The sequence below is a fragment of the Neopelma chrysocephalum genome, unplaced genomic scaffold (genome assembly GCF_003984885.1).
Source record: "Neopelma chrysocephalum unplaced genomic scaffold, ASM398488v2 Primary Assembly neopelma1_75, whole genome shotgun sequence".
Classification (NCBI taxonomy): domain Eukaryota; kingdom Metazoa; phylum Chordata; class Aves; order Passeriformes; family Pipridae; genus Neopelma; species Neopelma chrysocephalum.
In genome coordinates, this window is record NW_020897736.1 from 14,615,852 (window position 1) to 14,683,885 (window position 68,034).

Genomic DNA, 68,034 nt, shown 5'->3' on the forward strand with positions numbered 1-68,034 from the left:
GGCACCTGCCTATTCCCTCTCTGCTGCCCCCAGTCCTTCCCAGACGTGTTTCCAGGCAGGAGCAGAACAAGGTGGAGAGGGCAGGGACCCAAAGCTGAGGTTGCCCAAGGCATCGCTCCCAGCAAAGCCTGCCCTGGCTGGGAGGAGGACTGGCCTGCACAGAGCCTGGGCAGGGACACTGCGTGGTTATGGAGTCCCCTGGCCAGCAACCTTTCCCAGCCCTCCTCGGGCACAGACACAGCCCCACGGGGACACACCTGAGCCACTTCTCCCCCTCTCCTGGCTGGTGGCACCACAGAGGGCTGGGAGCAGGCAGGGTGGGCACACTGTGCCATCATCCCTGGCTGAGCCCACCCAGGTGAGGGGATGAACCAGGTCCACACCAAAATGGCACAACGAGAAACCAAGGCTGTTTGAGGGCACAGCAGCAGCTTGGGGGCTTTTCTGTCTTTTAAATCTCATTTTGCTATTGAGGGAGCCAGGACTTCCTCAGCTGGATCCACGTTCACCAACTATAGCTCTAAAACCTCCAGCACAGCCCCTTCCCCACACTCTGCCTTCCTACAGGGAAGCATCCCCAAGCCCCCAGGGATCTGGGGTGGACCCCACCCTGCTCCCCAGTTCCACCACCCCAGGAAGGAGCTCGGCTCTCCCACCTCTGCCACCACATCAGCTCCCTCCTTCCTGGAAATGGCAGCTGAATCCAGCACCCAAAATCCAGGTGGAAAATGGGCCATGTCAGAGCACGGAGAGCAGCTGCCAGGAGAGGCCCAGACAGCCACGTGCCTGGCACAGCATCTCCTGCCCACGGAAAGGTTTGAGGCAGAGTCACAAGGCAAGCAGAGGAAGGAGAGGAATGTGGGCAGGTCGGGGCACCCAGAGCTTTCGGCAGCTCAACGCCCTCGGGAGCTGCTGCCCAGCTCCAGGTGCAGCCCAGAGCTCCTGGGAGCTGGAGTGAAACAGGGACGAGCTTCTACTTCCCCAAGGCTGCACAGAAGGAAAACATCTTGACTTGTCTGCTGGTCCAGCTCTGCCAGGATTCCCACCCGGGGAGGTCCCAGGAGCCAAGTGCCTCCCGGTGCTCCTGGAGCCTCCTCCCTTGGTGCGGCTGAGGGAGTGTGCACAGGTTTGTGTTTCCAGCTCCACTGCCTGACCCGATGCAGTAATGACATCCCTGTGCAGCCCTGGCAGAGGGAACCCTTTCCCAGATGACTGAGTCGCTCCTGAAAGGCTCTTTTAAAGAATAAACTAATGAGGCAGCAGCCTTTGCTGCTGCAGTGAGCAGCCCCTCGGTGCAAATTAAAGGTGACAGTGGCGTCTGAGCCAGAGCTGCTCCCCGGCCTCACCGCCCCGGCTGCTCCTCGAGCTCCTGCCAAGGGTGGGAGCTGTGTGGCTCCTGTGGGACTCCCACCCTCCACTCGCTCATGTTGCCAGTGGGGGCTGCCCGGCCAAGGGCTCCCAGACCCACTGAGCAGCTGGTGGGGCTCAAGGGTGATGTGAGGCCATGGGAATACCATGGAAATCAAAACCTAAAGGTGCCACCCAGCAGCAGCCGCTGGGTCCTTGAGGAGACACAGCTCCTGGCAGCCTCTCCCGGCCCAGAGCAGCTGCAAGAAGCTGATTTACTCCCAGAGAAGCCGATTACAGTTCCCTGACACCCAGGAAGGCCGCACAGGCAGCAGAGCCACGGCGGGGCCGGAGGCTTCAGAGCTGCGTTCGCTCCGGGGGCACTGGTGGGTCCTTCGGGAGATGGGCTGGGGGAGCACCCTCTGTGCTGCTCCTGCATCTCTGCCCCAGTCATCTCACTAATTCCAGGCACTAATTAACAGCAGTGAGTAGGCAAGACCTTGGCATAATCTCGGTGTGACATTAGAGCGTGGAAAGCCCAGAGCACCTGCACTGAAAAGCCTATTGCAGGTAACAGGGAGTCACATGGAGACCTAATGGGCTTTGGCTCCAGCCCCGCGGCGGGACCCATGAGCTCCTCATTCCCTGGAGTAAGCTCCTTATCTCTGCAGGGAGCTCCGGAACCCCTGGCAGCTCAGACAGCCCCGGCTCCTTCCCCTGCCCACGGCAGGGCCGAGCCCCCCGCTCTGGCACAGCCCCAGGACCACCGTGTGATGTGCCTGCTCCACCACAGCACAGAGCCCGGGAGGGCACGGGCTGCTCCCGGCACGTCCCAGAGCGCCACGGCACGGGCAGGACACGGCCCGAGGGGACAGCAGGGAAGGGTTTCTGGGGGAGAACTCACCTGCACGGATGCCATGGCCCAGCCTGGGCAGGGATCACTCCGCTGCCTCCCCTCCTCCCCCGTCCATCCCGGGACTGGAGCGGGGCCGAGGCAGCCGAGCTCACGGCGAGGGACCGGCCCCGGGGATGGAGGAGCGCTGGGATCTCCTCTGGCACAAACACTGCTGTGCCCGGCGGGCTCTGAATGGCAGCAGGAGAACAGGGTGAGGATGGACCCAGCCCTCCGCACCCCCCGGCACAGGAAATCGCCCTCAGATGGGAACAGAGGAAGGAAAAAGGCGACCCAGGGCGGGGGGCAGGAGGCACAGCCGGGCTGCTGACACTGCACAGCACCGCCCTGAAGACGGCACCATCCCGGGGGCACAGCCCGACCTCTGCCCAGCCACCACCTCCAGATAAAACTGTTTCCCACCTATAAATACACCTTCTGCAGGAAGAGCTTGGCCAGCCCAGGGCACCCACAGACCCCAGGTTCACCATCCACCTCTCCAGGGATACACGAACCAGACACACAGACACGGGCACAGCTCCAGGCACTCCATCCCACACCCAGCTCAGGAGACTTGGCTGAGGAGGGGGTGAGTCCCCACCATGATCCAGCCCTGGAGCTGTGAGGGACAGGCCATGCTCATCCCGCAGCACTGGGAGCAGAAGGAGCTTTCATGTGCTCGGGTACCAGGCAGGTGTTGTAGCCCCTCACCTTGCAGAGACACAGCCTGTCCTTCAGCAGGGCTTCACCTCCGAGCTTGGCACGGCACGATGATCGGAGAGGCCTTTTCCAAGCTAAAGGACTCTGTGAAATTGCTGCCTGGAAGCCAATGATTGATGCCTCAGGCCATCAGGGGACACTTCACCCTTCCCAGGAGCTGGAAGGAGCAGAGGCTTCCCAACTTGGAGAGGCAACACAGCACCAGGCACATCCTCTCCCTGGGGAGGTCGAGCACCGCAGGAGCAAAGCCCTCGGAATCTGCCACTCCTGCACCCAGAACACCCCTTGGCTGGGGAGGCAGGGACAGGACTGAGCCTCCCACTCCCTGCTCACCTCCCTTCCCTGCCTGTGGACAGCCTGGAAAACAGAGCAGGTGGTGCCTCCTGAGCTCAGCAGAGGAGCAGCAGAGCAGGGAAGGAGGCTCAGCAGGTCCCTCCATGTGAGGGGAATGTGGCTGTGACCCCACCAGGATACAGGCCTTGCCCGGGGGGCTGTGGGCTGGCACCACCTCCAGCTCCTGCTCCCACCCTCACTCTGGCTGGCCTGTTCTTGATTTTCCAGCAGGACACCAGGGAGCTTCCCACATAACAACAGGATCCCCAGAAGATCCATCCAGGTCTCGGTACAAACACCATTCTCTGAACACAAGCACTGACAGCAAAAGGTTGTTTTCCCTCTTGAGGCAGCTGGCAAAGGATAAATCCATTGTTCAGCCCAGGACACTGTCCTGGCTCTGGGTAACACCGTGATAAATAACGAGCAGTAGCTAATTAACCTAATGAATCTGTGAAAGAGCAGACTGACTGGAACACCCCCAGGAGCCAGAGGAGCACCCACCTTCCCAAGGGCTCCAGGGCCACAGCCCCTGTCCCTACTCTGCCCGCCCTGGGCAGGATTCCTGGCAGGAACCCACCACGGGAGCGCTGCGGCAGCTCCTAGCCCTGCCTCAGTTTCCATGGCAACTTCCCCTCACATCATTGCTCAATATTGTTCTTTTTCCATTCAACAGCAGATCCTGCTGCTCCTTTGAACAGCTCATTATCCTGCCGGACTATCCCTGTCCCGGCCCCGCCCTGCACAGCTCAGGACCCGCTGGGTGGGTCTCTGTGCTCTGGTACAGGAGGGCACAGGGGCAGGGTGGGACACGACCCTGCTGGATTCCTGTCCAGGGAATCTGCTCACACCTTCCCTCACCCCATCTTCGCACACAGGCAGCTCCTGGGAAGGTGCAGCCCATGTCTGGGGACATGTGGGTGCAGGACCCTCCTGTTTCTCAGTCCCCACAGGAAGGGCACGATCCCACCCCACCCACACCAGAACAGCCCTTGGATCCCCACATACTGTGATTTCCTGCAGTAACATCTGTGATTAAAACCTGGTGTTTTGTCTGGAAATAGCAGCTACTCAGGCCAGAGCCAAGTCCTGCAACACCATTAATACACGTCCCCAAACCCCTCATTCCCTTGGCTCATCCTGGCCAGGACACTCACGGGGCAGGGACTTGATACAAACACCAGAAACAACATCTGAAATTAAAAAAGTTTATTTGCAGCTCTGTAAAACAGCTCCATGAAAGACCAACATTTCCAAACACTACAAGATGAGAACACGTTTTCCTACCGTTAGAATATAAAAAAAAGTCACAGTCCTTCAACTACCCCAAGAGAAGCGAACATTTATGGACCAAACATGGAACTTGCACCACCACCAAGTCAATGGGTTGAGTCAGACAGTCAATAGCACCAGCACAGGTGACACAGCCCCAGGGGTCTGTCAGACTATGGAATAAAGCAGGTTAGTGAGGCCAGGCCTCGTTCAGAGCAGCCCTACGAGCACGGAGTTCAAACAGAGACACACCAAACACATCCCTTTACACCCCACCAGCACAAACAGTGAGCCAGGAACAGCACAGAGCTCCCTGGAGCTCCGGGCCTCTGTCTGGGACAGGAAATCTTCAGGACTTTACATGCCAGCTCCATTTCACACACACAACTTTGTTCACCTTATGGTTACAGGGCCTGTGCAAGAGCTGTGCAGTGGGGAGGTGAAGGACAGGATGCAGAAGTGGACAGTTGCAGGGATCCAAACTGGGATTACACCGCTTTCCGGTGGTACTCCGGAGGGGCCACTTCATAGTCACTGGCACTGAACAATGCAGAGGAATTCTTTGCTAAATACCTACAGAGGTAATAAACAGATTAAATTACCTTCCTGCCCAAATTCTCCACTGTTCAGAACCATGTGAGCCCTCAGGTGTTAGCCCAGAGCACACGATGGGATTTGAGCAGCACAAATCTCACACCAGCTGTGTCAGGTTAACTCCACATTTGACAGCTCAGGCCAAATCAATTAAAAACCAAAATCAATTCCAAGCAAGCTGTCAAACTGCTCTGGCTCCAGGTGAGGTCAAGATTAATAAGATGAAACAGCTGACATTTGAGGTTCAGACAGCTGCAGTACATCTACTACTGACCTACTCAAAGGGAGAGGCAACAGGACTCCAGGGAGTTCTGCCTGCACAAACAGGGAACCTCAGGGGCTGAATGAATGATGGCAAAACAAGGAATGGCCAAAGATAAACGTTATGTGCCCCTGGCTCTCATCAAATGGATTCAGGGATTTTTGGTCATTGTCTTCACATTTCTGCCCTTACAGCCAAAGCTCTTCAGACCTGCATTCACCTCAGACTGACCCAAAAGACCAGGATCTACTCAAGGCTCTCGGCCTATTCCAAGGCAGCTTTTCCCAGGCTTTCAGGCTGATCCATTCCAAGCCCTGCTGCAGAGACATCCTGGATTTACTGAAGGTTTTCTTTCAACTTCCAATTGCTCATCCAATCACATAATCCTGGAATGGTTTGGGTTGGAAGGGACCTTAAAGCTCATCTCATTTCACATTAAAGCCTTTTATTATCATTCAGGATGGTGTTTTCCTCCCAGATATCCCACAGCCACAGGGCTGCAGCACAAGCACACTAAAGCTCCAGTGACTGTCTGTCCCAGAAAAAACATCCATAAAGTTCATCAGTTTTTAAATATTTGCTCAACTGCTGTTGAGTAACTGTTGTGTAATTCAACAGCTTGCTGGAATTATCATCATCTGCTTTTTATAGCAACTAGAAATAAAAGTTGAAGCATTTATTTTGAAACAAGTAGCAGATTTGGGCAGTTTAGAAGTGCAGATTAACAGAATCCAGGAATGGTTTGTGTTGGAAGGGACCTTAAAGCTCACGCCATCCCACTCCCTGCCATGGGCAGGGACACTTTCCACTAGCCCAGGTGGCTCCAAGCCCCGTCCAGCCTGGCCTTGGACACTTCCAGGGATCCAGGAGCAGCCACAGCTTCTCTGGGCAACCTGTGCCAGGGCCTCCCCACCCTCCCAGCCAGGAATTCCTTCCCAATATCCCATCTAACCCTACCCTCTGGCAGTGGGAAGCCATTCCCCCTTGTGCTGGCACTAGCAACAATCTCAGTGTAACAGGAGAGAATTAAAACCAGTCTTACTGTGCTCCTGTACAGCAGCCAGAGCTTCACTGGGATCCAACACTTCACTGTGAAGATCCCACACACAGGCCCCAAATCACACAACAATTCACTGAAAACGGGCAGCAACACAACAGCCTGTGCTTCCCGAACTTTGCCTTTCTTGCTGCAAGACCTTCCCAGTACTTACTTTAAGAAGTCATGCAAATAGTTTAACAGCAAAGCCAGACTCTTCTCGTCCAGGGGCGTGTAGGCGAGCATGGCTCCGATCCGCACTGCTCCAAAGGAAGGGGCACTGGTTACTCACAGAACAGCTTCACAGGGACTGCAGCACAGCCCAGAACTCCACAGTAGCACAGAAAAGCAGCCCAGCAACCTCCTCCAATATGCACAAGCTCAATGTGACTGTTAAAAGCCCATTTCCGCTCCAAAGCCCCCAGTGGCTCTGAGCATTTTGGACAGGTGGAGTGAGGAAAGAGTGAACCCACGATCCAGAGCTGCCTGTCACGGACTCAAGAGGGGAAAAGAAGTATTTGAATCCTTCCAACTGCTCTTCCTCACCCTCCCGAGGTGGTACTCACCAAACAGCCTCAGGAGGTGTGGGGCACCATAGACCTGAGACATGGGAGCGTCCGGGTGATCTGCCAGGATTTCGGCGTATTGGGGCCTCTCGAACTTGTAGAGCAGCTGAGTTCCCAGCATGACGTTGAAATACTCCTTAATTCCAGCCACCACCTCGTTGACAGCATATTCCCTGGGGACAGAGCACACTGCCAGCCTTGCTCCAAGGATGGGATGGGCACAGGGGGAGCCCTGGCTTGGTGAGACCAGCAAAATCCTGAGGATCTTGGACAGGCCTTCAGATCTTCCAAGGAAATTTGTCTGGAGACCTTACAATGTACAGCCACGGGGAGTGGTGCATTTCCAGACCTCCCTTGAAAATGGGCTGTTCTGAACTCAGGATTCAGGCAAACCAAGAGCAGCCTTGTTTTTAGTCACCCACTCAGAGAAATGAACTCTTGGAGCAGCCCTTCCAAAGGAACAGGCAGAATTTTAGGGACACTCACCAGCTCTTCTCTTTTCACCAAAGTTCATCCCAACTCACAACACTTTAAAAGTACAATATTGAAGTAACTGGACTGAACTCCTGCTTAAAGAGAGGGACAGCCCCCCATATTTCAGGCACCTGATCCCTTCTTCCCAGACCTCTCCTGCCATATTCCTGCAGGCCTCCAAGTTCACCCTGCCTGGACAGGAATTAGTGACACTGAGCAGCCCAGCCCTCACTCCACCCTGCCAACACATTCAGAACAGACATCAGGACAATTACAAAGGAGGTTAAAACACCCTGACAAGTCAACAATCTGCCTCCTCCTGAATGGCAGAAAATAACTTCCCCTTTCTGTTCTCTCTCCCTTTCAAACAGGAAAGCTTCCTTCAGAATAAACACACCTTGTTTTGGTCAGGGCTGACTGCTGGGGTAATTACAAATGAGTAATTAGCTCTGCTCATCTGAATGTTTTACCAGTCCTCATGCACCTCCCTGTCCCTGTGCCTGGGAGGGAGCCCAGCAGCTCTGAGCTCACCTACCAGGCAGCTCTTCTGGGCTGTTTGTATCATCTTCCCTCAAGAGAAGGCTTGGGAAAAGGGGGACAAGCAGAAATAATACCCAGAAAGCAGAACTGCAGTCTGGAATTACCCCCTCAAGATTTCTAAACTCCTCCATCACCTTGGTCTTGGAACAGGATGCTGGACACTGGGCTGAGCCTTGGTTCACAAGTTTACTTGATTTTTTCAAGTCCAACAACAACAGCAAAAGAAGTGTTTAAGGCTGGAAATGGCCACAACTCACTTGTTATCAGTATTTCCTCGGGATTTTTTGTAGTTTGCATAATCCTCTAAAATGGAGTCAACATTCTTCTTGGCAGGAAGGTAGAAGAGCTGCAAAGAAGTAAAACAGAACAAATACAAGTTGCCTGATTTTTGCAGATATTTATACCTGGAAGCTGAATTGAAACCAATGCACACAAGGGCATTTTCTAGACTGAAAACAGCAGGTTAAGGTGTTATGTGTTATTAAAGGAACACCCCCAACTGTTTTAATGGACATACAAAACTCCAACCAACTTGAGCACCCTGGGCTATGGAAAGTGTCCCTGCCCATGGCAGGGAGTGGGATGGGATTGGCTTTCATGTCCCTTCCCACCCAAACCATCCCAGGATTCCAGGACTATATCCATGTTTCCATTTAACTCTTGTGCTGCTCAACAGCAACCTGATGATGAACTCCTGAATTAGAGTTAAATAAAGTCATGCCAAGAGTCACAGGTACACAACAAGGCACACACGTGCCCCCCCCAGACTGGACCATGATTTTTACACATCTGGGATGGCCCAAACTGTTCTCCTGCCCAGTCACCTGCTTCTGCCTGGTGATCAAGTCCCAGTCATCTACCAGCCATGGCTTCAGCTCTTCTGGGATCTTCACCTTTACTTCAACTCTGTTCATAAATGTTTCTTCCTGAGAAAAGCAAAGCCATGCTCATCACTCCCAGGTGATACTGGTGAGCACAGCCCCCTTCCTGTTTTCCACCCAGATTCCTGGGAGGGGATGGCAACACTCACACTCTCCACCGTGGGATCTACTCGAGCCCTTTTCTTCCTTGGGGGCTGGGGAGTCTCACTGGTGCTGCTCCCCTCTCCAATGCCTGGAGCTGTGCAGAACACAGACTTTATCAGTGAGAAACACCAGGGAAGATTTACCAGAAGGATTTAAGACTCAGATTTCTCTCAGATCACCTTTCTGTTTGGTTGGTTTCTGTGTGACATATCACTTGTGTGCTGGCAGTCCCACGTTTGGGACAGTTTAAACTGCACCAACACAGACCTGGAGGTGGAGTTTCTGCACTAAAACCAAACCAATGTGTCACTGTCTGTAATATTCTCTAGCACAATTTTTGGGCCCAGCAGCTCAGCTTTGCAGCTGTGTCCCACCTCCCGTTCAGCAAGAAAACATAAGCCTGACTTAGGAAGTTATTTCCACAGATCCATGGAGATCTCACTTGGCTTTTAATCTGCAAGAGGTCAAAATCCTGACAGACTGAAACAAGTGGATTTTGTGCAAAGCAGAAGAGTGTGCACCCCTCCTGGGCAGGGAGGGACCAAGGAGTGCAGAAGGGACAGCACAAAGGAACAGTAATTACAGATTTAAGGTCTTTCCAGCTAAGAATCTTTCACTAAGGGGATCCACTTATATACAAAATACATACTTACTTTTCTGCTTGTTCTTTTTTGTTTTCCTGCAAAAAGAACACAAATTATTGCAAATGTGAAGAGAGTGGTACTTCAGGAAGCCAAACCAGAAAGCCAGAACAATTGTCCACTAAGTTCAGCACAAAGAGCAGATACTCAGGGGCCTGGGGAGTGTTTAGATAAAAACGCATGAAAGAAATATCAGCTATGACTTCACAGTTATAATACTACAAGATTTTTCATGTAACAGGTTAGAATTCACCTTTTCTTTGGATGTTCTGTCCTTCCCAAGTGCTCCTGGAGAACTACACTAGATTTGTAGGTGTTTTAATTCTGTATTTCAAACAGAATATGGGACAAGGAAACAGAAGTGCTGGGAATTACCAGAGAAATCTCAGTCAACTGAATCGATTTCCAGTAAAATATTGAAACCCCCCCCAGTTTTACCACTACAGCAGCAGAGGGAAGTTTCAGTAGCACTTTGTCTGTTTGCTACCCATTTTCATAAAGTTTTAACTAGAGTACTACTGGTCACGTCTCAGTTTTCTCCCTGCTAACAGCAGCCAGTTCAACTGCTCAAAAAGCAGTTTGTGTGGACAGAACTCATTACCAGTAAGAGATTATTTCCTTGCAAATTCACCACTACCTCAAGTGACTTGTTTTCAGGCTCTGAGCTGGGTTTATCTGGGCCAGGAAAAAGGCAGAGTCCCCAGGAAGGGCTGAAGATAGGGAGAGTAAGGGTTGTTCGTTTTTTTTTTTTTTTTTTTTTTAAACTTCAAGTCAAACAAGCATTAGGCTGAAACTGGGGGCAGAATAAAGCTCATCTCTCCAGAAAGAAGGAGCAATGGCCAAGTGAAGTCACTGATAGTGGACTGGTGTATTCAAGAGAAAGGCTTTTCTTCCAAACCTAAAGTAAACAGGGAGGAACAGGGAGTTCTTCCCAGAATTAAAATCACAAGATAAAAGTTATGTTAAGCATTAGAACAGAAGCAGAGTTTTAACCACTGGAACAGAGGGGCAATATAATATAAATAATGTAAAGTCCTTATCAAATATAAAGCTGAACAGCACCATGCAGGTGCCTCATGCTGCAGATAATCCTTTCCTGCAAGGACAAGTGGAATGCAAGTCCTGAAGGGACACAAGAGATTGAACCTACCTAGGATGGGTTAAACACATCCTTTTGTGCCACTTCACAACCACATGGGAACAGAAGCCCCAAACTTGCACTGCCTTCTCTCTCCACAGCCCAGCTGTGCAGTCCCCTCTTTCTCCCTTCACTGCCACTTTTCAATGAACTGGACAACAAAACTGAAAAGCACCAGGGAAGCCTCAAAGAAGCTTTTGTGGAAAGAATTTTAATTAAAAGCCTGAACAGAGGTGGGAGGTGCTGAAGATCTCAGTTCAAACTTAGAGGGGGAATGTGGTGGAGGGAGTCACAACAATAAAAGGTGAAGCCTGAAGAACTGAGCAATCTTTCCCCAAGACAGATGAGAAACACCAAAAAGCCCCAAAGCAGCAGACATTAAAATGACAGGAGTCATCCTCCTCCTTCCTCACCTCTTCAAAAAGAGAACAGGCTGCCACAAGATGATGGGGAGGCCAGAAGTCCAAAGGGTTCAGAAGTTATTGGATAAATATAAGACAGTCCCACACAGGGACATTAAACCATCACATGGACACAGCCTCCAGCTCTGAGGTCCCTCAATCACAGAGGGCTGGAAGCACAGAGGTGTTTGGGGAGAGCATCTCTGGCCCTGACTCACTGGTTCCCTCTGGGCACACATTACTGGTGGCCAGAGAGGAGGAGGAGGGGAAGGAACCTCCAGCCTGAGCCGGTCCCAGAGCTGCCCCAGCCCTGCACAACTGGCAGGGTTTGGATGGTGTTTGGCATTTGGAGGGCCTGGAGTGCCTGGGAGAGCCACCAGCTGTGCCCAAGGGAGCAGGGGATGCCCCGAGCCAGGCAGACAACACACTTTGGCACGTTCAGGTCAACAACAAGACTTGTATTAGCAGAAAAAACAGCTAATGCTGGTTTTAAATAAACCCACCACCAAATCAATCCACTGCTGCCAAACCTACATGACCCAGCTGAGGACTCTGAGAGTCTCTAAAAGAAGTGTAGGGAAGCAAAGAGGTTTGGATTGCAGGGCACAACTCACCGTGTGGAGATGGCAGGGGTCTCCAGACAGCAAACAGTGTGGGCTCCATCCCGTCGGAAAAACCTGTGGGTAAGGACACAATGTCAGACCTTGTGTTCAGCCTTCAGCTGGGTCTAAGCATTTCCTCTCCCTCAGCCTCCAAGAAGGGGAGAAAAAGAGGGAGACTTTGTTGGAAGCAGCACAGAGGGAAGCACTGGATGTGGTTTTGGTCAGAGATGAGCAGCAAGCTCAGTGCAGCAACATGGGACCTGTTCTGACCCACCTCCCCCAGGCCAGGCTGCTGCTCCAACAACAGCTTCCCTCTCCCCCTTCACAACTCAAAATCCAGCACCAAAGAATTAGTTTTTCCAATCAATGAAACAGAAGTTTCAGAGAACTACCTTATGTCTCCCTTGCTGTGCTGGAGACAGCCATAAGAGCTTAGGAGAGTGGTGGCAGCAGAAAGCCAAGCCAGGCCCTTTCCAAAACTTGCTTCAACCAGGAATGAAGTCAGACCTGGTAATGTCTGTAAAGCTTTACAGTTTCACAGGGGCTTAAACCAAAGTCACTTTTGCCGTTGGGTCTCCTTTGGATACAACATCAGGTGTGAGTGAGAGGATTAGCCCATGTCTGACTTTAAGCCCAGGTTAACATTTAGTGTTAACTCACCCAGAGGATTAGCCCACCTCTGACTTTAAGCCCAGGTTAACACTTAGTGTTTACTCAGGCAGAAACAACCCACCCCTGCTCTCAGCCTGAGCTGCCTGGGTGACTCAAGCTGGAACCCACTCTTGCCATGCTCTCTGCTTGCAGTTACTCTTGCCATGCTCTCTGTAGTGCAAACTACACACTCACAACTGAGGCATCCCTGCCTCTGCCAAACTTACACCTGGGATTAACCCTCCTCCCACTGACTCACATGTGACAGCCCCTTAAGCAGCCAAATTAGTAATGGTCATAATTTAGACCTGGTTTAATTAGACTTTAATGACAATCATTATCAACTATCTACACAGAGAGGTGGGGTGGTTTGTCACCCCCAGAAGAAGACAAGCAGTGCCTGGTCCCTGTCAGAGGTTGGTGCTGAGCTCACAGAGCACAACCTGAGCTGGTGTTGGAGCCCCTGGGAGCCCCCAGCAGAGCACAGGGGATCACCCCCAGCACTGGGGATCAGCCAGATCCACTGGCTCCCCATCCCAGAGACCAGGAGCCAATTACAGCCTGGGCTGGGCTTTGACTAATCCCAAAGTGAAACTGCTTCAGGATGCAGAGCAAACACCAACTAACTGACCCCAGTACTGCTGCCTTCTCAAACCAGTGATTCACGGTTCATAACAAAGCTGCCCGCAGATGACACATGAAATCTCAGGCTGCTGCCAAATCCACTTCTGAAGAACTGATGCCACTTCAGCAGCTTCCTCATGAGCACCAGAATCATAAAGGGAGTCAGGAATTCAAAACATCCCATTAGCAATGACCATCTTCATAATTAAGTGAAACACTGCCCCAAACAGAGGAGTTTGGTGACAAATGAGCAAAGCAGCAGAGCTGCACTGACTGTGTGAGGATCTGCCACACCACCTCTTCTGAAAACCAAAAGGATGGAGTGAAAAATCTGACAGTTACAGCCTCAAATTAATTTTTTCCAGTAAACGCCTGAGCTTGCTTCTGGTCTCTTAAGACGCAAACCCATTTTTAATAGAGGATGGGTTTAGTTTTGTCAAAACCAGCCCAACAGACTCTTATAATGCAGTTTTGATAATCCTGCAGTGAGAAGGCATTGTAAGGATTTTATTCCCAAGTGCTTGCAGAGCCTGGAAGAAGTGGGAAATTCTATATGAAAACTGATCTCACTGAGATACACGAGACTTATGAGGAATCACCACTCTTTGAGTGTCAGGTCACCAACTCAAGAGGAACAGAGTGCAAAAAATGTAGGATGTGTTTACTCAGTACCCCCATTCAGTCCTGAACTCTTCACCATCTACAGGCAGTTTAATAAAATACTTTAACAAAGGCCTTTTTGACATCATGTAACACAGCTTTTGCATGGGCTGTGTCACAGGAAATGGAGTTTAACCTGCAGGCCCATTCTAAAAAAAATCCTACAGATCAAGAGTAAAACAGACAAGCAAAGGTTTAAGAGCTGTTGGGGGGGGGGGGGGGGGTTGTTTTGTGTGTTTTTTTAAATAAAAACCTTCTTACACTTCAACATTCTTCTGCTGCAGACCAGAAGTTTTCTTGCCTGGAGCAGCTCCTCTCATCTTCCCCTCTGCATATTGTTCCCTTTAAAAAGAGGAAATTAATAAATGAGACTTTAATGGAAAAGAAGCTTGCTTTGTTTTTTTTAAAACTCATTAACTTCCCTTGATATGTAGTTGTTGGATTGGAGCTCTTAAAAATATTTACTGAGAAGGATTTTCTACCAAGATTACTCACTGATTGGCCTTTTGAAGTTCTTTTTGTTTCTGCAGGTTGGTGTCCACGTATTTGAGCACTCTGCTTTCTGGAACCCATTCATCCCAGCTGCAAAAAAGCCAAAATACCAGATGATCACTCAAAAACTTCAAGAACAATTGCATTCTACACACAACAGTCAATTCAAAACTTCACAGAATTTGGGACTAAACTACTTTTGTGTCAAGTCATGGACTGGCACAACTCAAGGTGTAAGTTACCAAACACATTCCCCACTGACTGAAGCTGGAATGGTTTTCCTAGGGAAGTGCAACCCTCAGGCATTTCCAAAGAATTTCCCAAACTTGAAGACGGGCAATTCTGGAGGGAGAGGACTAACTTTAACTCAAAAAAAGCATCACAGGAAAAAAAAAATAATATTCCATGCTTACTAAATTACGGGACACCTGCAGCCATAATATATTAAGAAGCAAGTTTCCTTTATCTATTCCAACATTTTATAGGTTAACAAATTCAGCAATAAGATCTTACTGTAAGGAGAAGAGCTCTGATTTCTGTCTGTGAAGGAAACCAAGATGGAATGAATATTTGAAGAATCTGAACGATTTAAGAGAAGAGGTGTTGGGGAAATTGCCATTACGAGCAGCAATTCCACTCTGACAAAGAGTGGATCATCTGAGCAATCAGTTTATTTCAAATAAAACACATTAAAAGTGGCCAAGATATTCTAAAGTTAAAGCTCCTTCTATGAAGTTCTGTGTCATTTTCCAACAGCTGCCAGTGCTGGAGCATGGAGTGGCCAAACCAACATTGCTACAGGAATACCAGGGCTTCAGAGTGGGAAGACAAGGCAAGCTCAGCATCCAAAAATTACAGAAAAACCACTCCAGCTGTACCCAAAGCTTATGTTTTTAGGCAGTGCTTTGGTAGCTATTTAATTCCCTCCCTTCTGCCTGTTCAGCTGCAGGAGATGTTCCCGAGGAGCTGTGTGACCAGGGGACACATTACACTGCATGGGCAAGAAACCTCTTTATGTCCTGACTGTTGACATTGGCAAAAAGCTTAGGAAGTCAAGCAATTAGCAAAGGCCCACAGCCAGAGAAGCCCAAGTGAAGGGGTCACAGTGCCCCAGCTCCCTGGCTCTTGCAGCAACGCCACTTTTAATGCTGTTAATTGGAAGCTTGAAGGCAAAGAAACTCAGCACAAGCAAGAAAAGCGGGATCGGGACACCAGTGCTGGCCCCTCCCTCAGGATAAACCAGGGGAGGAAGGACCAAATGTTTGCTGCCTCATTAACAGGCATCACTGGAGCTGATTCTGCTCCTGGAGCTGTGCACACTGAGCCAGCCCTGTCCTCTGGCAGGAGGGTGAGCAGCTGCAATTAAAAGTTACACAGAAAACACGAAGTTCTGCTTTGAGTCACATCAGTGAGATCAGGAGAGCTGTGACTGAGAGTCTTCAGCACTGAGATGAAACAAAACCAAAGCAAACAGGAAACTGCTCCCTGAGATTTCCAAGGCTGAGGAGCTGAAGCTTTTAATCACTAAGGAAAAACTTCACTTTTCCTGAGTTCGAACTGAGTGGCAGAACATAATTGAAAAACAGGGGGAAAAAGTGCATCAAAACAACAGTGTCCTGGAATTTTCCACCTTTAATGGCCTCATCATTTATTTCACAGAGTCACCTTTCATTTTCAGCAACCCTTCAGCCAGAATCCTGTTATTTCTGCAGGAGGGAAAAGGATGTCCAAGTTTGCTTTATCAAGGGACGCTGGAACTGAAGCACCTGCCCCGTGAAGGGCTAACCCAGCCAGCCCTCCCCTGCTGAACACAGCCCTCAGCAGGCTGTGCTGCCCCAAAATTTGCTGCCAAACGTGGTATAAAAGTCAAGCACAGGGTATTTGAGTGCAGTTTTGCTCCACCTCAGTAGGAGCTGCCTCTTCTACCAACATACAACAAGGAAGTTTTCACAACAGACATTTCTGCCAGGGAGGAATTACAGTAAGTGTTTGCCACCCTGAACAAACAGAATGCTACAGAGCATTCCCATCACTCTCCTGACACCCCAGGCTCTGCAGAAGATGGTTAGTTTGGCAATGTTTTCTTTGTGTTACTATAAATCATCAGCTCAGGTATAAAATCATTTAGGTTGGTCCCAGAGAACTTCCCCACACCAGGGACATTGGCAGTGCTGGTCCACCCAGCTCACACTCAAACAAAGCATTCTCCTCTAAAGGATAAAGGAATTGTGCTTTCATTTTGTGCAATACTTACTTTTTATTCCAACCACTGTAATGGATAAAGTATTTCACTTGCTTGTCCTTTATGGCAACCTTTACACACTGGAAGAGAGAGGAAAGGTCAGTCAGCCCCAAAGAGAACAAGGAGACTGGAATGAGTTTTGCTTTTTTAGCTTTCAGTTTAAACAAAGAGATTTCCATGCAAGCACCTGGAACCCTGGCAGCTATTCCACAGCAGACACTGCCCTCTAACCCACTTTACTGCCTAGTGAGGGACTGGGAAGGGCAAAGCAAAGCTCTCCAGAGGGATTCCTTCCTTCAGGAGCAGGACCAGAACCCCTGAGGATGCCCCAGGAGTAGCCAAGCAGCTGCTTTCCTGCTCCAGGTGAGGCCAAGCCATTCCCTGGAGCTCTTTCCCATCCAGCCTCCCCTCACAGACAGGTCAGCTGCTGGAACACAGGAACATCCCAAAGTATAATAAATAACAGGGATGTCCCCAGCCACAGAGAGAGCCCTGTGTTCAGAGAGAGCTGCAGTCAGGGCTTTTTCTGGGTTAAGAATGTAAACAGGAGGTAAATAAACACAGTTCTTTCCATCAGAAGACTGTTCTAGGGATACAGCTCAAGCAACCACAGCCACATTAAAAACCCAGCCAGGGACAGGCCTCTTCCTGAAAAAACAGCCCAGAACACAAAGTACATAAGTCAGTTATGTACTAGGTCAGTTTTGTGCCCACCACAGGTCCCTGAACTTCTTGGCTATACAAATTAAATCCCCCAACTTCAGCACTTCACCCCCAGAGTCACAGTGGTGTTCTGGAGATGCTGAGACACAGGTGCCCCTCGACAGTGACAGAACAAGGGTGCTGTGAGACAGGAACAATGACCCTCTGTAGCTCCAGCTTTTAGTTGCTTTTTAAGGATTTTTTTTCCCCATTGAAGTAAGAACTACTCACAGAAGTTATAACTGCTATTTTATTGCCATGCTGAATCACCCCTAAGTGTTATATAGAGTTCTGCTATACAACTCAAGAACACAGTGTGATGTACCCTTTTTAATTAAAAAAATCTGCCAACAGAGAGGAACATCTTGTTCCAGTAACCATCTCCAAAATGCCACATATGGAACCTAGGCTCACTAGACTTGCACCCAGGAGTAAGGTTATGCTGCTCCTGCTGGAGCCAGTCCTGCACCAGTGGCTCATTTTGACAGCCTGAAGTTAAACCCAGCCTAACACAGACTGTGCCTGTCTCTACTTGTCTTGAAGAACAAAAGGGCTGAGCACAAAGCAAAAGATGACTCAAGTATATTTCTGTACCAAAATATTTTCTTTGCTGGAGGTTAGAAGTGTTTTAAGTGACTCTCATTTAACTCTGCATTGTAGAGATGTACAAACAGTTCCCCTTTGCCACAGCTCCTCACACTCCTCTAAAACACACACAAGTGCTTCCCTGACCATCCTGCTGTGGGAAACCCCAGATGCGGTCAGGAACAAAACAACCCATGAACTGAGAGTCACTGAAGAAAAACAGATCAAAGGAACAGGAAGAAAGCAAAGGTTATTGTTAATTACTACTTACAAAGCACCTTTTAATATTAGATGCTTGTAAGTAAATAAAGAAAACATTTTACAATTAAAATTCAAGTTTATTCTGCCAGGACAGGAGCTCAGAAGGATCCACTCTTATACAAACAGCCAGCCAAAAGCTTCTTGCCCACTGGGAAATCCCTTCCAGCACCAGGCTGGCAGAGCCAGACCCTGCTTAAATCCCACTCTGGATAAAGAAGAGGGACACAGCATGGAGACGACCAAGTGCTTCCCTGCCACCACAGTTAACGTTCACTGACACTAAATCCTAATGGATTTAAATCCCTGTTTGAGGTGCCCCAGGAATTTCTGCAAGTCCTCTAACCCAGAGAACTACAGCAGCCCTTTTTTTCCATTTCAGCAGGCAAATCCAGAGCTGCACCTCCAGCAAACCTGAGGCAGCAAGGTTACCCTCCAAATCACAGATCTGCAATGCAGGTTCATGTGGTTAAAAAGCCAGAACTGTGAACCAGAACTGGGAATGCCACTTCCTTTATGACTGTAACCCAGCAGCTCCAAGTCCTGCAGGTGCAAATGCTTCCCAGTGTTCCGGGAACACGGCTCTATCGGATATTCCAATGTGTGAAGCCACCCAGCCTTTGGGAGTTTACCAGAATAACTGCAGCACCACTGGGTTTCCTGATTTTTTTTCAATATTATAAAGCTGCAGGATTTGAAATTTCATACATCATCAGGTTTTCATTAATTTTCATTTCATCCCTTGATCCCACCTAGTGAGGCACAGCAGGGAAATAAACCAATTCCTCATTTTCCTGGGGGGCAGTGAGAACCACCTGCAGCAATAAGCTGCCACACTTACCTTTGCTTCATAAAGGAGAGGTCCATGGAAACAAAGCACTCGCTCACCTGGAAGAAAGGTCCAGAAAAACATCTTAGAACACCCCAGTGCCACTTCCATACCACGTGTTACCCAGGCCAGCTGCACACAAACCATGGCCAGGCCTGCCCAGAGTGGGGCAGAACAGCTGGGGACTTTGGCAGGGAACTGCCACCAAAACTCACATTCCTGCCCCTACATCAGGCACTCCCACACCCCACTGCAAGGCTGGCACACACAACTCCCTCAAAGCCTCCAGTTCTGGCTGCAGGTCCCAAAAACACACTGGCTTCATACAGCACACTCCAGTCCAAGTGCTCACACAGCAAACAGGGAAAACTGCCTGGCTCTGAGGGATCCTTTAGTCCTGTGACACCACACTTTGGTCCCCAGCAGGACATTAACTCTCCTGAGAGATCCCACCTCTGCACCTCAAGCTTCTGACACACGAAAGCCACTGTCACCTGTGCACCTTTCCCTGCAGGAAGAACAGCACCTGGTATTCCCAGGGCAGTGCAGTCAGGAAGAGACAAACCCCCACACTTCCCCACTGATGTGTGGGATGGAACAGTGCTGGGTCTGTGGAACACCAACAAAAACTGTTCACTTTGAGGGTTTTACGTAGGATGAGACTGTTCTTCACCCTGTGTTTTTTCTCCTCAGTGGCAAGGCCTTACTGTGTGGTTACACTGTGGGAATTTCAATGTACTTCACAGGATACCTGAGCCCAGATGTTTCCTTCTGGAAGCTGCAGTGCCTCACATTTTTTTGGGGAGATGAGCTGCAGAACTATAAAATGCTTCTGTGTATCAAGAAAGCAAAAGATTTAGAAAGGTTCTCACAGAAGTGCCCATTTTGATACATGACACAGTCAGTACTTTTATTTAAAGAAAGCAAATGTCAGTATAATGAAGGCTGACAATCAGAGGTGACATTATTCCCCTCCTGTGTCACAGTGCTTACAAGTGCTGGTGGAAACACCTCTCTATTTCAATTGTTGCTCAATGTTTTCTAGGTGAGATGTCGCCAGCGAAATACTTATTTTTAAAAAATCACACAGATGTTTGGCGTTCTTTGTTTCCGTGATAACCTGGCAGGCTCTCGCTCCCTCCCTGCAGCCTCTCCTGTGAATCCACACACTGCAGTGACACAGCCACGCCTGTTCCCGATGCCAAAGGCCACCCCATCCCATCGCACCCCTGCCCTGGGCAGGGACACCTCCCACCGTCCCAGGCTGCTCCAAGCCCTGTCCAGCCTGGCCCTGGACACTTCCAGGGATGGGGCAGCCACCTTCCTATATTACTATTTTTATTTCTCTTATTTATATCACTACCAACCGCAATCGTAAGCTAAAAATCGAAATATATGCAGAAGAAGCCTCGCAAGGAGCCCGATTCACCCTCGTTCCCCTCAAACCCCGGTGCTTTGTGGCGAACATGGATTCCAGCACAGCTGCCTCCATGGATCCCCTGAGCTCCCTCTTAGGGAAAAATAAACCTTTCACGCCAAGGAAATGACCCCCTGACAGCCCCGGGGGGTTTCAACAGTTTTAACGCCCATGAAGGTCCAGGCCCTTCACCGGCACTGGAACCGAAGGGCCCTCAGAATATAGGGGGGTGGGAAGGGCCCGCGCGTCACTGGGAGGAAAGAGCAGGCACAGGAAGAGACAAAGACTACGGGAATTCGGCTTTCCCACGAATTCCCACATCCTCAGGGCTGAGCAGCGAGGGATTAGAGCGAGATCGCCCTCAGAGCACGAGCACCGGCTGCAAATCGCCGCAGCGGGCACCGACCGGCGGCCGCCGCCCCCCCCGGGCCCATCGCAGGGCCCCCCACCCGCTCCCCGTCGCACTCACCCTCCTGGAATTTGGGCTTGGGATCCTGCTTGGGCGCCATTTATAAGGGCCGGTCCCTGCTCCGCCCGCTCCCCGCGGGGCCTCAGCGCCCGCGCCGCATCCCGGCCCGGCCCCGCCGCGCAGCCGCGCCCCGGGCATGGCGGGACATGGAGTCCGGGCCATCCCCGCCCCCCGGCGCACGCCGTGTGGGGGCACAGCGCAGCGCCGGGTGCGCAGTGGAGGCCGCCGGGGCCGCGAGAGCAGCGAGAAAGGGGGAAAAACAACGAAAAAAAGAAGGAAGGGAGAGGAAAATTTAATGCGCCCAACGTGGGGCTCGAACCCACGACCCTGGGATTAAGAGTCCCATGCTCTACCGACTGAGCTAGCCGGGCGCTGTGTAAGGCTTGCGCCGCCCTCGCAACTCGGCACAGCGCCGCGCGCCTGGCGCCGCGGCCGCCAGGGGGCGCGCGCGGCCCCCACTCGTTTGCATATTACGTCATCGATTAATTAAATATACATCTCCCTCTCGAGGCCGGCAGGGGCGGAGCAGAGGGAGACGCGGCCCTCCCGGGAAAGCTGCGGGGCGCGGGGGCCAGGAGCGGCACCCGGAGGGGTATTTAATGGCGCCAAGTTACCGCAGGTTTGCGCTCCCTGTTCGTTTTAAGCTGAGAGGAAATAAAGAGAGGCAGCATCGGCTGGGGGGGGGGGGGACACGGCGGCGTCAGCCAAGCACTCTTTCCCATTTTTCAACGAAAATTCGCCGCAATGTTTCCTTTTCCACCGCAATCCCCGCGGCGGAGCACGGAGCGCAACCGGGAGCGCCGCCAGGGGGCGCCCTCGCGCCGCGCCGAGCGCCGGCAGAGCGCGCGGCCCGCCCGGAGCCCGGAGCCACGCCCCCGATGCGCGTAGCCCCGCCTGCGATGCGCATAGCCCCGCCCCTGTGCTCATAGCCCCGCCCCTGTGCTCATAGCCCCGCCCCGATGCTCATAGCCCCGCCCCCCGCCGCCCCTGCCGGCGGGAGCCCCCAGCGCCGCAGCCATGGCGGCTCCGGCCGGGCTCTTGCCCCTCCTGCCCCTGCTGCCCCTCCTGCCCCTCCTGCCCGGCCTGGCGCTGGCCGCGGGCACGGCCGCAGGGACCGCGGGGACAGGTCCGCGCGGGGACCGCGGGAGGGGCGCGCGGGGTGCCCGCGGGGATGCGCGCGGGGATGGATGCGGGATGTCCGCGGGACGTGGGGATGTCCGCGCGGATCCCCGCAGGATGTCCGTGCGCCGTGGGGATGTCCGCGGGGATGCGCGGGGCGCTCCGAGGGGCCGTAACCCGGCACCCCGGTGTCCCCCGGCGCTGCAGCCCTTCCCCGGCGGGCTGGGCAGGGTCGGACCCGATGCCCCCCGGCACTCCCCGGTGCCCCCCCGGCTCCTCCCGGTTCTCCGGCACTGCGCCCCGGCCGGGGAGGCTCCGGGGCGCTCAGTGCCCGGGGGTTGCTTTGCCCCCGGAGACGGCGTGCGAACACCGTTTCCAAGCTGGGATTTGATTTTCTGCGGGTTTTTTCGTTGTTTGGTTGGTGGGTTTTTTTACTGGCAGCTGGAGTTTAGCAGCGGGAGCGTGTGCATGGAAACCGGGACCAGCCCCGGCTGAGCGGAGCTCCGGAGCTGCCCGATCCCCCCGTCCCTCCCCACCCGATCCCTGACCCTGACCTTAACCCTGTCCCACGGCAAACCCCAGCCCTGACCCTCCGAGGGCATGAGGGGCAGGTGGGGTCCCTGCTCTTCGCTGCTCCGTGCCGTCCCAGTGGACACCAGTGACCTGATCCAACTGGTGTTTGGGTCTCTGCCGCGGGAGTTCACCCAGCGGAAGGAAGGGGTGGGAGAGGACAGGTGAGGAGCCCTGCAGGTAACCCCTGCACCCCCTCTCCCCAGAGCCGCCCCCGCCGCCCCCTGGCAGCGACATCGTTCATCCCATCAAGGTTGACGAGAGCGGATCCTTCTTGTCCTACGACCTGACCCACCGAGCCCTTCACCGGAGGTCTCCTGCCTCCAGGAGCAAGTTCCCTGCCTTCTACGAGCTGCATTACAAAGGACAACCCCTGAAATTCAACCTGAGCCTCAACAGGAACCTCCTGGCCCCGGGCTTTGTCAGCGAGAGGCGGTTCGGGGGCATCGCCGGCGCCAAGATCCAGCCGCACACCTCCAATCCCTGCCACATGATCGGGGAGGTTCGGAGCCGGGCGGAGGGAGGGCTGGCTGCCCTCAGCACCTGCGATGGCCTGGTAAGTACACCCCTGATCCATAACGATCCTTAATCCACAAGGAAATAGGAGGAGCTAAGTCCCCCTTTCTGCTGAAAGCGACGGCAAAACTCCCGGCGGCAGCAGGATCAGGATCCCAGCACGTAGGTCTGATGTGGCCGTGGATGAGCTGACTGTAAATTTCCCATGGATTCCAGTGGTTTGGGAACTCTCCGGGGCTGTGTTTCCTTGTTTGTGTCCAAATTCCCAAAGACAGCAATTCCCTGCCTTCTAGTACATAAATATGTGGTTGTGAGGAGCACAGTGAGGGGCTCGGAGCTGGAGGTGTTAATGACAACACAGCTCGTGGGTACTGAAGCTACTCCCTGTTTCCTGAACTCTCCCCTGCCTTGTTCCACTGTAGATATTTCCAAAGGTGATAGTGTGGAAGAGTAGCAGTTTTGGGGGAAGGGCGTAAAACCTCCCGTGGGTTCACAGAAGTGGTACCATGTAACTGGGGATGTGCAGATCCCCGTTCCCGAGGGAGCTATGGGATGACAGGGGCGTTGGGGTTGGGAACCCCCCTGTGTCCCCCATATGGACACGGGACAGAGGGAAGGATCACCAGCAGTGCCCGTGCTGGTGTCTCCCAGTTTGGAGGGATGACAAATCCATGGGATCCCTGGTCTGCTGCTGCTCTCAGGTGGGGGCTGTGTTTGCTTTTTGAGCTTTCTGTGTTTGAATAAAAGGCTTCCCACTGCCAGAGGGCAGAGTTAGATGGGAGACTGGGAAGGAATCCTTCCCTGTGAGGGTGGGGAGGCCCTGGCACAGGTTGCCCAGAGAAGCTGTGGCTGCTCCTGGATCCCTGCAAGTGTCCAAGGCCAGGTTGGACGGGGCTTAGAGCAACCTGGGCTGGTGGAAGGTGTCCCTGCCCATGGCAGGGGGTGGGATGGGGCGAGCTTTGGGGTCCGTTCCATCCCAAGCCATTCCAGGATTCTGTGATTCTAATGGTCACTCCCACTCCCTTCAGTGTAACCCTGTGCTCGATGCAGGTGCCTTCACAGTGCCCCCTTGTCTCTCCTGCCAGAAAGGCGTGTTCCGGCTCCTCAACGAGGACTATTTCATCGAGCCCGTGGCCAGCAGCCCCCGGGAGGATGGGGCAGCTCAACCCCACAGGATATACAAGCGCCAGGCCCCCAAGGACGGGGCAGAGTGGGGCAGGAGCCCCCCAGCCCCCCGGGAAACCTGCGGCGTGCCAGGTACTGCCCCTTCCTCTGGCGATGTTGGTGCCACCAGTGACTCAGTGTGTGCTGAACCCCAACGTGTGCCTCTCGCTCTCCTCTCCTCCCAGCCCTGCTGCAAGCAGGGAGATGATGGGGAGGCCGAGCCTTTGCTTTCATTCCCTTGAAAACTTCAGTTTAGACCTGCTGGGGCGTTGGACTTCGGGAGTGAAACCTGGTCACTGCCCAGGGAGTTCCTGCTGCAGGCAGAGTGTGTGTGGTTCCTTCTCTGTCCGGAGCACATGGGTTGGATAAACTCCTAAACACAGGATTTCAAGGACTGAGGCTCAGTCCATCCCCAGCAGCTCAAGGGCACTGTACTCCTCGGTGAAGCTGCACCTTGGTTTGCTATTTCCTGGAGCTCTGGGGGTTTTTTGCTATGATCAGGTTATTTTCAGGCATTTTTCTGATAATCTAAATTAATTATTTAATCTGTGGTAATAATCTTAACGGCTTCTTCAAGTCTTTGAAGTCTTTTCTTGACTCAAGTCTATTCTTGACTTGGAAGTGTATTCTTGAAAATTCATTTCTTGGGCTGTACTATGGCCCGTGTGTAACTCGTGTGGATCTCCCTTGCAGTCAGGCCCAGCAGGGTGGACGTGCTGGGCATGCCCTGGAAAGGAATCCCAAAGTCTGTAGGATTTTAGTGACTGCCACCCTTCCATCCTGCCCTGATGTATTGCTGGTTTGCTTTGCAAAACACCACAACAGCCCGATGGTGCTGGGCTGCTGGGTGGTGTTCAGCTTCTGTCAATACGTGGTGCAGCCTGTGTGTACAGCTGGGCGAGTGTTTGAGAGGGATCATCCCAAAGGAAAATGCCCCGTGAGCCCCCGGGGACCCCTGGGCACCCTCTACTCTGCAGTACCCTCACGTCCTGGCTGGAAGCTCAGCAGCCAAGGACACAATGGAAACAGGCTCCAAGGAAGCCACTGCGATTAAACTGTCACAGTGGTATTAGCAATTCATCAAATTATCCAGATAGTTGGGATTTTTCAGGCTGGGGGATCAAACGCCCTTTCACAGCTAACGTACAGTATAGTCCATAAAATGTAAAAGTCCATTGTTAGGGAAGAGAGGCTGAGCCTCCCAAACTGGTCGTGAAAGCGATTCCCACTGTGTGGGATGAGGTTTGTAAAGCCTTCACCCAGCTTGGGGCTGACCCTGACCTTGATCTTGGAGCAGCGTCACAGGGAAAGTCTCCGCTGGAGAATTCCCAGTTGCTGGTGTGCGTGAGGAGCTCTCCTCCGCCTCTGGCCCCTGCTCAGCCCACTGAACATTCCCCTTGTTTCTCCTTGGGAAGGAGCAGAGTTCAGTCTCCATGTGCCTGAGGAAATCTCTGTGCTGTCCTGCAAGGTCTCGGCTCGCCCAGGACACGGATGGCTGTGGGATTTGGCTCAAGACTTCAGTCCAGCTTTGTGGGCACAGAACTTATCCTGTTGGGAACTCTGCCTCCCTGAAAAATATAGATCTGGGATGATAATCCAAAATGTTGAGCCACCAGGGTTGTTTCTCAGGTTGTTTCTCAAGCATCTCTGCAGGGTTCCCTCTAAATTCCCGTGTCAGTACAAACCCTAAAACTCTGCTCTGGGAGGCTCCGTGTTCCTTGTGGAATATTGCAAGCCCTGTTCCAGTCAAAGAAATTACTTCAAATGCTTTGTTTGTTTGTTTTTCTATCATGCTCTTGTGCAGCAGACTGAGCTCAGAGTCTTTTGGAACACAGAGCACAGCAAAATGCACAGAAGTTATGGGTCTAAGTGTGGAGTCTTCTCCACACCAAAGGTTATTCCTTTGAATTAAAACAAAAAAAAAGATATTTTATCAAAGTTGCAGATGTTTCATCAAGAAAAAAAGACCTTTTTTTCCCCTCTAATCCCTCAGAATCTCAGGAAAGCCTGGAGCGGTCTGAGAGACGCAGGGAACGGTGGGAGCAGAAGCAGCACAGGAGGAGAAGAATCAGGCAGCGCTCCATCAGCAGGGAGAAGTGGGTGGAAACGCTGGTGGTGGCAGACACCAAGATGGTGGAGTTCCATGGCAGTGAGAACATCGAGAAGTACGTGCTGACCGTGATGAACATGGTGAGTCCTGGCCGGGCAGGGCAGAGCTGCTGTGTGACACATGGAATCAGGGAATCAGGGAATGGTTGGGCTTGGAAGGGACCTCAGAGCTCATCCAGTTCTACCCCCCTGTGGGCAGAGACACCTTCCACCAGACCAGGTTGCTCCAAGCCCCGTCCAACCTGGCCTTGGACATTTCCAGGGATGGGGCAGCCACAGCTTCTCTGGGTAGAAGACCCCAGGGCTTGCCAGGACTCATCCCTGGTGGGACCTCAGCAAAGCTCTCACCACTCAGGCTCTTCCCACCTCCTTTGGCTTTGCTGCCCTGCTCAGTGCTCCAACCCCACGGGAGGACGGGTGGGTGGCAGCAAACCTGAGGCCAAAACCTCTGTGCAGGCAGGAGCAGCTCAGCCAACACCATTTCACCTTCCTGTGGGGCTCGGGGGCTGCTCCCTTCTGCTTCCCTCCATGGGCTGGGTGAAGTGGCCTCCCAGGGAGGTCCTCCAAAGGGAGACATGCTCCAGGGAAGGGAGGTGGTTGATGCCAGAGCTGGCACCGTCTGGGTTAGCAGGAGAGATGGGAACAGCTTTTCTGGGAAGGAGCACCAGATTGTGGTGGGAATGTGGGGGAGTCTGCTGGTGCCACAGAAGAAGCAGATAAGTCAGGGTGAGTTGGTTCAGTCTGTTCCCTCTTCTGCTGCTGGGGCAGCACCTCTTTGCATTCCAGAAGAGAGCTTTGGCTGATGCCAGGAAAGGGTGGGATTGGGCAGAGGACCTCAGGTAACATCCCTGGATTTCTGGGGGGTGGTGAAGGCACCCAGAGAGCACCGAATTCCTTTGAGGTGTTTAACACATCTCTTGGTGAGAGCAGAGGGGTTCCCCGGGCGTTTCGGGATGAGTTCCAGCGTCTACACAGATCATATCCAGTGCAAATGGAAATCATCGCAGGCCTCAGTCCAGGCCCGTGTCTGTTCTTGCCTTGATTTGGGGAATTCCCCGAGATGTCGTCAACAGCCTCCGGCAGCTTCCCCTGGAGCTGGTGTTCCTGCAGAGGGATGTGCCAGCAGCCGTGTCCCGGGGCTGGGCTCTGTCCTGAGCCCTGTTCCCTTGGCATTCCCATGTCACAGGTGGCGGGGCTGTTCCACCACGCCAGCATCGGGAACCCCATCAACATCGCCATAGTGCGGCTCATCCTGCTGGAGCACGAGGAGGTGAGAGCGGAATAGGGTGACTCACCCTGGCCTGGCAGCCAGGCTGGGATGCACTGGGAGCTGGCCTGGAAAGCCAGGCTGGGATGCACTGGGAGCTGGCCTGGAGGAGTTTGTGTAAGAGAAATCCAGCCTTTGCGCCCTCGTCTTGGCCGGTGGAATCAGGGACAGTGTGGCCAGAGAAGCTGCTGAGTCTGATTTTTAGGATGAGTTGTGATAACTCAGCATGGGTGTGGGAGCAGAGGGCTGTGGGTTGCTGGGTGGTCGTGTCCCAGCTGCAGTGGTGGCTCTGAGGCCACTCAGACGGGCTCCCAGCCGCGTCCTTTGCCCCCAGCCAGGACGGGATGTTTCCCTGCAGTGTTTCTTAACCCCCATTACTGGATGATTTCATGTTTTGGTTGAATCACAGATGAAAAGAAAGCAGGAAAAGGGCTTTCTTCCCACCCAGCCTACAACCTATAAACATGGAGCAATTCCATCTGGATGGCAGTCACTGCCGATTCCACTCCAATGTGTCTGAGATCAGACCTCACCCCTCCCCAAAACCCAAACAGCTCCAGCAGTGACATGACAGCAGGCCTCTTCTCTTTCAGGAGGACCTGAAGATCTCCCACCATGCAGACAACACCTTGAAAAGCTTTTGCAAGTGGCAGAAGAGCATCAATGTGAAAGGAGATTCCCATCCCCTGCACCACGACGTCGCCGTCCTGCTCACCAGGTATCGTGTCCTGATGTGCTGCTGTAGGTGCTGCTCTGTCAGGAAGAAACTGCCCTGGCTGCAGGTAGAGGGGCAGGGAGAGGAACATCCCGAGGGGAGCTGGTGAAACCTCACTCTGCATACCTGAGCCCTGCCTGGACACCTGCACCTAAGATATGGAACATGAAATCTGTAGATATCTGGGTCCTAACGGCTGGAACTGTGGTGGAAGGTGCCCCTGCCCATGGCAGGGGGCTGGAATGAGATGAGCTTTAAGGTGCCTTCCAACCCAAACCATTCCAGGACGCTGTGATTCTATGGACTGGTCTCAAATCTCAGGTTTCCAGTTGAAGTTTCCAAAGCAGGTTTTCCCCATGGCCCTCTTGCCAAGCCCCAGAGCAGCTGGATCCTGCCAGGAGTTGTACACAGGGATTAACTCTCCTCTTTTTCCTGGAGGCTGGGCTTGGCAGAGGAGCCTCTGGGAAGCCCCTGACCTCCCATGGAGCAAACAGGAATTCATGGCTCTGGCCAAGTTTATATACCTTACAGTCAAGCCCTGCTCTGAGGGTTTCAGGCTGCCGTGCCTTGGCTTTTGGCAGCGTTGTGGTGCTTTGGGTGATGATTCACAACCCACAACAGCTTTATCTTGTCTGGGAAGTTGCTTTGTAGCAGAAATGAGGCGCTTCAGGCCTTGTACTTAATGGAGTTGTTCCTCCTGGGTGGTTGGAGCTGCCCTGGATCACAGCACCCCTGGGCTGTGCTTCCCCATAGGAATTGCTTTATTATTTCAGCATCGGTTTTATTTATACAACGGAATAAACGTAGCCAGCAGTTCCCATTAATCAGGCTCAATAATGAGCTGGGGATACAGGGAGAGGAAAGGGGAAAGGAAAGGTCGTAAATGTTTCCATTGTGGAGGCCATTGGATGGCTCCATTCTCACTTCTGTTTGGCCGCTGTCCGTGCATCTGGGCCGTGTCCCACACTCTGTCCTGCCGCCTTCCAACGCCCTCTCTGCTCTGTGTCTGTCTGTCTGTCCCTGTCGCCCAAGGAAGGACATCTGTGCTGCCATGAACAGGCCCTGTGAGACGCTGGGGCTGTCCCACGTGGCGGGGATGTGCCAACCCCACCGGAGCTGCAACATCAACGAGGACACGGGGCTGCCCCTGGCCTTCACCGTGGCCCACGAGCTTGGACACAGGTACCACCAGCTTCCTCCTCTTCCTCTGCACTGCTCAGTCAGGGCTGGACAAGGCACGGGGGGAAGTTGGGAGAAGGTTCCCAGTGGTCCCTCACTGCTGCAACCTCTCCTTTCTCCCTTGGGGATTTCATTCCAGAGTTTAGTTTTTGGTTGCCCCATGTTTAATGAAAACCACATAATCCAAGGCAACCTGGACAAACTGTGTTTATGTATTACCCTGTGCTGGTTTGGGAAGGCTTTGGAGCAGCTTTAAAACAGGATCTGTCTGTAGAATCAGCAACAGATCTCAGTCAAATTTTGACAAGATCACTTGAACACCATAGTTCCCAATAGACATCTGTGTGTGGGCAAACACCCACCAGTAAGTTTAATTAAATGATCTTGTTCAATATTCCTGAGTATTCAGTGGGAGATAAAAGCACAGGACAAAGTTGGGGGCAGTGTCCTTGGTATCAGTAAAACATCCCCCAGGGCCAGGCCCCTGTCCCCGGGGCTGTGCCGGGGCCGTGTCCGGTGTGGCGGTGCCGGGAGGCGGCGGCTGCGCGGTTGTGCCAGTGTGTGGCTCATCTCCCCTCTGTGGGACTGTGCTCTTACACAGTTTTGGGATTCAGCATGATGGAAGCAGCAATGACTGTGAGCCAGTTGGGAAAAGACCTTTCATCATGTCTCCACAGCTCCTGTATGACACGTCCCCACTCACCTGGTCCCGCTGCAGCCGCGAGTACATCACACGGTTCCTCGAGTAAGTCCTTCCTCCTCTTCTTCCTCGCTGGGCGTGCTGGGGGAGCTCGGGGCCAGGGCACAGGGGGATGCTTTTACCTCTAAGGGCTTCTGTCTAAGAGCATCTGGGGGTCTTTTACCCAGAGAAGCTGTGGCTGCCCCATCCCTGGAAGTGCCCAAGGCCAAGTTGGATGGGGCTTGGAGCAACCTGGGATAGTGGGAGGTGTCCCTGCCCATGGCAGGGGGTGGGACTGGATGGGCTTTAAGGTCCCTTCCAACCCAAACCATTCCATGATCTCCCTGGGCTGCCTCCCCCGTGCTGTGAAGGGGGCTCAGGAGTGTTTGGGTGGTGGCACAGGGGCTGTGGTTGCACAAACAAAGCCAGAGTGGTTTCCTCGATGCTCTCGGCAGTCCCTGCGTGGGCTGGATGTTGTCACCCTGAGGAGGCATCACGTGGGGAAACGAGACCCAGCCAGATTCTTCCCTGGGTTTGTTTATTTTTAGCACCCAGGGCTGATTTTTCAGGCTGTTGTTATGAAGTTCCAAGGAACACAGCCCAGAGATTTACGTCTGTCAGCCAGTGACTTACACTGGAGGAACATTTTCCTTCCTTGCTACGGGAAGGTTTGAAAACAAGGAGGAGCAGCAGTGGGAGAACTGGGTGAGGGGCTGGTGTTCTGTGGTGGGGAGGCTGCCAGGGCTGAACTCCTGCTCCTAAACCCCAGCCTGGGACATGTGGGCTTGGCCCCGTGCAGGGGGAATTACTGTTGATTTATGGCTTTCAGAGGAACGGAGCCTTTCTGTATCTGGAGTGCTCTTGGCCCTCTGCTTTTAACCTTCACTTTTGCATTAAGAATTTCCTGCTTGTGATGACCTTGGGTTGCTGTGAGCTGGGATGGGGGAGAGACAGAGCAGCTGGGCTCTCCTCTGGTTGGGTTTTGGTCTCTTTACCCCCCAGAAGGGGCAGCTCTTCCTTCAGAAGGAAGCCAGCAGGCATCTGTCCCTGGCTGTGACATCCCTGAGGCCAGGGAGAGGCCAGGGGCCAGCACAGACATGAGTTGTTATGATGTGGTGTTGGCAGGAGGACAGGAAGGAGTGAGCCAGAAAATGGGACCCTGCTGACCTGGGGTTGCTGGCTGTGCTTGGAACAGGCCTCACGTTTGGAGAAAAGCCACTCTCAGATGATGATTATTATTCTTGTACAGAAGATTATTATTTTACAAGCACTGCTGAGTGTTTAAGCATCTCAGAGTGATTCCTGGCAGTGGCACAGCCCTGGCACTGCAGGGCAGCCAGGGCTGGAGACCCTCCTGGGTCAGGGTCTGCTCAGACACCCAGGGGCACTGGAAGAGGTCCCTTCCCTGCTGTGGCAGTGGTGTCCACAGGGAAGGACCATCCCTGGCTCAGGCTGATGTGGGATGCCAGCGCAGGCAGCAGTTCTGGGATTTTCCCCTCTCCTCACTGGAGGATGCTGTGAGGCTCTTTGTTCCCCCCCCTCACCATGGCACGAGCTCTTTCCCAGCCCAGCTGGTGGAACACCCTTGTCAAACAGGATCTGGTGTCTCGTGGTGCCCTGCCTGCACCCTGATCCTGGGATGGATGGAGCAGCCTCCCTTCATTTCTGCAGCTGCAGTCTGTCCTTTCTCCCTTCAGTCTTTGCTCTACATCAACCAACCAGTTTTTCAGCCTCTTTCGACAATGCTGGAGCTCTTCTTCCATCATCCTCCTCTTCCCAGGGCCTGGGGCTGGCTGCTCCTGCCAGCTCCACCAGCTCCTGGTTGTGCAGCTGATTCTGCCCAAGCTCCAATCGCTCCAATCCTTGCCTTTGTTTTTATTGAATTCTGTCCTGGCTCTTTCTAGACCCTTCCTCCAGTTCTCTCAGAGCTTTTGGAATTTTAATCCTGCTCTCAAATGTATCTGCAGATCCTCCCAGCCTGCTCACAGATGGGGATTTAATCATCCTTCCATCCACTCCATCATCCAGCTCGTTAGGGAAGGGCTGGAACAGGCAGAGGCAGCTCAGACCCCTGCGTGTTTCCCTGCGGAGTGGATTTACTGCAGATCCCTGCAAAGCCAGAGGGAAACTCAGGCCAACTTTTCCTGGCTTACAGATGTGTTTTGGCCAATTGAAGAGACCAGTAAAACGATCGTAAAGTATTTCATGAAGAAGTAGGTTGTGACCAGAGCACTGGAAAGCTGGTGCAGATCTCAGTCACCCCCGGGTTGGACAGGGAGCACAGGGAGTGCCCTGAGCAGCTCAGGGGGACAGGAGGGTTGGGGCAGTCTGGGGAGGACATGGGGCCCCGTGTGGGACCCAAACAGGCACAGCAGCACCAGTGTCACACGTGTGGCTCAACCAGGATGAAGTGCTTAAGCCTGGACCTCTCCCAGTACAGACACCATTCCTTCCATTTTTAAAGAAAATACTCCGAGTGTTTTCCACCAGCAGATAAAGAAAACAGGGCAAGGGAAAAGAAGACAGGACAAGAGGGAATGGCTTCCCAGTGCCAGAGGGCAGGGTTAGATGGGATATTGGGAAGGAATTCTTCCCTATGAGGGTGGGGAGGCCCTGGCACAGGTTGCCCAGAGAAGCTGTGGCTGTCCCTGGATCCCTGGAAGTGCCCAAGGCCAGGTTGGACAGGTCTTGGAGCAACCTGGGCTAGTGGAAGGTGTCCCTGCCCATGGCAGGGTGTGGCACTGGATGGGCTTTAAGGTCCCTTCCCACCCAGACCATTTTGGGATTCTGGTATTCAATGGAAATACTGTGGGGGTGCCATGCAGTGACCCCCTGTGTGCCTGGAACAGGCTGCACCCTGACACTGTGTCCAGCTGCCCAATCCATGCCCAATCCATCTGGGCTCAGTCCTGCATCACCCACAGCCATCCTTCCCTTCCCACTGGGCTGGGAGAGGCAGGATGCTCCTGCTGTTGGGAATCTGGAAATGAGGCTTTCAAGCCTCTGGGCTACTGAAATCAACCTGTTTCCTGAATTTTCCAATAGGGAAATACAAGTATTTTGCAGTAAGGATATACGTGGGATTTTAGGGGGCTGCCTCCAGCCGTGTGAGCTGTTTGCAGGTGTCCAGCGTGGAACTCACTGGGCGGGATGAGAAAGGGAGGAGGGGGTGTGCTGGTTCTGCCTGGCATCACCCCACGGCTCTGCCAGCACCCCGGAGCAGGAGCTCTCCCGTGCTTCCAGCCCTTGTTTCCGTGTTGCTGGTTTGGGTTAAAAAGGAATCTCGTTTCCAGTTAATTCAGAGCCGTTCCCAATCACAACAAACCCGAGTAATCTAATCTGCCCCGGCCTCGCCAGAGGCTTTGCCTTGCTGGAAACGGGTTTGTTTAAATCAACACTGGAGGCTGAACCGGTGACAATTCCGTGCATGTTTGGGAAGTATCGTAGCAAAAGCAGCAGGAGCGGAGGGAGGCACCAGCCCAGGGGCTGCAGGGAGAAGCTGCTGCCTTTGTCCCTTCGCCTTCCCACTGTCCTGCCAAACCCGGGGGACGCGGGGTGATCACTCTGGGGGGCTCCCACCCCCAAAATCATGTACCCACACGTGCCTGTCAGTGCTGGAGCGGCTCCAGGGGCTGGTTGCAGAGCAGGGGTCCTGTCAAGGAGAGTTGCTAATTGCTAATTGCTCCTCACCGCGGTGGGATGTTAATGAGCTGCGGGAGCCGTGCTCGGGTGCCCCGGTGACACTGCCGTGCCCTCTCTCTTTCAGCCGGGGCTGGGGGCTGTGCCTGGATGACCCCCCAGCCCGGGAGGTGCTGGACTTCCCCCTGGTGCCCCCGGGGGTCCTGTACGACGTGGGCCACCAGTGCCGGCTGCAGTACGGCCCCTACTCCACCTTCTGCGACGACATGGATGTAAGCTGGGATCCCCCCGCGGGGCAGGGGCTCACAGGGATCTCCGGGGTGGGGGCTTTGCTGGGGCCACCCTCTCCTCGTGGGTTAAATCTGTGCTAGAGGGCTGGCTGGGCAATAACCGTGTCCTGCACAACCTGTTTCCTGCAGAGCGTCTGCAACACGCTGTGGTGCACGGTGGGGAACACGTGTCATTCCAAGCTGGATGCGGCTGTGGATGGCACAGCCTGTGGGGACAACAAGGTAATGGGGAGCAGACCCCTCTGTGGCCTCAGGGACCCCCTGTCCTGCACACAGAGGAGCTTCACAGGCTCCAGCACAGGGACAGGCTCATCCTGCTGCCCATGCTCTGTCCAAACACCCACTGCTCCCAGGAGGGGCTGCCTGCAGGGAAGCTTAAAAATCCTTGGGAAGGGGAAACCAACAGTTAATGATCATGGCAGGAGAGCACGAGGCTCATTCTGCCCTCTGTCTGCTGTGGTGGTGCATGCTCATCCCTGGGATCTTCCCCACCTCCGAGCCTCACTGGCTCTTCCCTCTGGGCTGAGATTGGGTTGAGAATCCCCTTAATGAGGGGTCTCAGTGGAGGTTTGTGTTTGTTACATCAGACAAGTCCCAAACAGCCCAGCATCTCTGTATTCCCCATTGTTTGAGGTGCTCCAGGCTCTGGCAGAGCCCAGCTGACCCCAGGCACCCCCGTGCAAGCAAAACATGGATTTCCACGGGACAGTGTGTGTGCTGGGTGTCACTGCACCCTGCACCGGGCTCTCAGGCTCAGCAGCAGTTACTGCATCCTTAACCTTGCTCTCTCTGCTGTCCCTCTGCAGTGGTGCTTCAATGGGGAGTGTGTTCCCGTGGGTCACCGGCCCGAGCCCATTGACGGCGGCTGGAGCTCCTGGAGCTCCTGGGCTGCCTGTTCCCGGAGCTGCGGGGCCGGAGTGCAGAGTGCTGAGAGGCACTGCAGCACCCCCACGTGAGTGCAGCCCATCCCATCCCATCCCATCCCATCCCATCCCATCCCATCCTATCCCATCCCATCCCACCCCCTGCCATGGGCAGGGACACCTTCCACTAGCCCAGGATGCTCCAAGCCCTGTCCAACCTGGCCTTGGACACTTCCAGGGATCCAGGGGCAGCCACAGCTTCTCTGGGCAACCTGTGCCAGGGCCTCCCCACCCTCACAGGGAAGAATTCCTTCCCAATATCCCATCTAACCCTGCCCTCTGGCACTGGGAAGCCATTCCCTGTGTCCTGTCCCTCCATCCCTTGTCCCAAGTCCGTCTCCAGCTCTCCTGGAGCCCCTTTAGGCCCTGGAAGGGGCTCTCAGGTCTCTCTGGAGCCTCCTCTTCTCCAGGTGAACCCCCCCAGCTCTCCCAACCTGGCTCCAGAGCAGAGGAACCCAACTCTTCCTTATTCCCTGTAAAGCCAGGAGCATCATCTGTCCAGTGCAGTCCTACCCCGGCTGTGTCACACAGCCAGGCTGTGCCATCGTGCAGTTATTGGTCTGAAGGATGAGCTTTCGGACACTCAAGGCATTTATTTCCTGGGCTGACCCCCGGGAGCCTCTGGAGAGGCCAGGTTTGCTCTGGCTCCCTCCCAGGGTCATTCCCGGTCTGTGCAGGCAGGGAGCGGTTGCAGCGACTCAAAACAAAGGGCAAAGACTCAGAGATATAAAACACATCCAGTGTCCTTTAGTGACAGAACAGCAAACCAGGCATTCTTGGAGCCTGATTCAGAGTTGTTTTGGAAAATCCTGCTGCAGTTTATCAGCCTACTGCATTCCATGAGCCAGGGCTGGCTCCCGCCTGGAAGCATCCGGGCAGTGCCAGAGGAGCTGCCTTCTCCATCCCATGATTTCTGGGCTGATCCATCTGCTCCCCAGATGTCCCCTTGGTCACCAAATCGCTGTTGCACAGGATTCAGCCAAATCCCCCGGCTTGCCCAGGAGTTGGAGCGCCCTGGGATGGGGAGGAAAAGGGCTTTGTGAGTGATGATCCAGGGGAATCGCTTTTCCATGGCATGAGGAGCCCTGGCAGCCCCAGGAATGGGCTCCCGATGTGCCCAGACACGTGTTCTGCCCATCCTCTCCCTGGGGCACGTTTGGCACGTGCTGTGGGGCTGTTGAAGGAAGTGCTGTGTTGTCTCAGACCTGGGTCAAGAGCCAGGTCTGGTTTGACATGAGCTCCGTGGCAGAAGTGCTGTGGTAGTTTATGGAGTGCTCCAAACACAGCTGTGGACAGGCGGGAGAGCAAACACTGGGAAAGCAGCGGAATTTCCCGGGCAGTTGTTTGCTTTGGCCACCGGAGGTAAATCTCCAGCTTTGCCTTTGGGATGGAGTGAGCAAACGTGTGTGCTGGGCACCCCTCCTCCCACAGACATTCCCTCGGGGCAGGGCATGTAAACACAGCCCCAAAATAATCATTAACTTCATTCTCTTCAGCAAAGTGTGTCCTGGAGAAGGAATTTTCGTGAGGTCATGGGGACGTGGGCTGTGGAGAGTGGTGTGGCCAAAGGAAAAGGCAACATGGCCGGAACCTGAGAGAAAATTATTGTGGCTTTTCAAGTCCCTTTTAGTTTAAAAAGATCAATGGCAGCTTTGCTGTTCCCTTGGGCAGTAGAGGAGCAGAGCTGGAGGGGTATCCTGGGTGGGATGGAGAGCAGCTCCTCCAGAGCAGCTGCAGGATGGGCACCAGGCTGGATGGAGCTTGGAGCAATCTGGGATAGTGGAAGGTGTCCCTGCCCATGGCACGGGGGTGGAACAAGATGGGCTTTACAGTCCCTTCCAACCCAAACCCTCTCAGGATTCCATGACTATGAAGTCTCTTTCTTCCCAAACCCTCCCTGATTTCCCTTTCCCTGCCCATGGACAGGCCGAAGTACGGGGGCCGGTACTGCCTGGGGGAGCGGAAGCGGTTCCGGATTTGCAACGTCAGGCTGTGCCCCCCGGACAAGCCCTCCTTCCGCCAGGTCCAGTGCAGCCAGTTCAACCCCATGCTCTACAAAGGGAAGCTCTACAAGTGGACACCAGTGCCCAACAACAGTGAGTGGAGGGCAGAGACCTCAAACACAGAAACCCTCAAACGCGGTCCCGCAGAGGGTCCGAGCGCTGTTTGTGCCCGAGACTCGCCTGGCAGTGTTTGACATCACTGGGCTCGCAGGGTTGTGTTTTCGGAGCCGGCTGGGTGGCCCCCACTGCCAGGGTTTAGTGTGTGCCTGTTGGGTTCCCCAGTTAACCCCTGCGAGCTGCACTGCCGGCCGGAGCACGAGTACTTTGCGGAGAAGCTGCGGGACGCGGTGGTGGACGGGACGCCGTGCTACGAGCGGGACTCCAGCCGGGACATGTGCATCAACGGCATCTGCAAGGTGGGTCCTGTGCTGCTCCTCCTGCAGCCAGCCCAAGGACGGCCCTGCCTGGGAAAACACGTGACCCGTCCCTTAGGGAACCAGCGTCCCCTCCCTCCCATGCTGAGCTCGTTCCTTTTGTCGTTCCCCACTTGGAAAGCGTTCCTGATTTCCTTGGGGTGTGTCGTACACACGTGTTCCAGCCTCTGTGCTGCCTCAAGGATATAGAGCACAACCCAGGCCAGGTGGGACAGGGCTTGGAGCAACCTGGGATAGTGGAAGGTGTCCCTGCCCATGGCGAGGGGGTTGGAACTGGATTGTCTTTAGTGTCCTTTGCAACCCAAACCATTCCAGGATTCTACGAACCCGTTGGAGATGGTGCAGCTGATGCTGCGAATGGTCTGGGAGATCCTGGTGTGGCTGGGGAGGCTTTGCCAAGCTGTGCCCTGTGTCCTCCAGCTGCCTTTAGTGGCAGTGAACTGATCCCTTTATCTCTTTCTCTAGGGAAACTCCCAGGGTTTGGGATGGAATAAGCACACATGAAGACATCGGATTTCTGTTAAATGAGGGAGTGGGTGGTGATCTGTGCTCTGCAGGGCAGAATCCCACGTGGGAGGCATTAGAGCTCATGGCCACGTGCCCCTGGGGCTCGCAGGGGTGGGAGGGGAGCTGGGGGTGTTCCCCAGCCCTGGGGCTGACGGGGGTCCCTTGCAGAACGTGGGCTGTGACTACGAGATCGACTCGCACGCGGTGGAGGATCGGTGCGGGGTCTGCCACGGGGACGGCTCCACCTGCCACACCGTCCACAAGACCTTCGAGGACAGCGAGGGGCTGGGTAAGGGCACAGCACTGTCCCCAAAACACTGAGTGCCTGGTCCATGCAGAGCCAGGCTTGCTGCCACTGCTGCTGCTGCTGCTCACTCCCAGGGAAGCTTTTAATCCCAGCTTGTCAGGATTTTTGGGTTAAGACAGCAGGGAAGGCAGCTGGGCTCAGTGCAAGGTGGGGTTTGGTGCCCATGGGTGCCTCACAGAGATGTAAGGATTGGCATGATGCTGGCACTCAGTGGATACTGCCCCCCCCCCCCAGGAGACAGTAGCACCCACAGAGGGGACACTTTTACCCACCCAGGGGACACAACACCCACCCAGGGGACACTCATCCACCCGAGGGCACAAATTGTCTCTGCCACATCTCCCCCAAAACCAATGCTCAGTTCCATTCCCAGGCTACGTTGATATTGGGATTATCCCTGTGGGAGCCCGGGAGATCCGGATTGAAGAAGTCGCAGAAGCCGGGAATTTCCTGGCGCTGCGGAGCGAGGACCCGGAGAAGTATTTCCTGAATGGTGGCTGGACCATCCAGTGGAACGGGGACTACAGGGTGGCAGGGACCACCTTCACCTACAAGAGGACGGGGAACTGGGAGAATCTCACCTCTCCAGGGCCCACCGTGGAGCCCGTGTGGATCCAGGTACGATGGGATACGCAGCCGGCAGGATGGGGGGACAGAGCCCCCGGATCCTCTGCCTTCCTGGGCAGGGCTGAGCCACCACGGTCCATCACAGCACTTCCCTGCATCCAGGGGGTGGGGCTCTGCATCTCCTGGCTGAGTGTGTTTCTCTGGGAGCCAACACTGGAGCAGCCAAGCACACGCCACTGGCCCAGCGAGCACTTCCAGCTGAGCCTCGTCCCCTTTCCGTGTTCCGCAAAATATTTACACGGGAGAGGGAGCGTGAGGAGAAAGAGCTGTTTCCTGAGGCCCTTCCCATATCTTATCAAGAGCAGGGGAAGAGCCCTTGGTGCTTCTGGCTGGGCTGGTCAGGGGTGAGGGATCTGCCAGTTAATGCAAAGCTGTTGGGAGTCAATATCCTTGTGCCCGTGAGGCCAAGTTTTGCTCTGGAGAAGCCAGTGGGAATCATCCCACAGAGGATGGCACAGCCAGCTCCAGGCTGAAACCCCTCGTGGTGCCAGGTGTGGTGCAGGGGCAGTGATGGCCACGGAGCTGCATCCCGTGGATCCCCAGGACCCTCCCCTGCCCGGCAGTGGTGGCTTATCCCAACACACTCTCCGGAGCACCAGCCCCTTCGCACAGGCTCTCCTGGAGCTTGGCCTCCCTGAGCAGCCAAAATCTTTTCCTTCCCTAACCCTTTCCTTCCTCAGTGGCTGAGCAGCGGGATCCTGGGCTGGCTGCCTCCAAGAGCTGCTGTTAATGGGAACGCTGGCGCGCTCGGCACCCGCGAATCACTTTCTGGGATTCGCAGCCTAATTAAAACCTTTGGACAAGTGTTTCAATATTCATGGAGAGGTTTTGGAAAGACGCCCTGGCTTCCTCCAAAGCTCCAAGAACAACAAAGCTTTGGCAATAATGGGAGTGCTTAGACTAAGAAAAACAGGGATAAACTCCCGGCCCTCCCGAGCGTGGGTGCAGGAGGCGCTTTGGGCAGGACTTGTGTCAACCGCAGGAGCAGCGGGAGCCTGTTCCCAGCAATTTAGGGAATTCCTCCAGGCAGGGACATCTTCCCTTAGACCAGGTTGCTCCAAGCCCTGTCCAACCTGGCCTTGAACACTTCTGGCTGTGCTGGGCAGGTCGTTCTCCCCGGAGGAGCCCCCGGGGTGTGATGCCACCCCCCGCCCTGCCCTGACCGGCCCTTGTCCCCCCAGCTGCTGTTCCAGGAGACCAACCCCGGGGTGCGGTACCAGTACACGATCCAGCGCCCGGCCGACAGCGAGAACGAGATCGAGCAGCCCGAGTTCCTGTGGCGCTTCGGCTCCTGGACCACCTGCACGGCCACGTGTGGCACCGGTGAGTCCGGACCCCGCGGGACACCCGGCTCGGCCCCGCGGAGTGGCAGCTGGAGCAGGTGGAGCATGCCCAGGGACGCCTGAGGAATTCCCGGGTCTTTGGTTTCAGGGGGTCCTAGGGGGGAAATAAAAGGGCCATCTGCCGAGGTCACGGCTCCGCTGCCCCCGCGGTGCTCGCGGGACCCGGCGCTTTATCAGCGCTTTGCTCCCGGCGCGGTGTCCTGTTACCGCCGGGGGTGTCCCGTTACCGCCCGGCCTTCCTCGGCGTCGGGAGGGAGACAAAAGAGCTTTGGAGAAATCCGGGAGTGTGGAAGGGCTGGTCTCCCGCCTGGCTGGGCCTCTGCGTGGGGGAGCACGCCCAGGGATTTACAGAGAGCGCACGGGAAGGTGCCTGATGTGGCTCCCTGTGTCAGACACTCGCTTCCCTCCATCCTGCCTCGCTGCACCACCGGGGTCCCCCCCGGGGCAGCTTTTGGGGCAGCTGATGGAATGGGATGTTCTTGGCACGCTGCCAGGGGGAGCAAGCACTTCCTTGAGAGCAGCTGGCACTGGAAGAAAGGGGAATTCAAGGACACTCGTGCTTTCTAGGTAGCACAGAGTGCCAGGAGATGGCTTTTATTTAAAACCAGCTTTGCTTTGCACGGTTTGAGTGCTTGGCTTCCAGAACAGAAGGGAAATACAGGAGTGAATCTGGCAGGAGTCGGGTGAGGGTGAGCAGCTGGAGGAGGGGCTGAGCCTCTTTCCCTGGGCTGGATGATGGAGTGAGCTGAGACATGGATTTGGGAGAGCTCAGGGTGAGCCTCTGGCCAGCCCCAGGGGCCCGTAAGCTCCCAAGTGCTTGAACTAGAGCCCAGCTCAGCAGCCTCAGCAGGGCTCTGTCAGCCTCAACTGGTGGCAGCGGGTCAGTGACAGCTCTCCAAGGCATAGGTCAAGTATGTGTTACAAAAACGGGGCCGAAAGCCGGAGCGAGGCAGCGTGGTGAGGTCACCCTTAGAAACATCACCCCGAGTGCTTCGAGGACACGAGGCTTCAGCCAGAGATTTATCCCAGAGCTGTGGTGGGGCAGGGCTGCCAGCACAGCTGTGTGCTGCCCATTGGCTCCCTTTGAACACAGCTCCCAAAATCCCCCGTGCACACAGGCTGCTGTGGCTGGAGGGGGCTCTGGGCAGCACTGCCAGGCCGGTGCAGCACCTCCACAGTCACCCCTCCTGCCCCAGCTGCACTGGTGCCACGGGGCTCTATGATGGCATTGGAACCTTGGCAGATTTGGGTCTGCAGCTTCAAGTGGTGGTTTTCTTTCCTTTCCCCTGTTTTGGTGGCTCAGACTTACCAAGGGCCTCTTGTCCCCTGATGATAGAGGGTGCTGGGTGGTTTGGTGTGGTTTCCAAAGCCGAGGCGGTGCCTGTGCGGGTGGTTTGGTTTCCCAAGCCCCCGCAGAGCCCGTGCCCGTGTCCGTGCCCGCAGGGGTGCAGCGGCAGGTGGTGCACTGTGTGGAGAAGCTGGCTGGCATCGTGGAGGAGCGGTTCTGCGACGCACTCACCCGCCCCGACGACCAGCAGCGCCCCTGCAGCGCGGAGCCCTGCCCGGCCAGGTCCAACCCTCCCCTTCCCACCCCTCCTCAGCTCATCCTTAGTGTCCAACAGCCCTGGGGGGTGACCAGTGTGGGGGGACCCCGGTCACTGCCGTGCCAGATTACCCCAGGATGTGTGCAGCTCTTCACACCTCTCCTCTCCCTCATCCATAAACCTTGTGTTGGCCCATGAGAGCACCCCTGGGGTTGCCTGACGGCTGCAGGGTGTTGCTTGTCCTCAGGCTACGAGCTGCATAGCAGGTCCCATCCTGGCAGGATGCTCCTCCATGTGCACAGAACCATCCCCGGCACAACTCGGGGACTGACCCATCCCTGACCCTCCATCTGGGCTCCCTGACCTTGGGCTGATGCACAGGCTGCAGTTGGGATCCTCGTTCCCCCATGGCCCCACGGGATGGGCCACAGGATGGAACCCGGCACGTGGATGCTGGCTCTGGCTGAGACCTTTCCCTCTCCTCTTTCCTTTTTCCCTTCCCCTTTTCCCACCCCCTTTCCCCTCCCTGTGGTGTCCCTGTGCAGGTGGTGGGTCGGGGAGTGGCAGCAGTGCTCGGCCTCATGTGGCAGCTCGGGGCTGATGAAGAGGACAGTGCTGTGCATCCAGAGCGTGGGGCTGGACGAGCAGAGGGCCCTGCAGCAGGCAGCCTGCCAGCACCTCCCCAGGCCCGATGCCACCGCGCCCTGTCACCGGGATGTGCCCTGTCCCTCCCAGTGGGTCGTGGGGAACTGGTCCGAGGTGAGGAGGAGCGTCGGGGAGGTCCCAGTGCCTGGCAGAGCTGGTGGGAGCTGGGGACAAGGTGCCCTCAGACACCCTCAGCGATGGGTGTGCCTCCTGCCCACAGGGAAAACCCATGGATGTGTCTGTGTGGGCTCACCAGCTCCCATGGAGAGGTCTCAGAGTGAGGAAGGAGCACTGTGCTGTTTAACTGTGCCCCACCTCTGAGCCTTGCTGCTCCCTCAGGGTGACAGCCATGCTCCCTGGGCAAGGAGGGCAGAAACAAGAGGTTTTCAGCTGGATGGGGCTTGGAGCACTGCTCCAAGGGTGGGAGGCGTCCCTGCCCATGGCAGGGGATGGAACTGGATGATCTTTAAGGTCCCTTCCAGCAGAAACCATTTCATGATGTGATTTACGGTCACACTCTGTATAGCCTTGATTTATTTTTGTGTTTCTGTGGATCAGCTTAACCACAGGTTGAGGGTTTCAACCAGAAAATGATAACTCCTAATTTAAGCAGCCGTTCCAAAAAGTGTTCAGCATGAAGGCAAATATCAGGAGAGAAAGGAGAGAGCCTGGTAACGGGGCTTGTTGCTAAGGAACAACCAGGATCGAATGTGAACAGAGAATTTGAAGGCTAAATGAGAGAGGGAGTTAGAAATATTTTTCTAGGGGCCCACAAAAGCCAAAATTAAGGGCTGAGAGAGATGGATACAATGGTTTAACGGGAAAATCGTGGCTTGGTGGTGGGTCAGTGCTGGCCAGGGCCAGCCCCAGCCCTCACAGTTGTCCTCTGTGGTGTTGGCATGGACAGATCTGTGAGCTCAGGAGAAAAGTGCTCAGGATTTGGGGATTCTGTCATTTTTTCTGTCCTTTAATTTAAAGCAAGAGCTATCTTTTTTTTTTCTCTGTTTCCACCACCACTGTAAGTAGGGGAATGAGAAGGGCTTTGAAGTTTCCCAGAAACGTGGTCCTTCTGGCAGCAGTTCCTAACAGGGGTTGGGGCTGGTTCTGTCCCTGCAGACCCCAGGAGTGCATGTGCCTGTCCGGCACCGGAGCACCCGACACCAAAGGTGTTCTCTGGGGTTTGGGTAGCCCAGCAAACTGCTTAAACACCAGGACTTAGTGTCTTCAGAAGGACCCTAGAGCAATGCACATCCAGCTTTATGGACTTTCCAAGGAAGTTAGTGCAGTCAGAAGGATGATTTGTTGTCCATTAGTTCCCAAGGGGGAGCGTCTCTCTCCTGGCAGGAGCATGACCCAGCTGGCTGTGGTGGCTCCTGCTCAAGGCTGAGCCCTCCTGTGGGCTCTGTGTGTTCCTCCACGAGGCTCCTGCCAGCCCTCATTCCTTATCTGTGTCCCAGAGGCTTCCCTGATAACCCAGCCTTGGCAAATAACCCCCCCTGCTTCCCTCCTGCCAGCGCTGCCATACCTGGAGTTTATCTCCTGGATGGAGCTGGAGGCCTTTGCTGGGAAATTTTAGCTTTGTGGGAGTTGATGCGTTTTCCCTGGGTTGGCAGTGCCATCCCAGGGGGGGAAGCAGCCTCCTTGCAGCCCTCTCACAGATATTGGTGTGGGGTAATGTTTTATTCAGCTGGTGGGAATGCCTGTGGTGGCCACATGGTGTTATCAGAGAATCCTGGAATGGTTTGGTGGGAAGGGGCCTTAAAGCTCATCTCATGCCAACCCCCTGCCATAAGCAGGGACACATTTCACAAGTCCGGGTTGCTCCAAGGCCCAAATGCAGCAGAAAATGCTGCTGATCTTTCCAGACTCTTAGTTTCTTTTTACTGACCCATCTAAAAGAGCCCATTATGGTGGGGCCAGGGTGTCCCCAACAAAGCTCCTTCCTGACCTTTGCCTTTTCCCTACTCAGACAACACCCACGTTGTTATTCCCTGCTTCAAAAAATGCTTTTCCAGAAGAAGAGATGCAATTCATGGCGATAGGTCATAAGAAAGAGCTATTAGATCATCTTATCCAGTGCCCCTCCCAGTGCCCATCTCCCGGGAAAACTGTTTCTGGCTGGAGTGCAGGTCAAGGATCACCCTGAGCAAAGTGCCCCTCAACACCAGCCCTGCCAGGGACGGTCTCTGACAGGACACAGCCCCAGAATTCGATTTGGGCAGCAGTACCCTGGTTACCAGTGGGACCAGTACCCCCTGCTCCTGACTCCTGGTGCAGGGGGAATGGCACCAGTGGGAGTGGCACAGGAGACGCCTGGGGACCCGGGTGGGTGGTGGGAGCGTGGCAGAGCAACGTGGAGCCCCCGTGCCCAAAGCATCGTGGCACATGGGACAACCAAGCACCCCCTTTGGCATCTCAGAGGGGGGCTCTGGTGAGGGGCACAGGTGCTGCTGCCAACCCCCTCCCACCCCTGCTCCTCCTGGCGCCCCACAGCCCCCCTGCTCCCATTCCTGACGTTTCCCTCTCTCTTCCCTCCCCAGTGCTCGGTGACGTGTGGCAATGGGACCCAGTGGCGCCCTGTCCACTGCAGCAACAGCTCGGGGGCCGCGTGTGACCCCGCACAGAGGCCCCGCCCGGAGGCTCCCTGCTCCCGGCCCCCGTGCCAGGGGGACACTCCCTGCTCCCAGCCCCCGTGCCAGCGGGACACGGACACTGCCAACGCAGACTGGTCTGGCAGCGGCTCCTCCAGCAGGGAGATATTTAATGAGATCCATCACGTCCCCAGCAACCACATCGCTAAATTTAACCCCCTCATCCCAAACACTCCCGAGTCCAACGACGTCAATGTCATCCCTGAGGAGGACTTCCCAGCCAGGAAGGGAAACGTCTTTGTTGATGATTTTTACTATGATTATAATTTTATCAACTTCCACGAGGATCTGTCTTACTATCCCTTCACGGAGAAGGAGACCAAAGGTGAGGAGGCAAAGCCAGAGCTGAGCAACAACGACGTGGAGGGGCCCTGGGAGATGCCCACTGATGTCCTGCTCACCACCGAGCTGGGAGGAGAGAGAGAGCACCATCCAGGCACCAAAGCCTCTGCTCCTGTGGATGAGGGGGAGATGGAGCCTGGGGATTTAGCCAGGAATGACTTCCTGAGCATGGTCCCCGAGGATGCAGGATCAGCCACTCCCAAATACACCATCCCTGGGTTCCTGGGTGAGGAGGAGGGCACAGTGCCGGTGCCCCGTTCCGAGGACCACCCACCCATGCAGCACACCACGAGTCACAGCTCTGCCAACAGCCACGGCCACTCGGCCCCGGATGAGCCCCATGGAGCTGTGCTGACTAGGACAGGTCCTGGGCAGGATGCTCCAGCCCGTGGCCTCAGTCCCTGGGGTCCCCACCCGGCTGATCCCCCCACTCCAGTGCCCACAGCCCGGGGCAGTGCCGGGGTAGAGGAATCCAACATTCCTGGAGTGCTGGGGAGCCCCGAGGGCCGTGTGGGCACAGCGGGGCCGGGTCACCCCAGCAGGGAGGGGCACGATGGGGCCGAGTCTGTGTGGACAGGCCTCGAGGACTCCAGGGAAATGGGTTTTGTCCTCCCTGGAGACACTACCGGTGACACCATGGAGCAGGACAGGGGGGCAGAAGTGCTGGGACGGGTGGTGGGCACACAGGCAGTGCCAGCAGATTGGAATGATGAGCATCCCCGTGGGACAGAGAGGGCAGATCTTTCCTTCCCCACCCTGCAGGGACCGGGGTGGGAGATGGGATGGAGTGCTGGCAGCACCCATCCTGCTGTGAGTCCCTCTCCCATGGGTGCTGTCGGGGGTCCCACAGGGCAGGCAGGGCACCAGCCAGAGCTCCATGCCCCCACATCCCTGAGCTCAGCCCCATGGGTGGCCACTACAGCCCTTCCCACAGTAGTGTCCTTGTCCCCTGCTGTGCCTGGACCAGCCACCCAGCTCAGCTCCAGCGGCCTCACCCAGCGGGACGCCCTAGCACCAGCCATGCCCACGGCCCCAGCTCACAGCCCAGCTGCACACCCAGCGGGATCATCCCCCTCCCAGGCCCCCTGGGAATGGTGGACCCTGGGGATGTCCCACCCCCCGGAGCCAGCATCGCCCCATGCTGAACAGACCTTCCACAGGACCCCACTCAGCATCACCATGCCAGGGGAACCCTGGGCACCCCCAGGGACATTTGCCTTCAGTGACGGGGGGCACAAGTGGTCCCAGCCCTCCCCTGCTCCCCCACCGCTCTGGGAGAAGAGGATGGAGGAGGAAGAAGAGGAGGCTTCGCTTCCACCATTGACCACCGCGGCAGCCACTGCCATGCCCAGCTGGGAAGTTGGGAACTGGAGTGAGGTATGTGTTGAGTCCCACTAACATGGAATGGGGTATGGGGGAGGGTTTTCCCTGAGGGCTGCCTGGCCTGGGACTGCTCAGAGACAAGCAGCCTTCAGGAAAGCTCCTCTTCCCACATCATCCCCCAGCCCTGCCCGCACACGGCCCAGTTTAACCAGCATTGCCCTTGAAGAAGCTGAGTCCACAGGGACCTTTCTGCTGGGCCACCCTGCTCCACCCTGGGCCAGAGGCAGCCCCGGGGATGTGGGTGTGGGTATGGGTGGCAGAGGAGCAGGTTGCCCCGGGGGTGTGGGCGGCAGAAGAGCAGGTTGCCCCGGGGGTGTGGGTGTTGGGGTGTGGGTGGCAGAGGAGCAGGTTGCCCTGTGTTGCAGTGCTCAGCCACGTGTGGTGTGGGTGCGATTTGGAGGAGTGTGCGCTGCAGCAGCGGCAGCGACGACGGCTGTGCCTCGGCCGACAGACCCATCCCTGCCCGGAGGTGCTCCCTCAGACCCTGCTCCTCGTGGCGTGTGGGCAACTGGAGCAAGGTACACGGGGAGGGAGGGTCCCAAACACCCCTCGGGGCAAGGCAGGTGTGGGGTCACCCCTGCTCTCGGGGTGGGCTCTTGCCCCATGGCTCACAAAGGTGAGGGTTTGCACTTGCCACAGAGTTTAAACTTCTTCATCCCACAATATTTCCATTTTTCCTGCTCTCGGGCCAGGAATTTGCAAAAGCTAAATAAAAGTGGCTTGAAAGCTCAGGTTGGGTGGGCTCCTGGACAGCCTGGCCCTTCCCCAGCATGATGCTCGTGTCCTTTCCCAGTGCTCCAAGAACTGTGGTGAGGGGACAAAGGTTCGGGATGTTCATTGTGTCGACACCAGGGACCAGCGGCTGCTGCGGCCCTTCCACTGCCAGGCCGTGCTGCACAAACCCCCGGCACAGCTGCCCTGCCACAGCCCGCCCTGCCTGGACTGGTACACGTCCTCCTGGAGAGAGGTAGGGGCTGGGGAGGGGGCTGAGCAAATCCCACCCCTGCCATGGGCAGGGACACCTTCCACTGGCCCAGGATGCTCCAAGCCCTGTCCAACCTGACCTGGAACACTTCCTGAGGACTTCCAGGGATGGGGCAGCCACAGCTTCTCTGGGCAACCTGTGCCAGGGCCTCCCCACCCTCACAGAGAAAAATTCCTTCCCAATATCCCATCTAACCCTGGAAGCCATTCCCCCTTGTCCTGTCCCTCCATCCCTTGTCCCCAGTCCCTCTCCAGCTCTCCTGGAGCCCCTTTAGGCCCTGGAAGGGGCTCTCAGGTCTCCCTGGAGCCTTCTTTTCTCCGGGTGAACACCCCCAGCTCTCCCAGCCTGGCTCCAGAGCAGAGGGGCTCCAGCCCTGGTACCCTGACGGTGCATTCCATGGTTTGTGTCCCGGCAGTGCTCGGAGTCGTGCGGTGGAGGGGAGCAGGAGCGGCTGGTGACGTGTCCGGAGCTCGGGCGCTGCGAGGAGACCTCGCGGCCCAACACGACCCGGCCCTGCAACACACAGCCCTGCACCACCTGGGTGGTGGGCTCCTGGGGAGAGGTGAGGGGCTCCTGGGGGGAGGTGAGGGGCTCCTGGGGGAGGTGAGTGGGCACGGGCTCCCCTCCATGGGATCTGCAGGAAACATGAGGAACGGGATGGGGGAAACCCAACCCTCCAAACCAACGGGGGGGTTTGTGGCTGCCACAACCACCTCCCGGGCTCTGGGGTGGCCCTGAGGGGCGCAGGGAGGGGTCCTCCCGGCCTGACGGGGTCCCTGCTCCCGCAGTGCTCGGCTCCCTGTGGAGGGGGCATCCAGAGGCGCCAGGTCAAGTGCATCAACACCAAGACAGGGGTGGCCGAGGAGGACAGCAGCCTGTGTGACCACGAGCCCTGGCCCGAGAGCACCCAGAGGTGCAACCCCCAGGACTGTGACAGCTCGGAGCCGGGTAAGCGAGCAGTGCTGGGGCCTCCTGCCTGTGCTGACACTGAGTGCTGTGTCCATAGGTTGTGCTCCTCAGGAGCTTGCGGAACTCTTGGGACAAATGCTGAGTTTTGAGGGCATGGTGGTGATCTTGGGGATTGGTGTGGGAACCACCCAGGCTCCCGGTTAAAGACTCTTAAGAACTGTAGGAACACGACCCGTCCTGGGTCCTGTAACCAGGGGTGGTTTTTCTAGCCAAGTTTAGCCTCATTCTTTGTGTTTCTCCCCACTTCTCACTTCCCATCCACCCAGGATGGTTCATGGGAGGACACCAGAAGTGGGGACGGACCGGCTGCAATCCATTCACTTTTCCAGGGCAGGTCATGCCCTGTGCTGTCTTGCTCCTGGGAAGGGACCCCAGGAAGGGACCCCAGGAAGTGCTGTGCAGCTGGTGCTGGTGCAGGGTGGGATGGGCTGAGTGCTGGGAGGGTCTAGGGATCTGGGCACAGGGAAGGGTGACGGGCACAGGGTGGTGCTCATGGTGCTGCCAGAGAACTGGGGCTGCTGCAGCAAGGAGTGATCAGGGAGGATGGAAAACCAGTCTGAGAAGCAGTGTGGGAACTCTATGGGAAGATGGGGGGGGGTGTTTCATACATGGATTGTGTAAGGCTGGCTTGACTAATCGATAATTAAGTGGGAATGTTATAACCATCTCTACATGTCCGGAGCATCCGTCTCTCCGGGGCCGAGCGGGGATTTTACTGGCACAGATGGGGGCTGGGATGTGCTTGTCGGATGCAGAAGTGTCACCAAGCACTGGGACAGTCAGCACCCACCCCAAGGACCCTGGTGGGGGTGTGGGGTGAAGGGACCTGGTTCGGGGGCAACGTGGCTTTCAGGCAAAGGAAGGCAGAAGGAAATAGCCAGTGATGGAGCTCTCAGAAAGCTGCCTGGTGGTAAAGTCCCAGAACACAGAACTTAGGAAACAAGCTGGGCCAGCATTATCAAATCAGATAAAAGGCCAGTTCTCCAGCCTCTTCAGGTGTGTCTGAGCAGGTGCCTCAGGGTGACAGCCCCATTTCAACCCACCTTTCATTTACCTGCCCTGGCTGCAGCCACAGTGCTCGGCCACACCACAGCACTCACTCAGCTTCTCCTGCCCCCTTCACTCCCAGAGGTTCATCCCATGGCACCAGGCAGTTCCCTGTGAGCCAGAAACCGGGGGCTGCAAGGGTTAATGGCACTTAAAGGAAAAGCATTATGTGGAGGGATTGGATGTCATTGGTATGAGCATGTCAATCATTTATCAGCTTTATCTTTTTAATGTGTCTGTGCAAAAAAAAAGCTCTTTGTCTGCCCAGAAAGTAATGTAATGTGAGCCCCTCAAGAGGTCTGTGGGACAAAGAGAGGGCTGAGAGATGGAGCGGGTGGGCAGGAGGGCAGCAGTGGCCGAAGCCCAGGGTGCAGGAGCTGGATCCATGGCTGCTCCACACCTCGGGGCAGGTCCCCTCTGCAGCCTGGGACAGCCATTCCCACCCTTCCAACTCCTGTGTTTATCCCATGTCCAGCACGTTCCTCCTGACTCCTATTGCAGAGAGGGCAGGAGCGTTGGCTTTGGTACAGTGGGGTTTGGGGACTGGCACCCCTGGCCATCGGGATGTTTTTAGCCATTAAACAGCTCCTTTTTGGAGCCTTTGCAGGGCTGTGGGGCTCTCCAGCCTTTAGGAAATGATTAGTCAGCCTTGCTCAAGAAATGATGTGCGGTTCCGGCTATTTTTATAAAGGGAAAATTTCCGTGCCGGGCTTGGTGATGAGAGCCATGGAGCCAAGGCTGGACCAGAATAACCACTGAGATGTGTAGGAAGCACACAAATAAATGTTAAAATCCTGGATCAAAAATGACATAAACGCTCTGGCTGCAGCCCAGGGCAGGAAACGCCTCTTGGAAATACAAACCTTTCCAGCCAAAGCATGAAGGGGAACAAAACTTTCACATGGCAGGAAATCCCAGATGTGTAAATCCACAGGCTCCCAGAAAGGCATGAACGTAACTCCAGCCCTTTCCTGTGTTTTAAAGGATCTTTACTGCACAAGATGGATGCAGGCTGGAGCAATCCGTGTTTTCCTTAGGAGCACAGGGAGCCTCTCCCCCCTCTGGCACGAGGTGCTCCGGTACCACAGAGCCATGGCTGGGTCTGTGAGCGGTTGTGTCCTCACTGGACACAGAAACGCCAATAACCCCAGCAGGGTTTGAATATTCAAACCATTATCAGATGGATTTTGAGCCGAGATGGAACAAATGAAGCACAAACAAACATCTCACAGCAATCGGCTCCTCAATTAAAGGAGGTCGGGATTAATTAGAACCAGAGTCCTGTGCTTCTGCCAGGTTATAAATTAATTGAAGATTACACCAAGGTTATTTTTGAATGTGCCTGTTGTCTTCCAGCTGCAGCCAGCTGTGATTGTGTCCTTAGATGGCTCCTGGGGAGCATCAGAGCCCATGGGCACCCCGATGCCTCCGTGGGATGTCCCAGAGGCTGCGGATGTTTGTCAGGGAATTGTTTACAGCATCTTGGAGAGGAGCTGAGCCCCAGGCCCCATGTGAGGGCTTGGAGAAACCAGCACCAGTTTATGCAGCAGATTAAATAGATTTAACCCAGAAAAGCAGGAATTGCTGTATGTGGGAGAGGAAGCCAAGGGGTGGACGGAGCTGGTCACTCTGCTGGTGTGGGGTGGTGGCCGTGCCAGGACAGTGGCTTTTGGGCAGACCCTGGTGATGGTGACACAGCCCTGCTTGGCACAGAGCACAGGCAGCCCCTGGGGGGTTCATTGGGGTCATGCCATAAAATTCATCATTTCCCTTGTGCCCATTCCCTGGATCCAGTACTGGGGGTAGTCTGTGAGCTCCCCAAATTCGCTCCAAGCAGGTGTCAGGCAGGTGATGGGGCCAAGCCAGCGCTATTCCACAGGTGTCTCGGCTTGGAATACCAAAGGGATGAGGTAAAGCCTTCAGCTGGCTCAAGGACAAGTGTGTGTGAACTGGTGCAGTTCCTCTGGGAAGGGGACAGAGCAGTGGGATGGAGCTCAGCCCTGTGTCCCTGGACAACCAGCACAGGGTTGTGTGGGGGTGAGGGGACACCAGGCCCCTGACCCAGGGCTGGCTGCGCTTCTGGTTGCCTCAAGATTAATTGGCAATTAAACGTTGTGTTCCTGCTTGCTCTGAGTAAGGAAATGGAATTGTTCGTGGTTCTGCATGTTGCTGAGTTTGTCCACAAGGGATCCATACGGGAAATAATTGCAGCAAATTCCAATTTTCTCTGTCATTTGACCATGGAAGTCCCTATCCGAGGGGCAAGGCAGGGAGGTGTTACCGAGTGAGGCATTGAGGGCAATTAATTAACTGCTAATTAACAGCTGGAGTCAGTGGGAAAGGGATGCTTGAGAAAGGACTCCTTGTTTTGACGAAATGTGGGAGAAAGTGGTTGCCCACAGCAGGGCTGACACCTGAGAACTGGGGGGGGTTGTGGTTTTCTCCCCGTTTTCCCAGCTTGGCCATGTCGGTGCCAGTCTGTGCAGGCAAAGCTGGCACTGGGGGTGCATCCCATGCATCCCATAACGCTGGCCAGGGACCACAGGGGAGGGCACCATGGCCCTGGAGCAGGACCTTGGGATACTATTTGTTAAATCTGGCCCTGGCTTTGAGAGCATCCCGAAGGCCAGAGGTCAGCAGCCTAATTCCCTGGATTTGCTAGCTCAGCTCGAAGCTCAACCTTTCCTTGTTTTCACAAAACCTGTTCCAGGAAGTTTATTTTTCCCGAGAATAGAAGTAAAGGCTTAGGTCTGGGTGGCAGAAGCTTAAATGAAATTTAAAGCGACTTCCAAGCTGACCTTAAAAAAACAACCCCCAAAAAAAGTGGGGGTTTTCATTCTCTAATGTGCTGACTTAGCCTGGATTTTTAAAGCCCTGCTTTAAGCTATTTCTTTAGCCTAAAATTTGGCATAGACTTACGGTACGTGTGTCCAAATGAAGTGTGAGGATTATATAAAAAAATCGTTAATAGAAAAAAATAACAGTAAAAGGATTAAATGGAAATGGAAATCAGGCCCTCTCTGAAGAGCTGACAAATCAAGTGCTTAGTACAGCTTCCCTTGCCCAAGACCAAATTCCAGGGAGGAATCACGAGCCCAGCCAAGATTGTCAGACCTGAGCTTGACCCCACACACATCCACCCTGAGACGCTGCCTCGGCCCTGAGCACGGGGCTGGAAAAGTGATGAGAACTGAGCAACTCAGCGACTCCCATTGGCCTCCCTGAGCTCTGGGAGCGTTTGGACAACAATCTCAGGCACAGGGTGGGATTGTTGGGGTGTCCTGTGCAGGGCCAGCAGTTGCACTCGATGATCTCTGTGGGTCCCTTCCCATTCAGGTGTTTTGTGATTCCATGAGCTCATTTTGCTTTGGACCCAGAGTCCCACAGGGGTCTCCTGTAAGGTCAACAGAGCCTCCAGCCAAGGGAGGTGGCTCTTCCCCACCCTCTCCTAGCCCATCCCAGCTGTTTCCACAGTAACCTCATTCCTGTGCTGATAAGGTGGTGCACAAAGAGCAGTGAATCCAGGCAGGATGGGCTCGTTCTGCCGGGGCAGCCCAGGGATGGGAATTTCCTGCCTGTGCCCAGGGTGCTGCCCCACCAGACAGGGATCAGGACAGAGCTGAACCCTCACTCCAGTCCTGGAAAGCGACCTCCCAGCACGAGCTCCAGCAGCCTGCAGGGCTCTTTCAAGGGAAGGCAGGAGGCAGCTTGGTTGGGATCCATAAATAACTTCCTAGGAAGCTGTGATAAGTGGAGTGAGCAGGAGAGAGGGCTAAAAATACCGAGGGGCTCCTGGGGGTCTGCCTGGCCTGGGTACCCCCCGAGCAGTGATGGGGACATCCCCACCCATCCCTGGGGTGGTTTTAGCCAAGTCCTCCTCGCCCTGGGGCTTTGCTGCAGCTACACCTGAGCACACCAGCAGTGTGTGCAAATGGGATACATGTATTGCTGTGCTCCAATGTCCCAATGCAAAAGGGCCCTGGGGGTTCAGGGAATGCCAGGTGGAGCCACAAGGTTGCTCCCAGGGAATGTTATCCCTGAGACCCTGAGGGAGCATCGCATGAGCAAATGTCTCCCTTTTCCCTCCGGCTCTGGTGCTCTCCTGGCAGGTTTGGGATGTGCTCCTGGCCTGGCCCTTGCTGGGCTGTACAGAGATTTCTTATCCACTCTGCTCAACCAGCAGGAAAAATCCACATTGTCCCAGCCCCCGGGGGTTGGAGCGAGCCCCCAGGCTGGGGGGGTGATGTGAAGCTGGGATCCACTCGGTCCTTCTCCATCAGCAGCCGTTGGATCCAGTGGTGTGGGGGATCAGTGGCTTTTGGGGGCACAGGGACACCCCTGCCGGGCACAGAGAGCTGCAGCTCGGGGGGAGGAGAGGAAATACCTCAGCTGAAATAGAAAATTAATTTTAGAGTGACCTCCTCACTGCTGGGCTGGGGGAGGGGGCTGTGGCTGAAATCCCAAATGGGGGGAGAAGTCTCTGCTCTGCATCTGCCGCCGGGGTCGGCTCATCCCGTGGGAATCGGGGCAGCAGCCTTTCCCTCGGCACAGCCTTTGTTCCCAGAGGGGACGTGGCGAGGGACAGTGGTCAGCGAGAGCTCCCCTGGCTCGGTCCTGGTGTTGCCTGAGCAGAGAAGTGTCCTGAGAAAGAGAAAAGCCCATTTCCCACCCCACTTTTGCCCCTGCTCAGGGTGGTCCTGGTGGAGGGTGCCCAGGGAGGGGCAGTGTGAGGGGACCGGGGGGTGCCGGCCCAGGGGAGCATCAGCTCTGCTTTTTTCCAGAGAAAAGCTGTCATTTATTTACGTTGTTTGTACAGGAGGCAAAATCAGACAGAGCTGATGTAATTCAAGCGAGTCTTGCCCAACTGGGTGAGATGCTGCGGGCTCGGGAGGGCGAGTGCTTGTGTGGAGATACAGCAGAAGAGGAGGAAATTAAAACTGAAACCAGCTGTATACCCACAGGAACAATATGTGTTTGGTGATGGGTCTCTGCTGCTGAGGCAGAGTTGAGGTGCAGCCTGGCTGAGCCTGGCGTGGCTGGTGGTGGAGCTGGTAGCTGCTGATGGTACAGGAGAGGGCTGTCCCCTGTTTGCCACATTCCCACACCATCCCATGGGATGTATGCCCCATGCTGTCCCATGGGGTGCACGGGGAGGCAGGTGTGAGGGTGTTTTGGGGTGCTGGGATGTTCCACCCTCTCACACCCCAAGGACAAGGTCTCTTTGGAGCAGCACTCGAGTCTCCCCCACTGTGAACCCAACCCCCCCGACCTGGCACTCCTGGTCCTGGACTGAGATCTGTGATTTCCAGACTGTTTGTAGAGAGGAAACGGCTCCTGCAAAGTTTGCTCACCCCGTGGGTGACTCAGTGAGGTGGCCAGGCTGTGGCCGTGGGTGACTCTAGGGGCTGTGGCCACCACGGCTGCTGCTGCAGCTGCCCGGGCACTGCCCCCCAGCAGCGGTTCCCAAAACAAAGCCCGTCCTTGGAGTAGCACCAGAGTTGTTTTGGGGTCTGCAGGACACCTGCAGGAAGCGAACCATATGATGCAGGTTCTCGAAATAACCCAAACAATGCCCAGAAAAAGGAATTCTGGCCTTTCTGCTGCTCTGCCGGCACTGGGGGGGGTCTGGGGATGGGGAGGAGGAGTCAGTTTGTCCCCCTGCACCTCAGCCCCGCTCCCTGGGAATGATGCTGCCCTGGGAGGATGCCGTGGAGCTGCAGGGAGCAGCCCAGGTGTTGTTGATGCTGGGAATGAGGAATACCAAGTTGTAGGTGGGCTCCGTGTTTGGGGAGCTCTGTCTGTGCCTGTGCCAGCTCCCACAGAATCCTCCAGTGGGCTGGGTTGGGAGGGACCTTCAAGACTACCTTGTTCCAACTCTTGCCACGTGCTGGGAGATTTTCACGTCAACGGTGATGTGACACAGGCACTGACACTGCCCTTGTCCTCTCCCTCCCCTCCAGGTGTCCCCTGCGAGCGCGACCGCCTGACCTTCGGCTTCTGCCAGACCCTGCGGCTGCTGGGCCGGTGCCCCCTGCCCACGGTGCGCCTGCAGTGCTGCCGGAGCTGCCGCCGGCCCGGCCGGGACCGCGGGGACGAGCGGCTCTCCAGGAGGTGACAGGAGCGGTGCCAGGGGGCTCCCGGGCACGGCCGGGACCGGCGGCTCTGCCTCGTCCCGGGGCAGCCCCGGGTTCTTTAGTCGTGCTACTCTCTAACGGTGCTCAAACCATCGGATCAGCGAGGGCTGGGCTGGGGGCCGGGTCCTGCCGGGACCCCCGGCGGGGTCACTGCCCTGGGCACCCAGCCGGGGAACATTTTGGGGAAGGGAACCAACGCAGCAATAATTCGGGGGACACCTCCCAGAAATGCTTATGGTGCTATCATTTGACCTTTTCAGCCTCTTGAAGGTGTTGGCTGGCCAGCACAAACCTTGACTTTTTTTACTGTTTTTGTATCTCTGAAGTGAGCATCCAGCACTCCACCGGCCTCGCCGACCCTCTGGGGTAGGGACTCTTTTCTTCCTTAAGGGACTTGAAGCTGGCAACCCGTTCCTGTAATTTTCATTAAAATGTTTACGCACTGAAGCTAAATACATTTAATGTAAGTAAAATAGAAACAGGGCAGAGGAGTCAAGTTTTGGCTTCAGTCAGGTCTGTGCTGGGCTCCACGCCCTGTGTCCCCACCGCTGGCTTTCCCTGCCAAAGCCACTGCCTGTGTCACTCTGGAGCAGAGGGGATCATCAGGGACACCAAGGTTTGGAGTCCAGCAGCACATTCCCTTGCATGTGTTTGGGAAGCAGAGGGAAGCTGCTCTGGCCGTGGTGATGAGCAGCATATCCCCTCCCTCGTGGGCAGCCAAGTGCTAACCCCTGGATTTTTGTATGTGTAGCAGTGTAATGGTTGTTTAAGGTGTTTTTCTGTGTTCTTACAAGCTAACCCCCTTTTTTCCTGCTTATCTAGAGTCACCTCTGTTAAGGTTAGCTGACTTTTAACTAGAATATCCAGTATTGTGTGAGGCACAGCTCCTTTCCCGGAGCAGCGTGTGGGAATCCCTCCCTGTCTTGGGAAGGGTTTGCTGGTAGGTTTGTCCCTAGAGAAGGGCAGGAGCATTCAGGTAGGAATTCCTTTCCCTGTTACTCTTCAGGCTGTGGAAGATGCCCAAAAACTGGGGGATCCTGAGGGTAACCCTCCTGGCACTGAACAGGGCCAGGCCGGAGCCCATCCCGGGTCACAGCTCCGGGTGTGTTTCATCACCTGTCAGGAGCAACACTCAGTCCCTAAATGGAAATTCCTCTGTGTGATCTGTATGTAAAACACACCCATGACTTCACCGTCTGTGTTTTATTCCTTTGCAACATGGTGTAAATTTTTTATGTTCCAAGAGCCTGTGTTCAGTCCTGGTTTCCTTCTCCCTGGCTCCCTCCGTCCCCTCCCAGGTTTGCTGAGGGACAACCCCTGTGTTGGGGTCTCATGGCCACAGCACAGAGTGTGGTAAACAGTTACTGAAGGAAACGGGTGGGTTTCCCAGTTTCTCTTCCCCCTGGGGAATTTTGAGGGGGTTTTCAGTTGATTGGGAGTGGTTCAGGCCCTGGCAGCAGGAAGAGGGATTGGTTTGCATCTGAAAATCATTTTCAGCGGCCCTTTGCAACTGGGATTTGTTGATTAAAACGTGAGCTGGGTCGATGGGGTGAATCAGTTCTGCAAATCAGTTCATTTCAGGGGCACCCAGCCAGGTGAGCCCCTCCTGAGGTGCCTGTCCATGTGCAGGGCCCCATCCACAGCCGGGATGAGGGCACGGGATAATCCCTCCCATGGGAGACTCAGCCAAACCACTGCACCAGTCCCTGGCAGAGCCCAGTGCCCACCAGCACCTCATGTCCCTGTGCTCCTGGCAGGACTGTGTCTCTTTGGCACAGGGAACCGCAGCAGCCAGGGGGAACCTTTTCCTTTCAACCAGAAACCTTTCCATTTCAACCCCAAATCCTTTCCTTTTCAACCCCAAATCCTGTGTGTCTCCAGAAGGGCTGACCCCACCGGGTTGGGAGCCCTGGGGTTTGCAGAGTGGTGACCCCAGCCCTGCTGTGACCTCCAGCTGTCACAACACAGCCCGGGGCCGGGTGTCCCTCTGGGAAGGGCTGAGCCCTTTCCCAAGCACTTGGACCGGGAGCAGCAGGATTGGATTTAATGCAAACCAAAACTACAGCACTCTGAACCTGTGGAGGTGTCAGGTGGGCACTGAGGCTGGAGGAGGTTGGATCATAGTGTGGGAGTCTGTTGGAAGGGCATTTTGTCTGGTTTGTAGCCACATAACAAGCCAGGCCTCCCACCAGCACAGAAACTGCATTATCAGTGAGGATAACACACATCTTGCTTCACTGAGACACTGACAGGGAGTCTCTCTGGAGAGAGACTCTTTACAAGGGCCTGGAGTGACAGGACAAGGGGGAATGGCTTCCCACTAACAGAGGGAAGGGTTAGATGGGGTGTAGAAATGCCTTTTTTCTTCTTTTAAAGATGCTTTTATTGTTTCAACACAAGCAGGATGTTATTCAGACACAGCTGCTGCAGTGGGGGGAAAGGAAGGAGGAAAGGGCTTATGGATCAAAAGATGTTTGAAATGGGGTCATGGAATGGTTTGGGCTGGAGGGACCTTAAGGATCATCTTGTTCCACCCCCTGCCATGGGCAGGGACACCTCCCACTAGCCCAGGTTGCTCCAAGCCCCGTCCAGCCTGGCCTTGGACACTTCCAGGGATCCAGGGGCAGCCACAGCTTCTCTGGGCAACCTGTGCCAGGGCCTCCCCATTCTCACAGCCAGGAATTCCTTCCCGATATCCCATCTAACCCTGCCCTCTGGCAGTGGGAAGCCATTCCCCCTTGTCCTGTCACTCCCTTCCCTCCCAAACCGTTCCATGATTCCACGATCTCCTGAAAGCCTCTCTGAGAGGAGTCAGAGGCTTTTGGCTTCAGATCAGAAATCAGACCTTTGTACCTCCCTTGGTCACCTCCAGACATTTCCATCCTGGAGCCAGGAAGGAAGGGAGCTCACTCATTGGGAAGCAGGAGGCACTTGTGGAGGAGCTTGTTTGTGTCTGGGATTCACGGGAACACTCAAAGCGCTTCCGTGGCTCCGGTGGCAGTCGGGTCTCCCTGCAGAGCACCTGTGGTTTGCGGCTCTCAGACCTCTCCAAGTGCTTCCGTCTGGCCCAGATGGTCTCAGCTGGAGGATTTGAATTCCCAGAGAGCCAGAGGGGTCATCAGTCCTTCATCAGCTGCAAGGACGAGGGAGGGACCCTGGTCCTGCTGGTGACCTGAGCACGTGGGGAGGCAGCGAGGCCAGGGGGACCAGGAACAGCTCACAGCTCCCATCTGTGCTCTGCAATAGGGAATAGGTAGGAATAAGAGACGGGTTTGTGTTCTCCTGGTCTTAAAACCTCCTTGTGCTACACACAAAGGCTTCACAGGCACAGCCCTGAGGGTCAGCACAGCAAGGAGAGAAGTTGAAGAATTTTGCTGGTTTATCTGTTTTTTTGGCTTTTGATTGGCAGCTGCTCTGGGTGGGAACAGCCTCCATCCAACCCCTTTGGGTGCTGATCCCAGCCAGTGCTCCAGCAGGTCACGGCCACCCCAGGACGGCCCATTGCAGAGGGACATTCCCAGGGGGAAGTAAAGCAGCAGAAAACAGGAGGATGGAAGGAAGGGGAGGGAAATGAGCTGCCTCGTTCCTCAGCTGGTACCAAGGCACAGCCTGTTTGCTCCCCCAGAGCAACCGTGTCTGTTGGGAAGGGAAATAAAGCTGTTCCACATGTGCTGGAGGGGAGGGACCCTCAGAGGGGAGGGAGGACCCACAGCCCCCACTCCCCCAGCCCCAGCCCTGCATCTGCATTTGAGGGAAGGCTCGGCAGGCTGGTGTAAATATTTAGAAGTATCTATGGGCTAAAAATAGCTCTGTGTCTACATGCAACAGCTCCATTGCCATCTCTGGTGAGTAACAGCTACTCCCCCGTGTAAAGTGTTTGCAGAGGAGCCCCAGGAGCCCCTCGCACAGCCCTGCTGTGGGTGAGACCCCCAGGTGTAGGATTCAGCCCCTCCACCTCTCGGTTTGCTCCTCCTTTGCAAGGGCTCAGCCTGGGGATGTGGGCTTGGAAAAGGGATTTTAAACCTTCTATTCCAGAGGCTGCTGTGAATCCCTTTGCATGGCAGAGGAGTCCAGTGAAGGGGCAAAAGGATGATGCTGCTCTTCCTGGGGGGACTGGAGGGGGGAATGGTCTGTCTTCGTGTTTGTGCTGAGGTTTGAGGCAAGACAGGAGCTAAACCTGGGCTTGGGACACTCCCCCCTTTGCAGAGTGCTGGGATGGGGCTGGAGGTGCCCACCAGTGTCTGCCCTGGCTGAGATCCTCACAGCTCCACCTTTCCTGGGTCTCTGCTTCCTTCCACATCCCTGCAGGCACTTCCCGGGTTCCCTCTGGAGAGGTGAAACCATGGGTGCCCACAGTCCTGCTGTGGTACCTCATCCCCCTGGGATGGGCATGACTGGAGAGGGCTGAGTCCTTCCAACCCAGAACATTTGGGATTCTGGGATCCCGGGAGCCCGGGCAGGGCCGTGCTGCTCCTCTCACGGCTCTGCTGTGGTTTGCTGGTGCCCTCTGCAGTTGTTCCTCCCCATTGGAAATGCAGAACGAGCAGTCTGAAGGGACAATTGTGTTGTGGGTGACACGAGTGAGGACGGGTGACACGTGTGTGTCTTCCCGGGTTTGGAGGGACACCCCGAGCTCCTCAGACCCCTCAAATCCTGCCAGACAGGCCCCTCCTGGGGCTGTTCCCGGCTCAGAGTGTCCTGCTCCTGGATTTTTCTCTGTCACCCACATCATGGTGTCACCCCCACGGTGTCCCCAAACCCCTGTGGCAGCAAAGCCTCTGCCCACCCCTGTCTGTGGGGCAGCAACGGGGATGGATAAAGATCCCAACCCCAGTTTTAATGGAAATGCTGGAAAGTGCAGCAGCTCCTGGGGGGTCACCTCCCTGTGCCTCCAGCAGTGACCAGTTCCCTGAGGAACGGGGAATATTCCTGGGTTTAGACACCTGCTTTTGGGGTCAGATCCATTTTCCCGAATTGCTGGAGTTCCCAGGCTCTGAAGAAGGACATTTGACCTCTGTGCTCCAGCACAAAGCCCTTGGAACTAATTATCCCAAGGCACTGCAGAAACAAGGAAAGGCCTCTTATGGTCATCAGAGCATCCTGTTCCCAGTCCCCCAAGCCTTTGCCTGAGCTGGGAATGCCATTTTGGTGGTGCAGGCAGAGCTGTGCACAGGCACCAGGCACCTCATGCAGGAAGAGGAGCCTCATATCTCGTGGTCACAGGACCTACAGACCCTCCTTGCTGGCCCAGATACCAGCATTTCCGAGGAGAAAAGATCAACCCCCGTGCTGGACAGGAGAAAAGAAAGCAAATTCCAGGAAAGCAGCCAACAGATAATGCAGCTCCTGCTCTCCAGAGCATCGACCTCCCTGCAGGAGTTGACCTGCCTGGAGCCCTGCCTGGCAGGGGGGTGGGTGCAGGACACGTGTCCCCACTGTCCTGGCACAGGGAGGCACATCTGTCCCTCCCCTCTGCACTTGGAAAGCTGGACAAGCTGCCAGGGCAGGGAAATTCCCTGTCCAGATATCCCTGGGCAGGAAAATTCCCTGTACAGGGATTCTTCGGGAGAGAAAAGTGGAAGGAGCTGCCTTAGATCTACTACATTAAAAAACAAGTTTACTTTTCCTGGGTTGCTTTGTTTTCCACCAGGGTGATGGGTCTTAGCCTGACAAAGCCCTTCCCTGGCAGTGTCACAGGTGTGACAGGGACAATTCCTGCCTGAATCCGCTCCCGCTCTTTGGGGTTTTCACTCTTGGTCCAAATTAATTACTTAAAATGTTTCCTAAAGACTGAGTTGGAATAACTCTTTGCTTTACCCTCTGCCAGCCCCAGGAGCTCTTGGTCGGGTCAGGCTGTTCCTGGGACCCCCAGGCAGGTGCCTGGGACATTTGTGCCCTCGGGAACACAGATCCAGTGAAATCCCGTGGGCACACAGCAAAGCTGGTCCCAAAAATGGCATCATATCCCTGAAATGAGGGTTTGCCACATGTGCTGGCCCGGTTGGACCTCAGCTGTTCAGTATTTTCAGAAAATTACATCTTTTGATCATCAAAACAACCTGGAAAACCCCATTTTAGTTGTTTTAGTAATTTAAACCAGACCTGGGCTTCTCCAGGAGCTCAATTCAGCAACGAGGGCACAAAGGGGTTTGAAATTTAGCTAAAATTTAATTGAAGCTGAGTAATTGAAGTTAAGAAAAGCAATTTTCCACACTGAGGGTTCTGCAGCTGGGCAGAAACCTGTGGAAAAGGGGGATTGTTCTCCCCCCCACCCTTTGCCCCCTTTTTAAATTTCTTTTTCAGGGTAATTTGGCCCTGGGATGGGGTAGGGGAGGAGCCCTTGCTGGCACAGCTGTGCCATGGGGCAGTTCACTGCTTTACAAAGGGAAACATCCCCCTGTTCATAATGCTGGAGTCCATTCCATCATTCCATGCCTCCAGGAAAGCTTTATGGGGATTATTAAAATGGTTACAAATCCCTGAAATCAAACTAGATGTTTGCACTGAGCTCCAAGGATTTCTCACCCTTGAACCAAACACGAAGCACCGGAGGACTCAGTTCCTGGGAGGAGCAGCTCCCAAAATCCCTCGTGAGCCACTGCAGCACATCCTGGACGTCAGTACCCCTGGGAGAAGGGCAGCTGGGAGGGGAATGTCTGCCTCATTCCCCAGGGAAAGGTAAATCCATGGGCAGATCCACAGCTGCAGTGGAAACAAACGCCAGGGGGGAACATGTGGCAGCTGGAAACGTTAGGGATGCTACAGGTAAGATCAGTGAGGGAGCAGCAACAAGGAACAGGGCAGTGGGAACCCCAAAAGGAACAGGGCAGTGGGAAGCAGAGGAATGAGGGGCTGTGGGAGTGTCTCACCTTCCCCACTGCAGGTAAGCCATCAGAAAAAGCAGGATCAGACTGACAAGATCTTGGTCACAGGGAAATTTTATCCTCGGGGTGGTTATAAAGCAAAGCCTCCAGAATTAGAAATGCACTTAACAGGGGAAAAAAAGCACAAATATTTAGCAGCAATAGTGTCCCAGGGAAAATCTCCCTGTTCTAGTTCAGTCTCTTGGCTGAAAATTATTTTTCTGAATTAATTTCAGCTTTAATGTGTTTGTTGAAATGAAGATGAATAGAATGAAGAAGGGAATCTTTCCTTCTCTCTAACAGAAATCTAAACTTAAGCTTAAAGAAAAAAACAGCAATTCAGAACCCAGAAAGCAGCATTTCATTACAAGAATCTGTTTTATTTTTTACAGTGCAGTGACTGAAACAATGTAGAAATTTAACTTGCAAAACTATTTATATCACAATGTCTCTCAGAAGGCAATGCAGACATGTGGCTTTTAATCACAAAATATTCCTCTGGACACCAGAAATTCCAAGCTCTCGGCACTATACACTTCATTTAGAGACTGATTTCCTCATAATTTAAATCTATCTTATAAACAATTTCTTTTTAAAAAAACACGTGGAAGGTATAAAGAACTCAAGTATGAAACTCAAGGCCTTGATTATTATTATTATTATTTTTGCTGTAGGCAGAGCTGCTGTGAGGAGCTGCCCAGGCTCCTACTCGGGCTCAGTCACACACTGCTCCACGATCTCCCGCAGCGTCGGGTTCTCCATCGCCGCCGCCACGCGCTCCTTGTCGTTGATCTGCTTGTTGACTGCAAAACACCCCAGCAAAGGGAACTCAGGAGGCTCCAGGGGCAGGGGACAGGGAGGGACGAGGGTGCTCGGGAGCAGCCAAAGGCAGAGGGTCAACAGGAAAAGGGGAACGAGGCAAACAAAAGCTCAGTCGCGACCCACCATCAGAAATCGATAGTTTCTGATGCTTCTCTGGTTTAGGAACAGAATTTAAGATGCCCCAATGACATGTCTTAAAATTAAGTGTGAAACTCGTGATTAATCAGGGGTTCGAGTTCTCCAGGTTCAGTTGCTAAGTTATTTCACCAAAATAACCAACTTTTGCCAAAGACACCCAGTGCTCAAGGCTGGGACACTCCTGGCAGGGGCTCCAGCAGCTGCTCAGGGCAGGGCCTGGCTCTGGCTCTGACAATGCCCCTGCCCTCGAGTTTCACTGTAAGCACTGACTGAGAAACACATATTTTTGTTATGGATATTTCGGGACAGCAAGATCAACCAGTGGGTTCTTCATGTTAATTATTCAGCAGCGACTTCTTTTGCCACAAACACAACTTAACACCGGCAAGAACTGCGCTGAAAAACCACCCCAGCAGCAAGCACACGGTCACAGAGCCACCACAGCTTTGGAAAGAGCCTCAAGGGCAGGTTTGATTTTAAAGCTTTCATAGGGTATTAATTCCTGGAAAGGACGGGAAGGCAGGGGAGGGAAGGACTCAACCAGCACAAACAGGCTGCAGCAGCTCATTCCCAAGCTCTACTCACTGTCCTCCTCGGTGGAATGTGTGCCCTCAGATATGTAGATTTCCAGCTGCAGGAGAGATCAGCAATGTTAGAAGAGTCACAACAGCTGAATTTATTCAGTGCTGGAAGAAAAACATTGTCCAGTGCACACACAATGCATGTCATTCCTACTGAGAAAGAGGGGATCCATGGAAAGAGCTGATCCTGGACTTCACTGCAACACAACCACAACACAACCTCCCTGGGAGATACTCCTGACAAGCTCTGCTCAGTGATGACAATCCCAGAGACTGTTTGAACTTGGCTGTGTAACACAGCCAGGAACAGATTATGGGATTGGAATCTAAACAGACCTAAACCACCTCCAACGTTTACCAGGCCTGGGACAAACAACAAAACCCCCTGACAGAGGCTGGAGCGCAGGGAGATCTGAAAGGGATGGACCCAAAGAACCAAGGAAACAAGCCCTGGGCCTTTAATTGCTCTCTCTGAACCTGAGCCTGGTTGGTACCACAAAAAACATCATCTACCTCATCTTCTACAAGTCTCACTCTACACTGTTCAACTGGAAAGACGAAGGCAGCAACTATAAAAACAAAACAACCACCAGAAAATCACCAGCAGAAATCCTCAGGTAATTAATTTATACTGTAAGTTATTTCAGGCAAGTCTCTAAAGGTCTGTAAATCACTGTGTTTGTCAGTAAAGGTCTGCTCTGCTCCTGCTCAGACACAAACAGATTTCTCCAGGGATATATTACAGTCCCTCACACGCCCCAGCCAGGGCTGGCCCCTGTCAGGGACAGTTTTAGGGGTCAGGGACAGCACATGGGCAGGATCAGGCCATGTGCCATCCACACATCAGCTCCCAAGACATGGATCATAAAGATTCCCTCAGAGCAGTTCCAGTGTTTTAATCCTGCAGCTTTCCTGTGCTCTTCCAAACCTGTTCCCAAGGTTTCACTGCCTAGCTGATGCCCAGCCTGTTCCACCAGCTCCTGGCTGACACCAGAGCAGGGCATTCCCTGCCTCGCAGGCTCTGTTTCAGAGCTTGTCTCTCATTCATGTAGCCCAAAACAGCTTTCAAAGCAGGTACTTTACCTTGTGTCTAAAAGGCAAACATCTCTGAAGTTTTATTCTTAAACAAAGGCCTGTTAAAACAAAACAGAGATTTCCTTGTAAAATTCCAGGTTGAGGTGCGTTTTCAGAGAATCCAAACGTAACAATCAGTATAACTGACAACCTCCTTTTGTATTCTGAGCAGTGTAAGCCACAGAGGGACTAAAGAATTTGTGGTTTGACCCCTTGGATGCAGCTTTTCAGGTAAGTTCACACCTGCCTTGCAAGCTTTGGGGTCTCTAGTCTCTAATCACCTCCTAGAAACACTAAACAGAGACAAATTCCTCCCTTTCCAGCGTGCTTTGGTATTTTTGATAGAGCTTCCCAGCTATCCCTGAAGCTGCACCTGTACTGAGGGGAATGCTTGGTTTAACAGTTGGTTAAAAAAAATAATATAAATTATTTGGGCATAAGTACATCAGTTTCCTCATTAAACTAAAGACTTGATTTCCCTTAAATCTTTAAAATACACCGAGAAACCTTTGTTCTGATATTTAGCGGTAAGACTTTCTAACCTTGGCACATTCAAACAAATCACCTCAGAGCTCTCAGATGGGATTTTTCAGATGAAATCTCACCACAAAACATAAGGGAAAAATAAAAAGGCAAAACAGGCCAGTGTAAATTCTCATCTAACGTAATTCCCTTCCAGCTCCTGATGGTTCGGGACTTTTTTGGGATTCCTGGATTGCATGGGGGGATTTTTGGTGTGTGGGAATGGAGAACAGCCCATAGGGAAGGGAGAGGGAAGGGAGACAAGCATTAAGTTTAAGAGGTTTCAAATTTAAGAGCTGACAAATTTTTAATTTAACATTACTGAAATAACGTGGCCAATACACAGAAGGAATTCTGTACCACTTCCCAGGAGGTTTTTGAGAGGTTCCTTTTGAGGAGTTCCCCTGGCTGGATACAAACTGATGGATTTCCCCACACTTCTCTGGATTTGGTTTGGGATTTTGGTCTGTTTGCATTGCCAGCTGGGCTCTCAAGATGCAATTCCTGGTCACACCAACAGAGCAGCACAAGGCTGAACTTTAACTAATCCTGGTGTTACTCAGACAACCCCCAGAGAGCCTCCTGCTCATGGTCCCCAATTCAGGGACCCAAAGCTCACCAATGAGAGTGGCCAAGGAGCAATGAGGTACTGTTGGTGTAAACCTGATGGTGACCAGATACTCATCCTCTCCTATCTCCTGCACCTCCACACCACCTTCTGTCACCACTTCCAGTTCTTCCAGAGTGTTGGGCTTCTCCGGGTCCCGGATGGTCCGGATTATGTCTGAAGCAGAAGGCAAGGGAGCAACAGTAAAGCAGCTTTCCAGGATTCAATAAAAGGTATTTTCATTATCAACCACCTTCCCAGCGCTGTTTGTTTTGCCCCCCCTCTGGCAGGGGCAGAGCTGTAAATACATGGGGCACTTTATCTCACAAAATCCTTCTGGATGGGACAACTTGAGGCATTTGTTGCTCACTGTGGGTTTGTTTTTCATGTTCCATTAGTTCTGATTTAGTTCAGCAGCACTTCAGGGATTCCTCTGCTCTTTCAAATCTAGTTATACAGGGACAGGTGCTTTATTCTGCAGAGGTCATGGACAAGCCTGACCCTGTGGATGAACCAAAATCCTCAGGATTTGCCTCTCTGCTCAGGTTCACAACCTAGGTTATGAGTAATAACTTTTACTTAGGGCCAGTGGTGTTTTAGAGTAGCTCTATTTAAACCAGTCAAGTTTTAAAACTGAGTTTGTTTGACATTGTGTCCTCTTTTATTCTTTTTACATAAAGCTGGGAAGTGTTGCCCAAACCCCACTCCTCAGTTCTCCGAACTAACAGTGCCCTGAGGCTTGACAAGGTGTTTGGAATCCTCCCCAAGCAGAACTTCCAGCAGTGAAATCTCTCCCCATTTTACAGAAACAGTCACTCAGTAACAGAAATCTCCATTTCCCTGGATCCACTGGTGACCACTCTGGAATTCCTGGCCCTTCCAGGTGTGTCCAGCTGCTCCTCTGTCCCAGGTGAGGAAAAGTTCAGTGGTGCCCCCGAGGCAGGGGCTGAGCTGGGCAGCGATCCAGGCCTTTCCCAGCCCCTCTGGGAGCAGCCTCAGCTCCAGAGGGACGCGGAGACACTTCTCCCGCACTCCTGGCCCGGGGTCCCCCCTCACCGGGAGCACCCCAAGGACACAACATCCCCCTGGGTCAGACCCTGCCCCTGCCCCCAGCGCTGCCAGCACCCTCCGGCACCCCAAGGGAACCCCTTCCCACCCGATTCCAACCCTCGAACGAGCCAAATAAACTTTCCTCCTGCCCCACACCGAGCACAGCCCCCTCCAGCCCCCCGGGGTCCCCTGTGGGTGCTCCTACACTCCCAGGTTCCCGGGCACAGCTCTCACCCACGCGGCTGGGCAGGCAGGGCAGGACCGGCCACGGCTCCCTCACTTCAGCCCCCCGAGGGCACAGCAGGAACGCCCCTAAAATCACCCCCCAGCCCCCTCACAGCCCCCCGCCCCACAGCCCCTCGCGCCCTGGCCCCCTGCCCGCCCAGCCCCCCCGGCGGTCACCGTAGACCTCGATGGCCCTGTCGTGCTCCATGGCGCGGCTCGGGGTCGCATGGCCGGGGCTATGGCCGGGGCAGCCCCAGAGCCGGCCCAGCGCCTGCGAGAGCAGCGCCCG

At 54.6% G+C, this 68,034-nt stretch overlaps 3 protein-coding genes and 1 non-coding gene across 5 annotated transcripts in view; 1 reads left to right on the top strand and 3 right to left on the bottom strand.

The window, feature by feature from the left end:
- Positions 1 to 4,486: 4,486 nt before the first annotated feature.
- MORF4L1 (mortality factor 4 like 1) lies at positions 4,487 to 20,903 on the bottom strand. 2 transcript variants are annotated; one of them, XM_027688324.1, is made up of 14 exons: positions 20,773 to 20,897; positions 18,899 to 18,945; positions 16,525 to 16,592; positions 14,784 to 14,849; positions 14,274 to 14,360; positions 14,040 to 14,120; positions 11,856 to 11,918; positions 9,715 to 9,740; positions 9,067 to 9,155; positions 8,861 to 8,962; positions 8,294 to 8,382; positions 7,023 to 7,195; positions 6,632 to 6,716; positions 4,487 to 5,137 (listed from the first exon to the last, which is right to left on the bottom strand). In XM_027688324.1, exons 1-14 carry the CDS (start codon positions 20,810 to 20,812, stop codon positions 5,053 to 5,055), a joined length of 1,101 nt encoding a protein of 366 aa, XP_027544125.1. In that variant the 5' UTR covers positions 20,813 to 20,897; the 3' UTR covers positions 4,487 to 5,052. The 2 variants fall into 2 exon arrangements, with proteins under 2 accessions (XP_027544125.1, XP_027544124.1); XM_027688323.1 differs by lacking the exon at positions 14,784 to 14,849 and having other exon boundaries at positions 20,773 to 20,903.
- Positions 20,904 to 21,070: 167 nt separating this feature from the next.
- On the bottom strand, positions 21,071 to 21,143 carry TRNAK-CUU. Its single transcript has one exon. It is a non-coding gene; the product is annotated as a tRNA-Lys (tRNA).
- Positions 21,144 to 21,789: 646 nt separating this feature from the next.
- ADAMTS7 (ADAM metallopeptidase with thrombospondin type 1 motif 7) lies at positions 21,790 to 56,004 on the top strand. Its single transcript, XM_027688530.1, has 24 exons — positions 21,790 to 21,898; positions 22,668 to 23,017; positions 24,063 to 24,234; positions 26,135 to 26,331; positions 27,437 to 27,520; positions 28,111 to 28,235; positions 29,265 to 29,414; positions 30,013 to 30,156; positions 33,857 to 34,001; positions 34,149 to 34,241; positions 34,826 to 34,971; positions 36,869 to 37,038; positions 37,228 to 37,361; positions 38,055 to 38,175; positions 38,567 to 38,811; positions 40,002 to 40,143; positions 41,607 to 41,733; positions 42,253 to 42,466; positions 44,893 to 46,722; positions 47,094 to 47,246; positions 47,522 to 47,695; positions 48,129 to 48,275; positions 48,502 to 48,661; positions 55,690 to 56,004. The coding sequence occupies exons 1-24, from the start codon at positions 21,790 to 21,792 to the stop codon at positions 55,842 to 55,844; spliced, it is 5,487 nt and encodes a 1,828-aa protein (XP_027544331.1). The 3' UTR covers positions 55,845 to 56,004.
- Positions 56,005 to 63,085: 7,081 nt separating this feature from the next.
- Positions 63,086 to 68,034, bottom strand: part of CIAO2A (cytosolic iron-sulfur assembly component 2A) — a 4,984-nt gene continuing 35 nt past the window's right edge. The window contains exons 1-5 of the mRNA XM_027688673.1: positions 67,923 to 68,034; positions 66,483 to 66,647; positions 65,351 to 65,400; positions 64,272 to 64,317; positions 63,086 to 63,529 (exon numbers count right to left, since the gene is read on the bottom strand). The exon at positions 67,923 to 68,034 is cut by the window's right edge and continues 35 nt beyond it. Coding sequence (XP_027544474.1) covers positions 63,432 to 63,529; positions 64,272 to 64,317; positions 65,351 to 65,400; positions 66,483 to 66,647; positions 67,923 to 68,034 — 471 coding nt within the window. The 3' untranslated portion in view covers positions 63,086 to 63,431. The remainder of the gene's footprint in view (positions 63,530 to 64,271; positions 64,318 to 65,350; positions 65,401 to 66,482; positions 66,648 to 67,922) is intronic.

Excerpts from the sequence above, each read along its gene's own strand:
- ADAMTS7 (XM_027688530.1), top strand. The coding sequence starts at position 21,790 with ATGGCGGCTCCGGCCGGGCTCTTGCCCCTCCTGCCCCTGCTGCCCCTC. Across the intron at positions 37,039-37,227 it reads GACACCAGTGCCCAACAACA|TTAACCCCTGCGAGCTGCAC; the intron begins GTGAGTGGAGGG and ends TGGGTTCCCCAG. Across the intron at positions 48,662-55,689 it reads CTGTGACAGCTCGGAGCCGG|GTGTCCCCTGCGAGCGCGAC; the intron begins GTAAGCGAGCAG and ends CCTCCCCTCCAG.
- MORF4L1 (XM_027688324.1), bottom strand. The coding sequence starts at position 20,812 with ATGGCGCCCAAGCAGGATCCCAAGCCCAAATTCCAGGAGG. Across the intron at positions 7,196-8,293 it reads CGAGGAAATACTGATAACAA|GGAATATGCTGTCAACGAGG; the intron begins GTGAGTTGTGGC and ends CTCTGTCCCCAG. Across the intron at positions 6,717-7,022 it reads ACACCTCCTGAGGCTGTTTG|TGCGGATCGGAGCCATGCTC; the intron begins GTGAGTACCACC and ends CCTTTGGAGCAG.